At 35.3% G+C, this 72089-nt stretch overlaps 1 protein-coding gene across 2 annotated transcripts; it reads right to left on the bottom strand.

Annotated features, from left to right (window-relative positions):
* Positions 1–36216: 36216 nt before the first annotated feature.
* On the bottom strand, positions 36217–69768 carry LOC100371580 (fibroblast growth factor receptor-like 1). Of its 2 annotated transcripts, none has more exons than XM_085504234.1 (7): positions 69480–69768; positions 65879–66027; positions 51641–51913; positions 46452–46550; positions 44059–44340; positions 38549–38908; positions 36217–38190 (listed from the first exon to the last, which is right to left on the bottom strand). In XM_085504234.1, exons 2-7 carry the CDS (start codon positions 65940–65942, stop codon positions 37799–37801), a joined length of 1470 nt encoding a protein of 489 aa, XP_085360360.1. In that variant the 5' UTR covers positions 65943–66027; positions 69480–69768; the 3' UTR covers positions 36217–37798. The 2 variants fall into 2 exon arrangements, with proteins under 2 accessions (XP_085360360.1, XP_002737203.1); XM_002737157.4 differs by lacking the exon at positions 69480–69768 and adding an exon at positions 66458–67535.
* Positions 69769–72089: the final 2321 nt, after the last annotated feature.

Genomic DNA, 72089 nt, shown 5'->3' with positions numbered 1-72089 from the left:
ATGTATCTTCCAATGTGGGTGTCGAGTTGAAATCGTACAATAAATCGCGAGATATTAATAAATCGTTATTGCGGGATGTAAAGAAGAAAAAAATCGTACAAGCCATATTAAGAAAACAATATATACAAAACAAACAAACTAAGAGAAAAACAATATATAAAAAGATATGACTTGATTTTTATAAATGCGCGTATACATACGTTTATGGTACAGAACATAAAACGTCGATAAATGCGTGTCAGATAATCTATCCATCTGTATAGATTCTTATGCTTGCGAGTGTAAAAAGGAACTGGTTTCGTATTTTCACAAATTCACAATATCGCAATAGTCAGTATTCAAATAATAAATATAATAAATCATAAAAGTGCAACAAATGACGAACATAGTGGTGCGAACTATAGTTTTCTGTTGAATGTTTCAATAATTATAATAATTTTATAACACTTATAATTATGTTTGAGTATGTTCCCATTTAACGACCCTATATGTCATCCAGCTTGAAATGTATTTCAAATTCTGATCCATGTCATTCATAAATAGGTCACTGCTGGGGGTAAATGTGTCAAAGTGTGAACGTAACATAGTTATCTTGTGTTGATGACGTTTTTCATCAATCAAATTTGACGTAATTGAGATGTTAATGTTCACCAGATTTCTTACAAACTCAGTTATGTATTTATTTACCACGCAACACGCAATATCGCCGCCTAGATGTATCGAATGCAATCATTCACGCAATCATACAAATTCCTCGCACAGATGTTGGGTTGAAATCATCCTACGGGGAATAAGATACAACAAAAAATTCAGGATACTGCCCCTAGTGCATAAAAATTATAAACACCCTGTTACCTGGCAACAGCAAGTAGACTCATGATGGTAAGTAGTATACACTTAAAGAAAAACTAAAATATGTTTTAAATAATAAAGATGAGAAAATAATAATACAAATAGCAAAATACATAGAGAACTGTTTCAAAAAAGGGGAAGAAGAACTGAAAACAATGTAGTCAGCTATATCAAGATAAGGTCATGTACAAATATTCACCAACACAAATATGGAAAACAATCAATTTTGTATTTACCATTACACATTTTTTTCTACTTTAATTTTCTTGTCAGTTTTTATTTTCTTGTGTTTTTTTTTATTCTCACTTTATTTGTTTATCTTTCACACCTGTATTGCATTTTTTGCAATATTCTAATAGGGATACAAACGCAATAAAGATAATTATTATTAATATTTTTACACTTAGACATACCACATTGTTATTGGCTGGTCGGTGCCGCGCCTACTGTGATGTATTTCCTTATTGTATTGAGGTTTCCATTGGGACGGTTATTTAGCCAATCGAGTCGAATACAGATTGAAATGTGTGATAATTTCATGTTTCTGTATGTGTGATAAAGATTCCAAACGCGTACGACCGAGGTACACAAGGTTAAAGCGCGAGACATTAATGGAATCATCAATTCACCCTGTGTGGTTGTAAAATTTGCATACCTTACCACTTTGTATCATTCAATATTTTCACGTTTTGAAGTAATTTGCGTAATGTTAATTATTAAGAAAGTTCAATATCAACGTTTTCCTATTGTTTTGACTGCAGAAATAATCTGCGGTATTCGATACCCCAAGCGCAATCATTTGACTCCTGTGCTTTTTTTGACCCCGGTGTTATCTTTCGACCTAGGGTCAAGTTACATTGAAGGCACATTACGCAAATGGAGCGCAACGCACCATCTTTTTTTTCTGTAACTATTCCAATGTTCGCCATTTTGTAGTAATATGTGTCAATGTGATTTTTTTTCTTTCAAATGTTTGACATTCCACTCGTTGTTAAAAGTGAAGTCGGCGAGATGCTAAATAAAATCAACGTATCAACTAATTCCGGAGATTTAATGTGTGTATTCCAGAAATGTACACATGTAATAGATAAATCATAGTCACGTGATGGTTGTCACATACATCACGCGCGCAAACCTCTGTCACACTTGTCGCTAGTCGCAATCACACGTGTTGCAAAGTTTTATTGGTTTGATTTTAGAAATATACATACTCTCATAAATAATGTGGGGGTAACCCGAAATAGACAGAACGGCGCGGCTAAGTTCACATTTATATTGCAAAACATATGTATTTAGGTCACATCAAGGCTTGGTTTCAAAACATTTATCTTCTAACCATATGTTCGTTCATCAACCGCCGAATTTATATTCTCCCAAACATCAATATGTGTAGATTCGTCCACTGTGTTTCCATCTACCAGTACAACAAGGCTATAGCGGTTGTTTACAAATTCTATTTCTGTTTTATACAGTACTTCCTAAAAAACTCATATCGCTTTTGACAAAACGACCAAAATGCGAAAACGAAAACTCTTTCATAAACATTTGCAAAAACTGTAAATCCCTCCACAGAGTATATTTGCCTTTGTCATAACTATGCTTGGTACCCAACAAACAAAAGGCGATTAATTATTTTTTGTCAGCACGTGTTGTTTATTTTCAAAAAAAAAATATAATTGAACAGAAGTGATCCATTTCTACGCTGTCGGACAAAGACATGCGACACCACATGGGCGACACATCCATATATTTTCAATATTGACCCAAGAATATTATCTCACGTATTTTCCAATACCGGGATATAGGTTGCCCTGATCATATGTGAATGAATGGAAGTTGTTTCACTCACTTATGCAACACAGTATACACACATTTAAACAGGATAAATGCCTAAAAGTTATCTTGTTTTCTTCCAAAATATTTTGTAATAAACTGTGATACATTCAATTACTACATGCATTGCTGCATGGTATATTGTGCTTCTGGGGACTTGTCTATTGAACTATATAATCTTCTCTTCATGCGCGTGGTAGTTATCACATGTCCCCGGGACATGTCATACGATGAGATGCATTTCATCTTCCACCTGGTTCTGATTAAACACACATGTCACATATCCTGTCATGCAGAGACAGTTGTGTGTGGCACAAATGATTATAGTCAGGCAAAACTTAGATAGGCATAATTAAGTAATTCAGTATTCCCAAGTTTTAGTAATAAAGGCTTCTGGGCAGCAATTCTGTAAAATTTTGAATTTTGTGAAAACTGTATAGTTAATTTTGGATTATTTGATCTAGTTTCAGTTTATTTGTTGGATTAATTAGAAGTATTTGATTTGTGCGGTTTAGTAAGCAAGTAACCATGTATATTCTGAACAGCAAATTCCCAGCTCTAAATTCAATTACAATATTTGATCATCTGCTTTTGTAATAATTAGCGAGTATCAATATGGGAGTGTTTGTGAGACCTCACTTAACTAGACATTAATTAACATGGACGTATTCAATCTGTGATTTGATTAAATTCCATCATCCAATACATTACGGCCATTATGCCATAGAATCGTTTAAATTCGAGGAAAATGTGCCCTCTTTTTAATTTTACCATGGGGTGAAAATACATATACCTATATTATACTATAATAATAAGGCAAACTAAAACATCATATGCAGACCTCTTTAGTATATAAAACGCATATCTTTGCGTATGACATGTGTGATCAAGAAAAGGATTGTCTTCCTCTCAAAGGGGTACAACGATGTTCAAACAGTAGTTATTGTTCTGCTATGTCCTGTTAGTGGGCGTGGTGGAATCCCATATATAATGTCACAGCTTCTTGTCATGATTTTTTCATTGCGCCAGGACATGCCACAGAATTAGACTGCCAGGGTATTTATTACCCGACATAAATGTTGGATACCAAATATTTGCATAATAACACAAATAATGAATATTTATAATCCAGTTTTTGAATGACCACAAACGACCGATTTCCAGGTATCTTTTCACCAGATCTCCAAAGACCTGAGGTGTATGATTGAAGTATAGAAATGTTTTTGCATTTTGCAGCGGATTCAATTTGACAGGCTATTCTGTTCACTATCCCGTAAAAGACTAATGAATTTACCTTTGATGTTACATGCCACGTTACGTCATGTATTGCGCTATAAAGTGATGTAGGTCATATTTTGTAAATTTATACTAATTCATAAATTTATACTGATATACTAGTTCTAAGTATATACTGCATGGCGTATATTAGAATGCATGACTAATCCGGCATAACATTCCTCGATGGATTTTATGAATATATAAAATGATAAAAACAGTGGAATCGATACGCAAGTTTGAATACAGCCGCGTCACATACACGTTGACGGATCAAGTGAGCTTTTATGGCCTGATAAAACGCCTATAGCTTATATGGCTTTATTCGTTGATATTTTGAAAGAAATAAGCTTACTCGTGATTAGAGTTATAATATGTATATTGAGAAGGATTTGTACAGAATTTTTAATGGACGCTTAACCTTTTTGAGTAGAAGCACTTGCAATTTTCTACAAGACACTTGCTGAATTTAAATGAGTTGATTATTCAGTGTAACATATATTCATACTGCAAACTCTTGTTTAAACGTACGTCACAAAAAGGCAATGGACACAAACGTCCGCGAGGGGCACTAGTCTGGGTTATTTGTCATTCAGTTGGTCAATTAGGTTAACTATTCTAACCGACTCTCCTCCTAACTTTCATTTGCTGATAATGTCACGCTATTCTTTATAGTTCACGATCGGTCTTTAGAGACGTCTAAGTATACTTACTTCACATTTTAATGCAAAATTAGTTATTGTTTTCAGAGAAGTGTATTATTACGTTATGAGCAATACATGTTATTATGTGTGTATCTGCATGAGTGTGTACATTTCAAATCGTTGATATTAACACAAATGGCATGCGCAATGGTACTAAGGTAATTTATTTTTTGTCGTATGATGTATTTCATTTTATATTATGTAACATATCTTTCAATATTGTATAATGGCTCCGTAGTTTGGGCTTCAATCAATTCGTGGATTCTCAAATAATTGTATTATACAATGTGCAAAATGTTGTCTTCATCTTGCCGGTAGATGTTTGATTACATTTTTGGCAGAAATAGTTTGTTCATGGGTACATTAGAATATCAAAGCTATTTGAGTCAGAGTCATACGTGACTTGGCAGTCACACGAGAGTAGAAAACTAACTTTAATTCTGCCACTATCAAGTATATATCTTGAATGAAATGCCAATATATGCACTATGGGTAAATTGAACCTTCATCTTTATTTCCTTTAAATTACATGATATTCCTGGGTTACTCCTTAAGGCGTATGCGAACTGAAAATTAATGATGCATATACCAGCATGACTACTGTAATTCATTAATGTCGCTTCTCTAGAAAATATATTACATTCCATAAATTGCCCTGTCTCTCTAACAATTACACAATGCTTTGACCTACGAGAAATACTAGACGATAGTATGTGACTCTTGCATTGTGTAACGAAGATCCGGTTAACATAACAACGCCCACGTTCATTAATAGAAATGGTTGTTGACCTAATCGCAAGTTTGGGAAAACAGTACATACGGCAATCGATGAAATCAGTGACTTGTATATACATTATCTAATAAAACAGCATGCATATTGTTACTCATTCGTGTGTGCTTTGCTTACAATTGAATACATTTCGCATATTTTATTTACTTTGCAAAACAATTACGAAATGTTCTCAGAAAATACCCTTGCTGCTTTTGTTTGGCATGCTCTGTGATATTATTATGGATACCTTATATATATATTTGTGCTAAATGACAGACATTTAATATCATTGTTGTCTATTCTGTCATTATAAATGTTAGACAGTTCATTTTGCACAGAAAGCATATTGAAGTTTGAAACTATATGACAAATGGTATTTTGTTACGCCATCCTGGCGTCAAACCAGACCTTAACCAAGGTTTTCAAAAGTCGTATTTGTTAGGAAAAGACTCTCAGTCAGTGTATTTGGGTTGCGTCTGTGCCATAATAACCCAGGGTAAGGGATCAATCATTTTTTAAGTGTTTAACCCCAGGTACATGTAGGGTCTATCGATAACGTGGCTGATGCAACAACCACTGTGCTACTAGTTGCCGGTTTTTATTTTTCATTTGGGGAGGCAGTGCACACATGGCGCGATCATTAAAATCATTGGATTACCTATATACCATTCAATACAATACATTTTCCACAGTCGTTCAGTCTAACCACCTTATTCAACTCTGGTTAGCCATATTACGTTACAATTATTATATCAGTTTCAAAGCGGAAATAACATACCCAACCTTGGATCTGTGAAAAAATGTCGTCTAGGAAATGACTGTCAACATTTGTACAAAACAATCAGAAGAAAACAAAAGGACTTACATACAAATACACTACACAAGCCGGTAAGTTGCTTGGCATTCTGCTCAGAGACGCTAAAATACATTTTGTTGACCGTTGCCAAGACAAGGGTAGGCAGGTTTTTTGTCAAACTCTTCCACCGAAATAGAGTGCGGGTGAAAACAGCCTAACAAGTTGAAAGGCGTCCTGCACGGCAACCGAGGAGGGTCACGGACATGTTTTTTGAAAAGTGTTACGTTTTTTTGTATTTTAGTATACAAAATGGGGTGCATTTTTTAAGGTCTCGTAATGTTCAATATTTGTACAAAATTTGGACAAATATATTTATAAAGGACCGAGATCCAGTTCCGGAAGCATAAGTGCTTGAATTCTTTTAATCCATTCGGCCATTTTGAATCAGATCGTGGAACGAAGGAACGTGCCTATGTACCAAGAAAGTATGATTATGATGTATGATGATTATTATATGGGTACTCCTACCTGGGAGCAGATCGCAAATAGTCAAATCAGTGAGAGAAATACACCAGGGCTTCCGAAAAGGGTGAGCACATATTGCTTCACGTATGGCACCCGTCATAGATTATTTTGAAATGATTTCGGTGTTATCGTATTCAATCGCAGGCTCAAAAAATGCCAAAAAATGTTGAATGTTAAGACTAGTCGTTCTTTACAAAAACCCTTGGTTTACTAGTTTAAACGAATAAAAAAGACAATATGTAAAACGTCTGCATATGTATTACACACTCGGTGAAGAAGTTGTACTATAGCATTACAAATAATGTGGTTGTGTTATGGAGGTCAAATAATGAGTCGACACGATTGTCATGTTCTAATCAAAGGACGTTGGTCGTCGCGCAATGTGCGTTCAAACTTCATGTGAATAAAAACATGTATTTTACACGCGTTGTATACGCCGTTATGAGTCCCTATATATCTTCTCTGAAAATTCAACATGTGTGCTGTATAATTTACCAAAAAATGCCTTTACAAATATGATAAATGTGTTGGATATTTCGATTGATATATGTTTTTAAATTTATTTGGGTGGGGATCATAGTGAGGATATGAAATGAAAGATAGCGGCGACCGCAATATTTAAGTTCGTTAGCAGTTGATATATGCAATTATCCTGGAGCGAAAACATCAGAAAACCCAAATATGGGCGTGAAATCAATTATCGAAATTTAGGTGGGTGAATGTTCTTTTGGGGTAGATACTTAACTGAAGTGTGAATGAACCTTTTCGTCAGCGACATTAAATCTGTAAATCACGAATCACACGTTTACTGGAATGACAGTGATTCCTCGGCTAGCCCCGGGCCATTCCTGTATTCCTGTGCAGTAATTAGCGCGATTAGGTGTTTTGACATGCACGGAACGTGACGTTCACTCTGCGGCGGATCAATAGCGCTAATTCTACTCTGTGTTCTTATAGGTGAGTTAATTGATACTGACGATGACAGATCAGATTATTTCTACTGACATCACAAACCATAGAACCGTAAAGATCTCCACTGGTAGAAGCTTAATTTTCACTTTGAATTGGAGCATGACAAAGACGTGGTCAAGGGCGAAGAAAAGATGAATGTAAGGAGGGTGTTTGCTCAGGAAGAAGTAAAACTAAGCGAAGATGCAAGAATACATGTAGCCCCGCCATAATACAATTTATTAACATTCAATTTTGCAAAACTAAAAAAGTCCTTGTTTCTAATCAAGTAGGCAGAAACATTAATTATTATAAATATTTATAAAAATTAGTTGAAAATCGCAGAAATCAATGTTCAATTGCTGATGAATAGCGAAATTTTTTTCAATGATGAGAAACTTAATGTTCATGTCTGTTGTAATACCGATGTTAGTAATTGGAGATTTCCGGAGTTTTCCTTACTGCCTAGGTCTGTATCACAACGTTTGTTCTATTTCAGTGGTTGGGGATTTAAGCTGTGATATCTACCGTGACCACAATGTTCATGTCTGTCTTTTTACCGGGACCGTAATACCGAGTCTCTACCGAGGACTCTTCAAGTACATGCTCTCTGTTGAGTCCGTGATATATTATGGCCAGTGCTATATAATACAATAATCTTACACACTCAACCATGGACAATAATGATTGTAATAATGTTACATTATAGAATCACAAACACATTTTATATGTATATGTTTTTGTCGCATACGACTTATTTACCACTTCCGTGTCACTGAGAATGTTCTAGAACCGTACTGTGTCTGGGTGGAATATTCTATATTTTTTAGAAAATGGTTGAATAGGTAATCGAACACTGTAGGAGGCAATAGAAGGTAATGAAACATTCTAGAAATTTGTAGTAAGTTCCAGACTCATTATGTATGCTGATGTAATGGTCTATTTATAGACAGTGGAGGTATATATAGGGGAGTTGTTCAGCACTGAGTTCAGATCGGAGATCTCATTGAATTGTGTTGGAATTTAAGTATCTAGTTATTGGAGGTTTGGAGTTTTACCGCGTTATTGTACTTGATGTTTGCAGAGTATAATAATACCAGTACCAGTTGAAACCTCATCTGTTGGCTCCGTGTTCGTATGTTATCATCGCCGCCAGGGAAGTCTTTATGTTACTGTTGCCATTTTGGTATTTGAACCATCACACCTGTACTGTACCAATTACGGTAATATTACGTTGCGTGTGACAGTTTTCTAAAAAACATTTTAGATGTTAATGATGGACAGTGTACTAATTTAGATGAAAGAAGACAATGTTTCTTTAAACACTCGCATATTTACTATAGAGCCAAGGCATATGTAAGATTAAACAGATTGTTTACTGCTTAATCTCAAGTATATGTTATTAAGTAATATAATCACTTAATTGTGAATTATTGATGAAAAGTACGTTATCAATATATCTGAAAGTGAAATTATAGACTTTGGTTTCCATGTACGTTATGGTGTTTATGCTTGAAGTAAACTGTCGACATTAAAGTTCTGTATAATGCTCGTTTGGTCGTTCGTGTATAATTGAGATTTGGGTTATTGTTATTGCTGTTATTCCCCCGCCATAAGTGAATGAAATATGGTATTTTTTTGGTCGGAGCAACAGTCTAACATGATCTAAGAAGGTTGCACATTTTGAACATAGTTTAAATCTAGTAGTGCGTTCTGGTGACTGGTACTTACAACCAAACACAGAAAACATCATTTCTCTTGGTGTTTATGTTCCTAATATTAGGTAGTTGGTGACAATTTCTGTCCATTCACTACGTCTAAAGCAATGCTGTACACCACCAGTGGCAGCAACACCTGGGCGAGGACGGCAGCCCCTGAAAAACGTCGGGGGGGGGGGCGTCGCCAACACAAAAATCAAGCTAAAACCCTTTGTGTATTTTTCACTTTAATCAAAATGCAGGAAAATGCCCTTCAAAATGCAGGAAATAGCGTTTCAGAAGGTCCTGGGACCATAGCCGGACTCCCCTAGTAAAGTCACGCCTTCAGCGCGATGGACGGCGAGCAGATCTCGTCCCTCATGCAAAATATCGTGCCGTCGCCTCTGACCACGACACACATATGAGTCAATACTATTTTACAACAAGATGCGTTCAAGGCGCGGCTGGTAATCTGACTGCACGATGTGGCCACGTTTTTCTGACATCCTTCATCTATAATGCCCAGTCCGTGATATTAGTCAGGATTTAGAGTTAGTTCGTGTTATCTTCTGGCAACTGTAATCCCCAAATCCGTGCTGAGAACTGTAAGGCACCAATATCATATTACGCTATAATTAAACACTAAAATTAGACGTGTATAGTATGTGTATTTACCACAATAGATTAGTGCTACTAGTTTAACCCTAAATGTTTGAAGAAAAGCAAATCAAACAATGAATTTGAAAAAAATAATGTGTTGATGCGCAACAGCCCGTATAATTGCTGAAAGTGTAACGCTAGTATCAAGGGGGTGCTTTGCATGCCACCACCGCGTTTCGTTGTTTCAGCAAGGCGTGAGTTTCCCCCAAGCGAATGAAGAGTATTGCGACAAACACTAAGTGGATGTCGCATCAAGACGATTAACATGTGAATAAAACATTGTTCATTAAGGTACAGTGTCGGGTTATTAGACAAGAAATCAATGACACACGTACTACGTTATATGACAGTCACGACTGTCTGTTGTGCTATTAATAAAATTAGGTTGTATTTTGTTAGAATTACGGGAAAGCTGGAATGTGCCTAACACAGTCAACACCGCTCTGGGCGATGTGAAGGAGTGAAATGTCACACCAAGGGTCAACTGAATAAGGTTAAATTCAATTATCAAACAGGAAGTGAGTGGCCGTTCAAGGAGACTTCTAAATTGTGTATTTGGAATTCAGCATTATTGCATCGCGTTGTTCCAGAGTATATTACGGTGTAATAAATCTGGCTAGAAAGTGTGTGTCCAGGAATCTTCTAATTGTGTATTTTTAATCGATTCAAATTTACTGGTATGAAAGTGACTGAACCAAATACCTGTATCAATATGAAACAGTGGTTGCTATATAACCACAGTGTTAACAAATCCATGTGAACTTTACGTGATTAAGACTCGCAATATGACCTCACCCGTCACGCGTCCTCAATCCAATATGTGAATTGACAAATGTATTGGACTTAGCAGCACAATCAACACACAAGCGTGTAAGAGTTTTCCCTTGTTCGATCGAAACTAACGTATTTTAGTTCACAACAATCGTAATTCAGACGCTGAAATTCTTACGTGCCTTGGTATTGAATCGCGATCTCTGTTCAGTGAATACAAATCGTTAAACGATCTTACGCATAGAAAAAGGACGTGCAACTGGGGAAAAGGAAAATGGATCTGTGGTTTGTTCTAACCTGGTTGGAAAATCTATGAATTTATATTTGAGTCGGATTCTGACGATGAAACAAATCCTGTGTACTGCAAGATATAGCAGGATTTTTTTGTACATTGTAAAAAAAACACGTATTGCTGATAACATTAACAGTGTTCTTGTTTTATATCTCGCTCTCCGCATAGTGGACGAACCACCAAATGTAAATATATGTAAAATGTCCTGATTTTGAAAATGAAAGATTAAAAAAAAAGATCAACGAAGTTACAGTCCAAAAATCATCCATAATATTGTGTACTGATCCATGCCATATGTTGTTATTGGTTGGTTGCAAAGAATTGATGTTAAAGCTTTCTTTTTTCTCAAAAAGTCATGCTGACTTTTGTTGAAGTAAGAACTCAGTTAGCTGCGTCAAGTTTCAATAAACCAGCATGCTATTGCCTGAATACGTTGTTCTGATTGAGCGAGAGTGTGTTTTTAATTATGATACAAGCCACGTTTTTTTGTGTCTAGAAGTAGGCCCAAAACGTGAATAGCACAAAGTAAGGGTAGATCCTCCTGTCAACTGCAATCGGCAAACATTGTATTTTGCTATAAGAACATAGAGCGTAATGAAGAACTTTGTAAACCTCAAAACATGCATTAGAAAATTATTTTCTAATTGATTGCCGTTTGCAGTAGTGCCCTCGTGAACTCGGAATGTTTGTGTAGATCCTAATACCGTAATCGGGCGTACTGGTGCTTTAAAACTATTTTCACGTCCCAGAATTACATTAAAAATGAAGTTGATAAATAGAATAAACCACTGTATTCGGGTATATATATAATACCATTCGATATTACGCAATTCAGTCCATATATATGCACTCGCTTGTATATATCAATGGTATACCCGCCTGTAATTGTGGTTTATTCCCTAATTAACACTTCATAAAGTATTGTGGCCTACATTACGTTTAAATAAATGCCTATAGATTATTTTCGGGCGTCTGTATCACGTGGTATTTTTGTGTGAATACGTCATAATCGTCTGCCATACTTATCGTCCTTGTTCGTTAGTTGGTTGCAATAAAACAACTAGAACAATAATAAAACAACTAAAGATAATCCTTCATACATCATTTGATTTAACACCAAATGTTTGCAGGTAAACATTCGACTTCTCGGTTACTTTATACAAAACTTGATAAACATTAGCTGGTCACGGTGCGCGTCATGCACGAGCTTCGAGCGAGCCTGAAGCGGTACTAACGTAATCGAAAAAGAACATATCACGCACGCTTGAAACCCGCAGAATGTCTCTTATATTTAGAGGAAATATGACACTTCTGTAGATTTGGACAGCTGATTTGAGAAATAGATAGAGTATATATAGAGAGTAAAAATGTTCATTTGTAGCCCACATAAACGCTCATAACTGGCGTATTGGACAAACAGCTCTCGATAAATGTGATAATATGTACAGATACAGTGAAACCTTGAGTTAAAACAAATCCAACATAGATTCCATTTAGAATCCTTCACACAGTATATGCATTATACGCCCACTGCTTACATTTACCGATATTGACTACGTACACCAACAAAACAGTCTGGGGTCTACACATGGAATCTGACATTCGCTCATATCCCTTGCATGCTTTCACTTACAGCGAACAGCGCATCTTCTCATTTTAATTCCGCCGCAATGCATCATGGTTCTACAGAGTACAAACGATCAGAATATGATAACGTATATAAGCAATGACTTGCTTTGTTGAGATGCCCGAGTTGTAAAAGACTTGGAAATAAATACAAAATTCAGCGAGTCGTTTTCATAAAAATCACCCCATGTCTGACCTCTATGTATCAGCGGGCCACACAAAGATAATTAATTATCGACTATTATGTTTTGTAGACGTGTATGGAGTCTAATAGCGCTAAGATATTTGATGTCTTTGTCGGGAGGATTACAGCCGAGGATCCCTACAACTACGTACGTTGTGAGTGTTGCCTTACAGCGGTGTACTAATAGGACGTCTGACAGTTCGTCCAAATAATGGCTTGCAACCATGTACTTAATACACGGCATCTACGTATATACACTCCCGGGTTTCTAATTTGAAAATCAAAATAATCACAGCAAGATGCAACACATTACAGTTAGTTTCCGTGTTTTTTTCCAAGAACAAACATTTCTCATACCGCACACGTCATACGTATGCAATCACTTTTACATCTGGTCAGGAATAACTGTGTCAAACGCAGTCGCATTTAGGTATTATCGTAGTAAGTCTTTCTCTAGCTGTTATTGGATAGATGAGAAATAAAGAAAGTTAAACAGCTATTGGGTAATGGGAGTACAGTGAATCCAGCACTTTATGCGAGTAATAATACTAGTCTAGTATATTTGCACGCACGGAAAGCGATAGTCAGGCACAACAGCGCGGAAATAACCGAATTCTACTCACTAGCCACACATGGAATGAATAAAATACACGATCATTTTAATACACCCTGGGAGAACAAGAACAGCAATTATTTACGTTATATTTGAGTCATTGCTACTAATGAGTATCGGTGTAGAAATAGACTGGGTTCAGTGTCACGTGGTATTGTTGTCCTAACACGTCACACAATCTGAAGCCTTGTCTGTAAGCAGTGGTGTAATCATGAAATTGTCCACCAAATATCTATCTAACAAATCACTACATGGCAAGTATATGTTTGACAACGTGAAATCATGAAAAGTAGCACCCGTTTTGACGAATTTGTTAGTATGTGTGATTTGGTGAGCGTGCGCGCCGGAATCTGCTGGTTGGTGACGTAAACGAGCGGGATGAAACACGTGCCAGGAACACGCACAAGATAAGTATGGCGCGATTGCAAAGGGGTTGCAACGAGTTTGACAAATATAAGAATAAGTTCAAACAATAGACATATGCGACAAAGTAGCAATGTGTATGATTGGTATGGTTGGCAATATTCACACATCAAAACACGTAAACTGATTTCTGGAATGATATTTACAATTCACGGGAGATGTTTGAGAAGGACGTGTCTATTAGCGTATTTCAGAATTTGGATGATAATTATATTAACACAGCGTCATTCGGAAAGGGAGGGGGGGTACAAAAAAAAGTCCAAAAATAACCAAATCGAGAGATGATGTCACGATGTAAAGAACACAATATGTACTGACATGTCAATTACGTTTTAGAATTTATTTTGAATATATTGAAACATTGATTTTTCTTTCTGCATCCTAAAAAAAACAAATTCTTTTTTTGCGTTTAGTATAGTGCACATGCCAATGCAAAATGTTTTTTATCTTTAATGTAATTGTCATCTCATTGTTCACATATACGTTTATTGACAAGTGCTCAATTTTTCGTGAGTGGTTGCTTAATAATCGGAATCTGAAAAGAAATTCACAAAGAGACAGATTTTAAAAATCAATTAAGTATTTTAAATGTCGATTTTTAGAAAATAACCTATAAGTTCTTTACTTATTTTTTTATTTTTATTTGTTTTCTACTCCCATTTATAATTTCTTCTGTCCAGTATTCTTTGAATGTATTCTTTAATTTTTCGAAACTGTTCTTAAGTTTTGATGCAGTAACCATTGTGTTATATTGTCTGTCCATTCTGGTCTCACGTCACATACATGTCTCACATTACACATATGTCTCACATCACCTGAATGCCCCACATCACACACATGTCTCACATCTCATATATGTGTCACATATCATATGTGTCCAACATCACATACATGTCTCACATCACATACATGTCTCACATCTCACATCACATACATGTCTCACATCACACATATGTCTCACATCACATACATGTCTCACATCTCATATGTGTTTCACATCACATATATGTCTCACATCACATGCATGTCTCACATCACATACATATTTCACATCACATACATATCTCACATCACATACATGTCTCACATCACATACATGTCTCACATCACATGCATGTCTCACATCACATACATGTCTCACATCACATATGTCTCACATCACATACATGTCTCACATCACATATATGTCTCACATCACATACATGTCTCACATCACATACATGTCTCACATCACATACATGTCCCACATCACATACACGTCTCACATCACATATGTCTCACATCACATACATGTCTCACATCACATACATGTCTCACATCACATACATGTCTCACATCACATACATGTCCCACATCACATACATGTCTCACATCACATATATCTCACATCACGTACATGTCTCACATCACATATGTCTCACATCACATATATGTCTCACATCACATATGTCTCACATCACATACATGTCTCACATCACATACATGTCCCACATCACATACATGTCTCACAACACATATGTCTCACATCACATACATGTCTCACATCACATACATGTCTCACATCACATACATGTCTCACATCACATACATGTCTCACATCACATACATGTCTCACATCACATACATGTCTCACATCACATACATGTCTCACATCACATACATGTCTCACATCACATATATGTCTCACATCAAGTGTAATGAAATACGTGGTCCAATGGAGCTTAGAGTCACTCTTAATTGTGGCACAGATCTATATATCACACATTTCATTACTGCTAGTGGAAATACATTCCCAAATACGAGTAAACACAATCTAAGCAATCCACTTATTGCTTTATTTAGTCTTGGAAAGTCCGAGTACAAAAACTGTTTATGTAATACCGATAATACTGACCATGTGTTATCACAACCCATGTGACCCTTCCATCATAAGTTACGTAAACTAAGCCACTTGTTAAATAATGTATATACAACGTATATATAAGCAATTCATTATAGAGAACCTATTATACTAAATACTACCTTCCTAAGTACACACTCTCTTGAACATTCAGTTACAAGTACGTAAGTGTAGCTGTACGGTGACTCTACCCACGTTTCAACAGACTGTATGTTAATCAGATTAAGATGAAAATATCCACAGCTACCAATTATGTGAAGCCGATGTGGTCATGGTCACTCGTCACTTAATGCACATGTGTTATATCGATATAGGTTTCTCTGGCATGCAATGACGAATTATGTTCTAAGTAAATACACAGACACTTTGTTGTGAGATATGCACCGTGTTTTCTTCTGTGTCGTTATTATATATAGCCGATCGATGACTATTTTGGTCATAACATTTTTGGAGATGTCACATGGCATATATGTATCACAACACATCATAGATTCCGTTGGTATTGTGTTGCAGGTGCTCGTCGATTATTTGGAACGAAGTGCGGACATTTATGGTCACGCTATCTCTATTAAGTTATTTATTTAATATATCCAAGAAAATTATAGAAAATAGTAGTGAATTTATTTTCTCAAATGTACTGTTAATGAGTGAAACATAGTCTTAACATTGATTTGAATGTCAAATTTCGAAAACATTAAAGTCCGCATAATCGTACCACCGTATTCTATGCGACAGAACAAAGACTGTGAAATATTAGTATATTGTTTGTTTACATCTCGAGAGTACTTTCATTGGAAAAGTATCGGAGTGTTTAATCAAATAAGGCCCGTTTTGAAACATCGTAGGGGTTTACTCTTTTCGATCAGTTTCCAGCCTCGAACGGGGTGTAAATTCAGTATCTGCAGCTGAAAATAATGAACGTGTGATTTTTTCAAACTTAACAACATTTTGTTTAAAAAAATCGGTAATGAAAATGGCATTACCACACAAAACAAATTGTCAAACAATAAATCACGTCTGTCACAATATGTTGTGAAATAGAATCATTTGTGCATTTTTTTTTGCCGAAGGAATCGGTGTCTATGGGAACCGTGACTAGCGGCAACTTCTATCTTACTGCCAATGACGCTTGCAAATTTTGAGGATATTTTATTTATAATCACTTGTTTCTTGTATAGTGATTCATAATCGAGATATTCGTATTCAATGTGACGCATTGCGATTCGGTTATTGAGAACCAAACATACAATTTAAATGTGTAATTTAGTGTTGACGGGGACTATATCAACAAATTTGTTTCGTATTTTATTTATAACCATATGTGTTTTAGGTATGCTAATATTTTATGTATGTTACAATATTTAGCTATATATGTATATCCCCCCAGTGAACAACCGATATGACTCCCAAAATATGTACCCCACTGTATCGCTGTCCCATTGCATCATGGGTGATTTGATATCACTGATGTGTTAATACATTCACCGGCTCTTAGTATACAGTGTTGTCTATTAACGTGATTCGAGATTTCCCTCTGGACATGTGCAATCCTTCACTCGGTCCACCTACTGCATTTAGTAGTGAATTATGCAGGCAAGCCAATTTAAAAATGCCTACGCCATGTGAGCATGCGGACACTGATATATCACTGGGTATCTTGTTACTGTATTGACAATGGTTGTCGTAGTTGCTTGGTGAGGCTGGTTTGAAGGACTGTTGCTGTATGAGTGGGTTTATACTACCAACATTAAATATGTTTGATTTAGACAATACACGATGAGCATATAAGTATTATGGTTGATACTTTCTCTTCCGGACCTGCGTAATTTGAGTTAAGAAAGTGTCATTTCAGTCAATTTTCTCATTTAGACCGAAATACTGGATCAAATTGTTTTACTCTTGAGTATCAGGTGTTGTTTTACATGAACCATTTTAAAATCAGTTAATGGCATGCGAATTAGGCAATTATCATGCACGAATTTGTACCAAAAAGTTAATCAGGTCTGCGTTTTATTACAGATCAAATTTCAAGACTTCACTATATCACGAGAATATCATAGAGCCACATGCTGTGCGGTCAAAAAAAGTCAGTTAAATACGTGAGCAAAATGTCTAAATCAATTTGCTTCAAACTTCGACAAGGATTTACGGGCAGAACATTATTTCTATATCTAAAACTATATTACAAGAATGTATTGAAAACTGTTTTGTGTATTCACAGATGAGGAAAGATTTTGTCAATTGGAAGATAAAATGATTTCATTGAAATGTTATCAGAATCGCATGGACATGAAGTATGAAAGCATGCAGCTGGAGAATGGTGTCATTTTGAAATAGAGGTTTTTCACAAAATATAAGCGGTCGAATCTTCCAACAATTGTAGAGGAGAATTATAAATATTTCTGGCTTCTGTGCAGTAAATTCGGCAAAGCTCCGTAAAACATGTGATTGTAAATACCCTGGATTCTCGTCCGATATAAAATCACCCCTATAACCTTACGCCTAACTCCTGCTGTGACCTCAGTGTCAATGTACACAAAATCCCGAGATGTGAACATCAACAACACTGAAAGTGGAGACCATATGAGGTTACTGTGAGAATATCTCAAAGTATGCACGAATACGGCGTGAAAATCGACGGGTTGTAAACATAATTTAATATGGGGAGAATAAACGGCCTGAAAACCGTGTTCGATTCTCGTCCTCAAGTGTGGGATCCAACCACATCATATCATTCACAAATGCTACATTGCGTGATTTCATTGTTACATAAATTCAAAGTTGTCCTAGTGATAAAACTAGCCGGGACAATTTTTTTAGGGCGGAAACCTTCTCCCGTTTTTCAATTTTTTTTAGTTACTTTTAATTCCGATAAGTACACTACCATATCTGTTTTGACACTGTGGGCAAAGAGACGAGTACGACTCGGAATCATTCAGTACAGCAGCGATTGAACTTCATGTCAAATTAATATTGATATACATAACACTGAAACACCGGTGATATGTTATGCGCTAAATATCATCCCATTTGTTATTCCTTCTAAATAGGAAAACGGGGGCTCGTAAGGAATATTAGCCATAATGAACGTCGTCACAAGGAGTAAAGCCCCGAATAAAAAGTAGTATAGTTTAGTTTATAAGCCTCTTGTGTATTGGATCATATTATAGGTGGTTTGGTGCAGACCGGTGCAAACTAGGCATAATCATTCACGGTGATGCCAGGTGCGTTCCAGCTAGTCTAGGAGACACCGTGTATAGGAAACACGAGCTTCAGGCTATTTAAAATCAAATATTATTTACCTTGTGAAAAGCTTTGCACAGTCCATGCCAACGCTGTCACTAGACAGTCGTAATGCGAATGAGCATACTCACAGCAGTAGAGTTAGATGAGTTATATATAGATAGACACGATCGTCTCTATGATACACGGAGGCACTTAAGACATTCCTTCTCATTGGTTCATTGGTATTACATAGTGTGTATAATGTTCCACCAATGTCAGCATACATCCACTGTGACAGTGTGGATACGTCATGAGGTCTCGAATAACCCGCTATCACGTGACAGTGTGGGCATTTTAGTAAATCTAAAATGAACCGAAATCACGTAATGAAGTACATATTTCAGTAAGATAGTTGGGTGTCACGTGACATAATAGTAATTAAGTGTCGCATAGCCGGACACCACACACGGCTTAATTTTGTATTGTCATTAAGTGTGTCAATACAATGACAGCATCTTTAATTTACCCCCAGTCCACACACGATACCTATATATATATATGGGTGACGTCACCGACTTTGTTTACGTCGGGAAACATCAAATTCCAGTAAACTGAATATGCCCTGGATAGAGATGGGGTTAGAGGCAATGTCTTGCACAGACTAGCCGGCGCCTGATTAGTCAAGTCGCTCAGTGTGTCCAATCTATCTGTGAGCTCTGCACTGGGTGAAAGGACATCCCTTTATCTAATTGATTTCTACTGGTCACCAGAATAAAATGTGTCATAAAGTGCACTTGCGTATTTAAAGCGGGAGGATCGTCAACTGAGCACGCGCGGGAATTGAGTCTCAAGCGACGATAACAAAACACACTAAAACGCAAAGGCTCATGGACAAACGCTTGCTTATAAACAATGACACGCTATGGCCATCTGACACATGTGCAGGTGACGACTCCTTCGCTTTAAACACATGTGATTACAGTAGCATTATACACCGAGTAAACATCCCATCAACTAGTGCCCGCGAATTCTCGTATATAATTGATTGAAGGGCGGTGGTCGTCGCGCCGCGCCCTGTTTGATTTGGGACACGTAGCGATATACAGAACGCGTAAAATACATTGCTTGTTCACATGTAATGTTATCAGAATTGCATGGACATGAAATATTTAAATATTATCACATCTCACTGCTGTTACGCATGCTGTGATTGATTGAGACTCAGTCATATGGCATTGAATAAAAATGGATATTACATGGTATATTGCCCACCAAGTTGATATCATTGATATTACATTGGTATAACACATGTATGACGTCACTCAAACTACTGCGCAACGATACTGCGCATAACAAATTGTCGTTCGCTGCACTGGTGGTGCTGGCCCGGCCGTTGTTGCTTTCGGGGTTACTTTCAAGGTTTTGAAGGAACTTTAGCCATCCGAAATAGTCAACGAACGTGCCAGAATGATATTTGATGTTTAGGGTATTCTTTTTATAAAGCAAAAATGTACGGCAAAGCCGCTACTGAAACATGGCAGACAGGATCTCTACGGCGCGTTCTACGTAAGCGAAGGTCTGATTCCCATAGCGTGCCTGCATCTCTTGTACCCACCCTACAACTATGTTCATTATATTATTTTGCTTCTATGTCTTATGAGAAACAATATTTGTTTGGTGTGCTCAAAACAAATCACTGCGGTCACCTTCAAATTCAAGATGGCGTCTAATATGGTTACTGAATGGTAAATATACACGTATTATGCTGGAATGTTAGTTTAAATGGCTATACGTATGTTTTATCGACTAAATAATCTACATATTTGCATTCCAAGTTGATATCAATAGTTGATCCATGCTAACCGAGTCCATACTCGCATTTTAGTGAATTGTTCGTCTCGTGGGCCTGATGACTTTAGTAATTATAGAAATACCAATTAGCCATTCTTCAACAACCAGTAGTCAAAAATAATATACTGACAAAATCGGAACATCATAAACCCCCATAAGAGAGTCAGACCAGGTGCACGTGAAGGGTAACCATCTGCTGCGGGCATGTCGAACTATACCAAACCACAAGAACAAACAGTTGTTTTGTATGCTATTAGATAGTGAATGTTTTTTAATGTTACATGTATAACATTGTTCACTTCAAATTGACAAATATATACCAAATTGTGTACAAACGATTTGCGCAATGAGCAGTTCATAACTATATGCCGGGCTATGTTTTTCATAGTTGTTTTTGGACCCCATACATAGGGTATTATATACTGTACATTTAAAAACTGCTAAATTTATTTGCCAGTCAGATAGAAAAAACAATTTGCAATTGAAAGTTTGAGTGACTTTTACTTTGAAATGTCCAATATAAAGTATAAAATGGGCAATTAAAGTTATCATTACTGGTTACGAATATTTATAATAATTGTGTGTGGCACACACACACTAATATATCAAGGTAACACACACGTTTTAATATTACGATCTGAACAGTAACTACTATATGATAATCGGAAATCTGTAATCAGCGAAACAAGGGTCTAACACGTACACGTACAAACTGTCAGACGAAACTTGGCCTGTATATTTACCTTTCAATAATGTATATAAGGACATAAAACATTTGCCGAAAATAACAATATTTTATTCAGTAAATCATTCGTTTCGCTAATTACAGATAATCGGAAATCTGTAATCAGCGAAACAAATTTTCTATATGTGTGTTATTATGTAAACTGTTGGCTTTAGTAGTCCAGTGTATACAAAGGCATGGAACAATTGTCAACAATAAAGGTGATGACACCGGAAGGAAGGTCCGTAAAGGAGGGCAGCCCCCATATTTTGACCTAGGTTGAACCAGAGAGCCCACCATACTGATGATCATATGCAAATTAATATGCCTTTTGGTACGCTTCGCAATATTACTGTTAATTTAAATATCATCTCCTTTAATGGCGTTGTATACACTACTGAAAGTTGTGATCAGCGAAATGAACCATTTACTGATAAATATTGTTATTTTCGGCAAATGTTTTATGTCGTTATACTAGTATACACTGCTGAAAAGTGAATATACAGGACCGACAGTTGTAAATATTGTACGTGTAAGACCCTTGTTTCGCTGATTACGTAATTTTAATTATCTGTAATAAGCGAAACGAACCATTTATGTATTAAATATTGTTATTTTCGGCAAATATTTTGCAAATATTGTACGTATGAAACCAATTTCCTCTGATTACAGTTTAATTTTCATTAAGCGTGTTATCCCCGTTTTGTTTCGTTTTTTTGATTACAATAAGCCAAAATGTGCCAATGACTCTTTATGTCTCGAAGGGCCTTTTTAAACTGTTTGTCCACTTTTTGGTGTGCATTGCTAATTACGGTGACAACGCTGCTTTCTGCTGATCACAGTTGAGAGACTGTGTGCTGATTGAGTTCGATTTTCTCATTCAGGATTCTTTATTGATATTTCTGGATATGTGCCAGTCACCCAATGTACATATGCTGTACATCTCGTGGGAACCTGTCTCATTATCAACCTCGGCACAGTTCCTGCCAAGTCACCAAATGTGGAATTGCTATTTACTTTCAGCTGCTGAATAAGTCTCATTCCCATTCCCGTTATATACATAAAACGTGGTTTGCAACAAATGTTGGTGAATATCTTACAGTTTGATAAGCAAAACAATACTTTTATCATCATGGAATGTTAGTTCGTGGACTTTTTTGTTCACAAAAGCATATATTTAGCTACTTTCACAAATATTCTATCACAAATGGAACCAGCTATATTAGGTTGTACAGGCTTGGTCGCCATCTTGGACGCCATCTTGGATTTGAAGGTCACCGCAATAACTGTTTTCGATCACACAAACAAATCATGGTATGTCATACCATAGAAGTTCAAATAAACACAGTGAACTTAGTTTGTAGGCCGGGTACAATGGGAGTGCCTAATATGTGGGATCAGACCTTCGCTTAACGCTGTGAGCATTTCTATGCGTTCCACGCCGATACTAACCGAAAACGCTCTAAGCTGTGTGACTTGTGAATAGAAGATGTAGTACGTTCGTGCGTGAGAAAGTAATTCCAATTACTTCCACGGCACTCTAACATTTTTATCTGGCGAGTGGTTAAATAACTTGCGTTTGAGAATTTCTCAAGTCATTTAAAAAATGTTATATTCTTTAAAATTGAATGGTTCAAGGGCGACAGTCGTCGTGTCGCATCCTGTTCGATAAGGGACTCATAGCGACGTATACAACGCGTGTAAAATACATTGTTTATTTACATGAAATTCGAACAATCGCTGCGCGACGACCACCGCGCATTCACTCTGCTGAAACATGGTGACTAAAACAGTATCCGTGGCTGAAAATAGCATTTACTGTGTGTATTTCGCAGTTTTTTTCAGTAAACAATGTATGTATGCTATTGAGTAATGTGAATCTTGTTAGAATACATAAAATAAAATATTGCATACTTCAAAAATAAATGTTGTTATTTTGTGGGAGAGCGGGTGTGAGTGGTGTATGGTTAGATGTATTTGAGAATGGTGGGTGTCTGCTCGATGTAATAAAATGGTCATTCGGGCAATATCCCGATTTGTTGTCTGCCCTCGGGCTCTTGGTCATGACCATGATATTGATGATGCCCTCGCCTTCAGTCGTGGCATCATCAAATTTATGGTCATTACCACCACCCCTTGGGCAACAAATCATTCAGTGTTATTATTTAATTATTCAATGTCATGTGACTGAGTAATATGAAAATATATATTGACACAAACCATACTCATTAGATATATGTGTAATTAGACACAGTATTTTGTACATGTCATATAAGAGAATATATATTGACACAAACCGTACTCTTTGGATATATGTGTAATTAGACACAGTGTTTTGTACATGTCATATAAGAGAATATATATTGACACAAACCGTACTCTTTGGATATATGTGTAATTAGACACAGTGTTTTCTACATGTCATGTAAGAGAATATATATTGACACAAATCATACTCTTTGGATATATGTGTAATTAGACACAGTGTTTTGTACATGTCATATATGAGAATATATATTGACACAAACCATACTCAGTGGATATATGTGTAATTAGACTCAATGTTTTGTACATGTCATATAAGAGAATATATATTGACACAAACCACACTCATTAGATATATGTGTAATTAGACACAGTGTTTTGTACATGTCATATATGAGAATATATATTGACACAAACCATACTCATTGAATATATGTGTAATTAGACTCAGTGTTTTGTACATGTCATATATGAGAATATATATTGACACAAACCGTACTCTTTGGATATATGTGTAATTAGACACAGTGTTTTCTACATGTCATGTAAGAGAATATATATTGACACAAATCATACTCAGTGGATATATGTGTAATTAGACACAGTGTTTTGTACATGTCATATATGAGAATATATATTGACACAAACCATACTCATTGAATATATGTGTAATTAGACTCAGTGTTTTGTACATGTCATATATGAGAATATATATTGACACAAACCGTACTCTTTGGATATATGTGTAATTAGACACAGTGTTTTCTATATGTCATGTAAGAGAATATATATTGACACAAATCATACTCAGTGGATATATGTGTAATTAGACACAGTGTTTTCTATATGTCATGTAAGAGAATATATATTGACACAAATCATACTCAGTGGATATATGTGTAATTAGACTCAGTGTTTTGTACATGTCATATATGAGAATATATATTGACACAAACCATACTCATTGAATATATGTGTAATTAGACTCAGTGTTTTGTACATGTCATATATGAGAATATATATTGACACAAATCATACTCTTTGGATATATGTGTAATTAGACTCAGTGTTTTGTACATGTCATATATGAGAATATATATTGACACAAACCATACTCAGTGGATATATGTGTAATTAGACTCAGTTTTTAGCACTTGTCATATATGAGAATATATATTGACACAAACCACACTCATTGGATATATATCCATATCATTCCCTATTTTTAATATAGATGACAGTTTTGAGACACAAACCTCGAGAGGGCGCTATCCTGACAAGTGTTAAAATATTTTATTTTAAAATCAAATACGGAGGAAAAGGTCACGTGATTGTTTCCGTTTTATCCATAAATAGTAATGCGACACTAAAAAGCAAAATAGTTAGACAATCAGAATGGATTTAAAATGGCAACTTATAAACTCAATTTCAATCAAATATGGCTGCTGAACCAGTTAAAGCGGGAAAGTCGGGGAACTTTGGTGAAACAACACTAATGGGCAACGCGTTTTTTTCGACCAAGTTGGCGTGGTACTGACTGATCACTTTTTGAAAAACAAGTGCTCAAATTTATTGCCGGAAATGCAATATTGCGGCCAAACCACAGAACTAATCAAAATTATTTAATTTTTCTCCCAAGAAGCTTTGGCCAAAGATACTTCAATATGGCGACCAAATTAAGACTACTTTCTTTTTAGAAGAAATCTAAGATGGTCGGTTGCCAAACCGCGTGACCAATCATAAAATGCAGTTCAAATATTGATACACTTTATACTTAAAGCGCGACAGTCGTCGGGCTGCGCATGTGTGACATTTGTGTTGATAAACACTGATTTTCCCACAATCCAATGCGTTCTTTTAATGGAAATCACAAGTATGAGGTTTTGCGTGGGCGTGACTTGCACTAATTACCACCGGTGACTCCTTCGATACCTTACATTCACCTAAAAATACCTAATTAATGTTTCGTAACGTCTCTGTTTGTACTCGTTGATCTGCGCAACAGTCAAAGTCGCCCATATATATCGCGCCACGTGGCGTGACGATTACTGCCCTATAAACGCAACATTTCAAAGTTCAGATCAATGTGTGATTTTCAAACGTTTTTTTGCTGTTTTTCTGGTCGAATCTTGGCGCCCAAGGTCATGTGACCACTGAAGATTTTTTGAATGGTGTGATCCTAAATAAACTTCCAATCATAGTACCGTAATGATTATTTCAAAATTGTTCACCTTTGGTAACATACGTGAACTCCAAGAAACACATGTGCAATGTAAACAACTATGTCAATGTACCTGTCATAATATTTGAAGTGAGAATTTAATAATACTAAACTAGGAATTTTTAATCGTGCTTGGAGGTATTTTAACCTAATTTATTTTAACCTTGTAAGTAGCATAGGAAATGTGTTAACATATTTTATATAATTACGCATTGTTAGACGCGATGGGAAAGTCGATTTAACATCCCAAGCCCATATGTGCGAATGAAATGGACACACTAAGAGTTGCATGTATACATTGTTTTTTTAAAAAATAATTGTACAGACTGGTAAATGAAATTTGGTGATGTTGAGTTGTATTTTGCATGTCTTTCTCTTATTCAACTTTTCGGACTGATTTTTGAAAACCCCGTGAGTTCCTTCATGTTGATTATTTCAGACATTTCAGTGTAGGCGAAGTATTTGCAATACATCGTGACATTTTTTAAGGTTTCATTAAGTTTTTGAAAATGTTGTAAGTACAGAATAAGACGAGAACTTAAGGTATTGATTTACAAGATTACCAGAGTTGTCGATTAATGTGTTGTTTTTAAAATTATAGTTATTGCACATTGCAATTTAAAATATATTGAGAGTTGAGACCCATTTTTAAAGTATTTAAAAGCCATCCATGTATGATTCAAGTATGATTAATTGCAGAACGTCTAGTAACTAATCTGTTTAAAAGCGCATAGTTTTTTTCGGTTGACACAAATTGAGTATTTAGTAATAGAGAGTCGATGTTAAAAGATGATATTAAGTTGTGTAATGAGTACGAAAGGGACATTACAGCGAGTAAACGATAAGATAATTTACGAATAAGAAAAGTTTTAGATGAAAATTAGTTACTTATTTTGGGAGCTGATAATTGCGTAGACATGAACTTGAAAAAAAGGTCGAAACACTACAACGTATGCTGTGCAATGTATATTTATCGCAGCATAACGAGTGGACTAGGCTATATCGGTTCTAAGTATGATAATAAATCCACTTGTTGTAATGATACATTAATGACATTATAACCCTATTTGATATCTTTTCCCGTTTTCGTAACAAGATAAAAACTGTTTTAATTACTATTACAATTGATAGTTTCATCCGTTTATCGCATTTATCAGCGATGGTGGTGGTATATGTGTGTGGATGTGATTGCACGAGTGAAGGAACTGTTTTCCCATGATTCAGTATTTCCCAATGTCCGTAGCACATTTATAACAAATTTACATAACAATGATGACGCAATCAGTACACACTGTGACGTCGTGGCGAAGTTGAATCAACGTCAATAATAGTGGCCAGGGGGCCATGGCCTCTCCCAAACGCATGACGATTCATATCATCTGGATTACGCATAGCTTCTCTGCGATTCACGCTCCGTATATTTTAAGCGAAGCTTGGACCCCCCCCCCCCCCAATACATTTTGCTGGATCCGCCACTGGTCAATAAATTCACCATACTGATTGAAGACTGGATAAAACGGTCACTAACACTTGATAAACACATACATTACAAGCACATTACCTCGTGGGCCTATTTAGTTTGTAAAATTGCTATCATACATTTTATGACTACAAGTTGGCCTCTGCTTTCGCGTTGCATTGCATCTTGGGATGAAACGGTAAGCTGTCTTTTGACAAAGATTAATCAGCTCCTTGAGTGAAATCTATTCGACTGATCTAAAAAATATAAATCTAATGATGTAATTACATTGGATGAAAACATTTAGCTAATATTACAGTCCACCCCTACAGCTACAGCTCCAAATATGGCCGATATACTAATTTCTTGCTAGGAGTACGCATATTTACGTCATGTTTGGCAGTCAAGTCGATTATCCAGTATCATAACAGATTAATCAGCGCGAGTTGTCGGACATTTGTCATGAAAGTTGTTTCTCAATATTTATACAGTGAAAGGCGCAAAGCAAAAAATCGTGAAAGCCGATAACTAGCTTTCATGATTCACATTCAAACATTTCAAGACATCGTCTGCGCTCATAATGCGCGCGCATGTCTTCACGTGACATCGAATGACATAGCATCTGCTACCGCCAACATATTCAAAATGAAGACTTTGCTGATAGGATATGTTCTTTCTCATTGATATTAACTGGAACTAACGTTGATGTCACAATACCATTTCCGGATTGGTCAGTTTGAATTCTAACATCTATTTTGATTTCTAGAAAATGTATAAATCTTTTGTAACGACCATAGCTTCACGACCTTTGCATGTAACATGAGAATGGTGCAACGATTATAACATGGTTTTAAATATTTTATATATTTTTCGGAAATGACATTTTAAAGTCTTATTTCTTTTCTCGATGCGTAATAATTTCGCTGACAATTATTGAGTTCTATCTTTAAATTGTGGTCAAATTGTTTAAATTCAGCTTTGGTACATAACGTGAACGTTATTTTTTATGAACTGCTGCACTGTTAAAATGTTAATGAAAAACGCAATCATAATACTCTATTCCTCGTGAACTGTATCACGAAAATTAGTGAAATCTGCATTTTTAAATATTGTTTTTACATAATTTTTCACCTGAAATTTTATTTATTTAGTTTTATGTCGTTTACTAACACGTTTGGACTTTTTTTAACACGTTGGTGAACTTGGTTGCGACATGTTTCACAATTTCGAGTTTTCAACTACATTATTTGATATAAAAACAACATGTGTACAATTTTCATGCAGCTTCGCCAACTTCCATATCACTCAATTGAAAACAGCATGTAAAATTGTGCAAAGTAATGTGAATATTGCTTGGAAATATGACTGATATTATTGCCATACCAAATCACGTCATTGAAAGCTCGGAAAAGTGAATAAAAGACTCACAAATGCATATTATACTAGCGGACTGTCATACGAAACATATGGATGCAAGGTCGTGGTTAACTCCATAGTCATTCAACTTTAAAATATAGCTTTAAAGCAATGAGGTTGTTCTGAGCTATTGATCGTGGTTGTAAATGGAAATTTGATTGTTTTCTGGTGCCCATTTATATTTCAGTTTTACTGCGCTGAAATTGACCATGAACACGTCTCTACCAGATAGAAATCAACTTTAAAATGACGTCATAGCTTCAGGAAAGGATAGTATTGTATCTCTGGATAACACGTGGACTAATCAGTATTTGGTATGATGGTTTGTGTCAAACTACTGTAACTACAATAGATTCTGAAGAAAGTCTATCGACATCAATGCCCAGTCTGCATTTGCTATATTGTGTTGTTCATCCCCTATATTATGTGCTTTATTCTTTACTATTACATTACGTTTTATATTCGTTATATCACGTTACATATTCGTTTTACCATGTAACATTTTCGTCACATCACGTTACGAATCCGTTATATCACGCTACATACTCGTCACATGACGTTACATATTCGTTATATCACGTTACATATTCGTTATATCATGTTACATACTCGTTATATCACGCTATATACTCGTTATATCACGTTACATTTTCGTTATATCACGTTACATATTCGTTATATCGTGTTACATATTCGGTATATCACGTTACACATTCGTTATATCACGTTACATATTCGTTATATCACGTTAAACACTCGTTATATCACGTTACATATGAGTCATATCACGTTACATATTCGTAATACCACGTTACATACTCGTTGCATTACAATACATATTCGTTATATCACGTTACTTACCCGTTATATCACGAAACATACTCGTTATATCACGTTACATATTCGTTGCACCATGCTATATTTTCGTTGCATCACGTTACATAATTGTTATACCACGTTACGAATTCGTTATATCACGTTACACGTTCGCAACATTACGTTACATACTCGTTATATCTCGTTACATATTCATTATATCACGTTACTTACTCGTTATACTACGTTACATATTCGTTATACCACGTTATATATTCGTTATACCATGTTACATTTTCGCTTTATCACGTTACACATTCGTTACAACACGTTACATACTCGTTATATCACGCTACATTTTCGTTATATCACGTTACATATTCGTTATATTATGTTACATATTCGGTATACCACGTTACACATTCGTTATATCACGTTACATATTCGTTATATCACGTTAAACATTCGTTATATCACGTTACACATTCGTTATTTCATGTTACATATTCGTTATATCACGCTACATTTTCGTTATATCACGTCACATATTCAATATATAACGTTACACATTCGTTATATCACGTTACACATCCGTTATATCACGTTACATATTCGTTATATCACGTTACATATTCGTTGTATAACGTTACATATTCGTTATATCACGTTACATATTCGTTGTATAACGTTACATATTCATTATATCATGTACTACTTTTGCCGTCAGGTTCATTTTTGAGAAATAGTTCCATTTGTACCCCCTCCCATCCCTAACCCTAACCCTAACCCACTCCCCATCTAATTGTACATGCTCCTCCTAAGGACATCTATAGTTATCTAGAGTGGGCGTATACAAATGAATTGGGTAACTGGGAGTGAGTGTTAGAGTTAGGGTTAGGGATGGGGGTACAAAAGGAACTCTTGCCCATTTTTGTATTGTGTGGTACATTTATGTTATCGTATTGTATGTTTGTTATGTCATATGGTACACTCGTTACATCGTTTTGTGCAGTTGTTTCGTATTATGTATGTGATATGTTTTGTTGAAATTCGTTATATCGTCTAGCATAATCACGTGATATTACTGACCAGGTCAAAAGTCATGGAAGGACAAATACATGGTATATAGTATGAGAAGACATACATGTATATATGACAAGTTAGACTTTAAAGCGGGGGAGTCGTCACCTGCGCATGCGTCAGATGGCCATAGCGTACATTGTTTACAAACAAGCGTCTACCCACAATCCTTTGCGTTTTTTAGCGTGTGTTGTTATCGTCGCTTCGGACTCAATTCCTGTGCGTGCGCGGGTGGCGATCCTCCCGCTTTAAGCCATTAATACGAGACCCTCCCGTTATTGCAGACGTATATTTTCTGGTATATTATTGATTACTGAACTTATTTCTGTATTTTGATCGTCTCACTAAAACCCTTATTAGCCTTATTGTCAGTGCATGACCATTCGGAGAAAAAGATAAAAGTAGTCATTTTACCTTATTACCAAAGAGGGCGCACTTCAACGATCCTCTACTTTCTAGTTCCCATTTCGTCGAACGTTGTCTGAACTGAAACTTATTTTTAGTGTTCAATCTGTTCTTCCGTGTATCCGGTGTTATTCCTTGGGCATGCATTTATCAATTATGTTACAGAGAAAATACTGACATATATGAAATAAATAAAGAATAGTACGACTCGTCTTATCCCCAAAACACACGCAAAAATGTCCCAGACTCGGGCGTGTCTAAGTCGATTTCATTGAAACGTGACATTGACAAACATGGTATGTAACTAATGCACATCGTTTTGTTTTGCCACTTGATTCAAAATGGTATTTTGTCTCACGTTTCTTGCCCAGTTCTCAGAGACACCTTCACTGATTTAATTTAAATTTGGCGCTTTGCTTGTTCTCTTGAAAATGTTTTCGGGTTTCAAATTTAAGAGAATTCTTGGACGTTTTTCCCAAAACACCAACAAAAACAACAATTTAACTTATCAACTGTTTCTCTGCTGAGAGCGATTTCATTCTTTAACATAATAATGGATTACTTGTGCACGTCATTTTGTTTTGTGTTTCTGACACACTTGACCAATCTGGTACAAGGGCAAGACATACAATGGATTTCACTTGCATGACAAATTGTTTTTGACATCCGTCAATCGTGTCTTCAAATGTAATCGATGAATGGCATGGCAACGGATGGAGGGTACTCCCATAGTGGAAGTATCCCGGTATGCTGCGCTGTTATGGCTCCCCATTTTCGCAGTCAAGCCGATCTTTTTGACTTCTATTTTTAGGATTGTCGGTCATTTTCGCAGAACATATGCCATTTTTCATGACGAATAACGCCAGTTTTCGAGCCAACAGGCGCCCTTAAGGACGGGTCCAGCTTTGTCCTCGCTGCGGCGTACTCCCATCCACCCAATTCTAATTGCATCACGATCTTAGCTTAGTTTGACCACTCACAATCGTTAACATCTATGGCACATCAGCTTGCTTACAGTTTGATATGATTGATCGTTATCTGCACTCAAATACTGTTACTAAACGATTTAACTTACGACCATTTTAATACACACTATTAGTCACGCATTGCCCATCTTTCACCTATGACCTGGTGTTTAAAAAACACAGTATTACAGACCTTGTGGGATGAGCAGTTCAATATTCAAGCCCTTCTACACCATGTGGGTTGTCTATACCAATAAGCATTCTGTCACCTGTACTACTCCATATGGATTGTCTATACCAATAAGCATTCTGTCAAGCCCTTCTACTCCATATGGATTGTCTATACCAATAAGCATTCTGTCAAGCCCTTCTACTCCATATGGGTTGTCTCTACCAATAAGCATTCTGTCACCCCTACTACCCCATATTGATTGTCTATACCAATTAAGCATTCTGTCACCTGTACTACTCCTTATGGATTGTCTATATCAATAAGCATTCTGTCACCTGTACTACTCCATATGGATTGTCTATACCAATAAGCATTCTGTCACCTGTACTACTCCATATGGGTTGTCTATATCAATAAGCATTCTATCACCCCAACTACCCCATATTGGTTGTCTATACAAATAAGTATTCTGTCAAGCCCTTCTACTCCATATGGGTTGTCTATACCAATAAGCATTCTGTCACCCGTACTACCCCATATGGGTTGTCTATACCAATAAGCATTCTGTCACCCGTACTACCCCATATGGGTTGTCTATACCAATAAGCATTCTGTCACCCGTACTACCCCATATAGGTTGTCTATATCAATAAGCATTCTGTCACCCGTACTACTCCGTATGGGTTGTATATACCAATAAGCATTCTGTCACCTGTACTACTCCATATGGGTTGTCTATACCAATAAACATTCTGTCACCTGTACTACTCCATATTGATTGTCTATACCAAATAAGCATTCTGTCACCTGTACTACTCCATATGGATTGTCTATACCAATAAGCATTCTGTCAAGCCCTTCTACTTCATATGGATTGTCTATACCAATAAGCATTCTGTCAAGCCTTTCTACTCCATATGGGTTGTCTATACCAATAAGCATTCTGTCAAGCCTTTCTACTCCATATGGGTTGTCTATACCAATAAGCATTCTGTCACCTGTACTACTCCATATGGGTTGTCTATATCAATAAGCATTCTGTCAAGCCTTTCTACTCCATATGGGTTGTCTATACCAATAATCATTCTGTCATCCCTACTACTCCATAAGGATTGTCTATATCAATAAGCATTCTGTCAAGCCCTTCTACCCCATATGGGTTGTCTATACCAATAAGCATTCTGTCATCTGTACTACTCCATATTGATTGTCTATACCAAATAAGCATTCTGTCACCTGTACTACTCCATATGGGTTGTCTATACCAATAAGCATTCTGTCACCTGTGCTACTCCATATGGGTTGTCTATACCAATAAGCATTCTGTCAAGCCCTTCTACTCCATATTGATTGTCTATACCAATAAGCATTCTGTCAAGCCCTTCTACTCTATATGGGTTGTCTATACCAATAAGCATTCTGTCACCTGTACTACTCCATATGGGTTGTCTATACCAATAAGCATTCTGTCAAGCCTTTCTACTCCATATGGGTTGTCTATACCAATAAGCATTATGTCACCTGTACTACTCCATATTGATTGTCTATACCAAATAAGCATTCTGTCACCTTTACTACCCCATATGGGTTGTCTATACCAATAAGCATTCTGTCACCCGTACTACCGCATATTGGTTGTCTATACCAATAAGCATTCTGTCACCCCTACTACCCCATAAGGACTGTCTATACCAATAAGCATTCTGTCACTCGTACTACCCCATAAGGATTGTCTATACCAATAAGCATTCTGTCACCCCTATTACCCCATAAGGATTGTCTATACCAATAAGCATTCTGTCACCTGTACTACTCCATATTGATTGTCTATACCAAATAAGCAATCTGTCACCTGTACTACTCCATATGGATTGTCTATATCAATAAGCATTCTGTCACCTGTACTACTCCGTATGGGTTGTCTATACCAATAAGCATTCTGTCAAGCCCTTCTACTCCATATGGGTTGTCTATACCAATAAGCATTCTGTCACCTGTACTACTCCATATTGATTGCCTATACCAAATAAGCATTCTGTCACCTGTACTACTCCATATGGATTGTCTATACCAATAAACATTCTGTCATCCCTACTACTCCATAAGGATTGTCTATATCAATAAGCATTCTGTCACCCCTACTACCCTATATTGGTTGTCTATACAAATAAGTATTCTGTCAAGCTCTTCTACTCCATATGGGTTGTCTATACCAATAAGCATTCTGTCACCTGTACTACTCCATATGGGTTGTCTATACCAATAAGCATTCTGTCAAGCCTTTCTACTCCATATGGGTTGTCTATACCAATAAGCATTCTGTCACCTGTACTACTCCATATGGGTTGTCTATACCAATAAGCATTCTGTCAAGCCTTTCTACTCCATATGGGTTGTCTATACCAACAAGCATTCTGTCACCTGTACTACTCCATATTGATTGTCTATACCAAATAAGCATTCTGTCACCTTTACTACCCCATATGGGTTGTCTATACCAATAAGCATTCTGTCACCCGTACTACCGCATATTGGTTGTCTATACCAATAAGCATTCTGTCACCCCTACTACCCCATAAGGACTGTCTATACCAATAAGCATTCTGTCATCCGTACTACCCCATAAGGATTGTCTATACCAATAAGCATTCTGTCACCCCTACTACCCCATAAGGATTGTCTATACCAATAAGCATTCTGTCACCCCTACTACCCCATAAGGATTGTCTATACCAATAAACATTCTGTCACTTGTACTACTCCATATTGATTGTCTATACCAAATAAGCATTCTGTCACCTGTACTACTCCATATGGATTGTCTATATCAATAAGCATTCTGTCACCCGTAATACTCCGTATGGGTTGTCTATACCAATAAGCATTCTGTCAAGCCCTTCTACTCCATATGGGTTGTCTATACCAATAAGCATTCTGTCACCTGTACTACTCCATATTGATTGCCAATACCAAATAAGCATTCTGTCACCTGTACTACTCCATATGGATTGTTTATACCAATAAACATTCTGTCATCCCTACTACTCCATAAAGATTGTCTATATCAATAAGCATTCTGTCACCCCTACTACCCCATATTGGTTGTCTATACAAATAAGTATTCTGTCAAGCTCTTCTACTCCATATGGGTTGTCTATACCAATAAGCATTCTGTCACCTGTACTACTCCATATTGATTGTCTATACCAAATAAGCATTCTGTCACCTGTACTACTCCATATGGATTGTCTATACCAATAAGCATTCTGTCAAGCCCTTCTACTCCATATGGATTGTCTATACCAATAAGCATTCTGTCAAGCCCTTCTACTCCATATGGGTTGTCTCTACCAATAAGCATTCTGCCACCCCTACTACCCCATATTGATTGTCTATACCAATTAAGCATTCTGTCACCTGTACTACTCCTTATGGATTGTCTATACCAATAAGCATTCTGTCACCTGTACTACTCCATATGGGTTGTCTATATCAATAAGCATTCTGTCACCCCTACTACCCCATATTGGTTGTCTATACAAATAAGTATTCTGTCAAGCCCTTCTACTCCATATGGGTTGTATATACCAATAAGCATTCTGTCAATCCCTTCTACTCCATATGGGTTGTCTGTAGCAATACACATTCTGTCACCCCTACTACCCCATATTAGTTGTCTATACCAATAAGCATTCTGTCAATGTGTCACACTTCGCAACAAACAAATAAAATAAAATAACAGAAAATATTTATAAAATTTTATTGTTACAGGCTTTTAAAACAATAAAGTTTATACATGTCTCAATATTATATAATAGATGGAAAAGAAGTAATTATTGGCCTGTTTTGAGACAGATGACATACAGAAAGACCAATGCGTTAATTTATGCCGAAGCCAGAAATTAACATTCCACCTTCAAGTCAGATGACATAAAGACATTGTTGCAATACATATATTGTGTTGCCTTGACCATAAAAGCAAAGTCCCATTAGCTCTAGTACCACAGTGTGCCCTAAATATATTTTGCACAAGATACCGTTCTACCATACTTGTACCCTGCTAACTAGCTGTTACTCTGCCAGCTATATTTACCAAACTGGTACCCTGCAAAATGTCCACAAACTGTGGCAGACATTATCAACCACCTGTGTACCCTGCTGTGGCTGCTGTAACTATGGCTTTCAAATTCTGAAATTCATTCCAGTAATGGCAGTGTATCTAGGTGTATGTATTACATATTGTTTTCTGTATAATCTTCACCAACAAGAAATCTTGATACCGCAGTGCAGCACATGTAAGGCACTTGTTGGCATGGCAACAGTGTTATTTTGTTTATAGAGCATTGGGAAAGTCATCTTCACAACTTGATTAAGAGAGAACAAATCTCCCTCATACTGGTCAGTTGGTGAATAAAGAACAAAACTTCTTCACTTTGTAGCATGTGTAGCTTGTCCATGGTGCATGGTTAGTCGGCCAGTTAGAAAAAAAACACAATCTTGTTCAAGTTGGATGATTGACACAGGTTGTCTAAGGTGATGGTTGACTTGATGGTCAAATGTTATCTTGGTCAGATGCTAACCATTTTTTACAATAAACATGTGAAGAAGCAAAGTTGTTTTCAATATGTTGCCACAAATGTCAAGATTAGTGACACAGGTCACAATAATGTCAAGCTTTGTGACGAGGGTCACCATAATGTCAATATCAGTGACATAGGTCATCATAATGTCAAGCTCAGTGGCAAGGGTCACGATGATGTCAAGCTTTGTGACGAGGGTCACCATAATGTCAATATCAGTGACATAGGTCATCATAATGTCAAGCTCAGTGGCAAGGGTCATGATGATGTCAAGCTTTGTGACATATGTCACACTAATAAGTAGATGGCCTGTGCATAAAATACCCTGTCTATGCCTAACACAGCAATGTATACATTGTATATACTATAAAATTTCTATTAAATGAATATCACACTCAGAAAAATTCAGTTCATATATTATATTTCACATATATCCTTTTTTGTATCAATATCTTTTGTATCTGATTGTCTGAGTATGTAGTAATAAATATATAGTGGATTCAGACAACAGCAGATGGTTATAGCGCTCTCTACCATCAACTTTAGAAACTAAATAATAATGTCTATTTTCTATATGCTTTACAAAGCCAAATGTCTTTATACAGAAAATATAATACAACATGGTGGACTATACAGATGTTGGCACATTAGCTACATAGACAATTTAGTTTGCATTAGATAAAGGCACTGTAATGACAAATATGCCACATTGTTTTATTTGACCTTTGACCTTGAGGTAGGTAGCTGGTTAGCAATGATGCACATGTAAGTGTTGATGATGTTGTATTTGACTGCAGACACTGCTACCATTGCTATCCATTGTCACTGCTGCCGTAGCACTGTAAACTTTTTCCCTACTCTTCTGCATCGCAGCTTGTTGCTGGTGCAGGGCGAGAAACTGTTCCCTCTCTTGCTGCGTCACCATCCTTTGCGGATGTGGTTGTTTGTAAATGTTTGTTGTGGCTGAGCATGTTTTTCGTCGTTGTTGACAACACCACACCATGACGACACAAACTAGTATGCAAATGCCCGCAGGTACTCCGATTATCACCGGTAAAGGAATTGCGGTTGAAGGCGAAGGTGTGATTTCATTTAAAATACTGCTAATGTTTAAATTCCTGCCTCGTGCTTTCACAGGGTCTAAGAAAAAAAGAAAATAAAAAGATTGAAATATCATAGATATTTGACATCAATAATATTTGATTGAACGAAAAACACCAATGTTAATTAGCCAGACTAACCCTGAACCTATCCCCATTAGCCCAAACATGTTCCACTAACATTGGTTCTGCCCATTTCACCCCATTATAGTTGTTATCCCATTGGTCTATTACAAATGACCCTGTGCATATTCCATTGGTCAAACCTACTCTACTACAACTCTAGATCTTGTTCATTACATCCATTTAATCACTAAATGGTTAAACCCATTCTAAAAACAATGGTTTCACTTCCACCCATTATCCCAGACAAACCCATTAATAATATAAATTCTAACCTGGAAGGACATCTAAAAATGCTGTCCTAAATTTATAACCCATGGTATTAGCTCCCAGACAGATGTACATTCCGGCATCTTCTTCTGTTGCATGCTGTATTACAAGTTTATTTAAGTACGCTCCATCCGGTCTTGACCAAACTTCGCCCGCCGGTAATACTATAAGTTTTGCACCATCAAAGTCTATGGTTGTGTTCAATTCTTTATTTTTCATATGCGCTTCAACACGTTTCAACCACTGAATGTGTGGTTTAACATCGCTGCGTACTCGACATTGGAATAAGGCGGTCTCTCCATATGCCACCGTTGTATTTAATGGGTGTGCTCCTATCAAATCAGGCTGGCTTGGACCAACTTGCTCTGCAATAATAGACAGGAAAATCATTAAAAAAAAACATGTCATAATTATAGATTTGCTAAAATAAAAGAAGCAGTTTTAGGCAACATTTTCAACTTGCACAAAATTTCAACTGGTTGGTAATAAATCCAAGTTTGAAAAAAAAAATTGAGTGACTGCAACCAGAAAAAAACACAAAAACACAGGAACAACAACAACAAACATTTTTTCCACATATATATTCCTATCAATCTAAGAAAAGAGCAAGGTAATAACCAGAACTGCAATTAATCTAACATAATCCTTGTATTCTACACGCTGGATTCCCTTAGGAGATCTGACTTTAGGTATCGCTAACCATAGAGTGCATCCCAGGTAATAAATAAGAACAATTAAGGACATGTATGCATTTTATATATTATAATGAACTTCCGTCTTCTTTAAAAAACAAATACAGCATAATGATTTCAAGAAAAAAATAACTTAAACAGTTTGTATGGTGAATAGTAAATGATTAAATTTGTTAATTTTAAATTATCCAAGTACTGTAAAATACTTGGAATTAATTTTCGCTACTTATGCTGAACAAATGATCCAGTGAAAATAAAATCCAGCGAATATACCTTTTTTCCTATATTTTACCTACAACTCGTCAAAAATCAGTGAAAATAAATTCCATACAAAGCATCCAAAAAGTCATTTCAGCGAAAATTAATTCCAGCTAAAATAAAGTATTTTACAGTAATTAGTAGTAAAAAAATTCTATTTTTTTGTCACCAAAAACACAGACTGAAACATGTTAACATACAGACTGTAATATGCACAGATCCATAGCATTAACTTCAATGAGAGACAATTGAATAATTGCAGTTTTTCGCAACATACTGATTATAAAAGTGGAAAAATATTTTTAAAAACTGTTGCCATTAAATAATAAATAAAAGGCTGAATTAATTGAAACAGATCTAAGTTTTGAAATAATGATAAATGTGAACCAAGTAATCGCTTCAAAATTAGACTAAGACATGTCTGAGAAACGGAAATACGGAAACCAAAACACAAGGGTTTTTCAAGTATGTCTGATGGGAACAAAAAAGTATTAAGAATGACAAACAGGCCAGCCTGGCACACCTGACCCACTGTTATGTTACAGCCAAAGCCACATCCCACCACCCCAACTACAAATACATTGATAGTATGTCACCCCCTTCCCTCCATATCATTCTTTATTAGTACATTATTCACTCCTTATCTCATCCTCCATGAACTTTATAGTCAACTTAACCCCTTCCCAAATAACACCTTGCCTTCTATTAACCTTTTCAACCACCAGACTTTCTTGCCCAAATTTTTCTGCACTTTTTTTCATATAATTCTGGAAATGAACTCTAATTTTAGAGCCAACCAAAAAAAATTTGAGTCAATTTAAAGTTTTTACTCACAAAATTTTATCCCAATCTTCTGAAGAAAAGTGCAAACTATAAATGGGACTATTTTGTGAATTTGTGATGAAAAGAGGGAACTGGTGGTGAAAAGGTAATAACCAAGATCAAAATGTGAATGTCAAGTTGTGAAGTGACCATTATGGTCTTCAAAAGTAGCACTGTGTGGGGTTTATAGATCAGAATAACAGCTGCAATTATATCTATCATTTAACAGGTCAAAGTAGGTATGACTCCTGTGTACAACAAAAACAAGCTTAATGATTAACCAGCAATGGCCACACCTCAAACACATTCATTATTAAACATTCCAAGCTTTCACTACTTAAGGTAGAGATGCAGTTTATTTGTGAATTTCAATCAAAAATATTTTTTTTCGTTTTTTATATAGATTTTTATCTAAAGAACATTCTGTGAAAATTTGACCAATGAATTCTTATTAGAACACCGTTAAAATTGCTGGTTATTTTCTGATTAAAAATAAAAAACACTCACACGTGGCAATGTTTATGTCCAATTGCCTAATTTGCATGAATAATCAAATAACAGGACCTTTGATTGACAATATGCAAATCGAGATTGTCGGGTCATAGTTCATTCAATTCACGCGCATGTGCAATTATTCTCAAATCAGTTATCGCTCGCTAGCAAACCAAACATTATATTTCCTCAGCGTTTTTTCCTAATTTTTATCATTACATTATGCGTGGTGTGAAAAGAAAGAGAGGTAGAAAGAAGATTCAGATGATTTCTATGTCGGAAGAGGCAAAAGCTACACTGAAGGCATCAGCCCGCCGAACGAAAAACAAAATCGATGTGAGCGTCCAAACGTGACTTTCCCTGAAGGCGTGAATCCGAGTTTCTGATTGACTGAGAGATTTTATTTTTAAATAATTGTTCTCAAAAAATAAACTGAGCCTGTGAAGAATAATTTAACATTGTTTACAGTGATAACAGCTCATTGTCGAAACGAAGCTGACCCATTCACGCTAGTCACAAAAAACATCATACTCTTGAATAGGCGTCAATGACTACGGTAAAACTTAGACTCTATTTTAGGCATCAAGAATGATTGAAATGTCCGAAAATGACGCCAAAATACACCTTAAAAGTCCTATTTTATTTTTTTCTAAATCCCATCCCGAATTTACGGCAGAATCTGGTCCCTAAAATAAGGGACACGTGAGCTTTGATTCTAACCGAATATATTGCACTGGGTCGGGAAGATACAAACTTTCCGATCCTTCGCAAGTTTTGCTAGGTGGTGCGAGACAGCTTTGTTTGCAACTGGACGAACTCCGTTTAATTCAATGAAGCAAACAACTGACAATGCTAAATTAAATTGCAGAGGTACGCTAAAATTAATTGAAAACAAGCAAATAATTTCAATGAAAAATAAATCACAGAGAGAGGTATCTTGATACATTAACAACTCTTTTGACGCGCTGACGCTTCTCCGCGTCTGATGTTTTGTTTTCCTTGTCATAATACTTACTGATTGATGATTTTGTTTTGATTTTTGAGTTTTTTAGCCTGCAACTCGGCCACGACCTTTGCTTTTTCCGTGAAAAATGGGGAAGTTTACGTCAATTTGACGGACATTCCATTTTTTTTAAACTAACGAACACACTGTTTAGCACTCCTATTTTTTTCATTTGCTGATTTCTATTCAGAAAAATTCGACCGCTCGAAAATGCACCTTAATTTTGCACTCTTAAAACATGTCAAATTTCCAACACAAATTATTTAAAACTGGTCGAAATTTTAAAACTTTTACGTTAGGAGCTGGAGCTCTCTTCTTGCAGGCGACCGTCGCCGGTAGTACAAAAGCATGTTTTGTACGTACATCCGTGCGCTGATTGTATGCGACTGTCTTAGAAAATCCCTGAATAAGGCGTTACCAAAATGGAAAAAATAAAAAAATTGCCTTCTTAAAAAACGAACAGAATTCAAATATTTCTTTTAACAAATATGTTGCAGTGGGAAAAATGGGATTGGAAACGCTGAACAAAACTTCTGTGCCTCGCGTTTCGATTCTAGGATTACGCGATTATTCATTATTGTGCGTTCGCTTCCTGGAGTTGGTTCTCAATACTACATAAAAATCATCGAGGATAAATAATTTAATATCCCACTTTGTACTCTTCATGGTAAACCACAGGCTCTGAAATACTCGTAGATTTTTTATTGAAAATACATCGAAGAGAAGCCATGATGTTTTGATCGTGATAAAAGGTCACCTTCCTAGGACCGCCCCCTGTTTAATAATTCATGAGATGACGTAATGTTTACTGGGCATTGACATGTGTTTTTACCGACCCCACCAAAACACTGGTATGAATGACGTGTTTCTGATTTATATATTCAAGAGCAGTTGTTCTGGTCCAACGATTTTACATAAAATGTCTATGTCTATACATTAACTTTCAATTTCAATAGTCTAGAAAGTATGACAAAGTATGACAAAGCAGTAATTCCCGGTTTAACGCGCAAATATGCAAATTAGCCTTTTTCTCGTCTTTTATTTTTGGTGAATTCTCGGGTTTTAATTTAAAATAGCTGATAGACGCTTTGGCCAATTGCCTCGAAAATTTCACACATTATTGACAAGGTGTTCCCCCTTCAAAATGCGTCCGGACAGTTTATTACGGCGAGTGGAACAAAAATAACAAGTCCGCAATTAACATGGATATATAAATTATGCAAAGATAGAAAAGAGTGAACTTTGAGGTCATGCTGTGCGACTTTGAAAGCCGTTAGAGAGATGAGTGGACGCATTTGAATTAGTAGTATACCAAGGTATCTAGTGATGTAATTTTACCCACAAACGGACTTGAAGTTTTTAAGCTAATTTTTTTTAAAGCACTTTTGTCCAAAAAAGCATATTTTTGACCCAAAATCAAAAACGCATTCTGGATATTTAAAATAAAGACAAGTTTTACAAAGTTTGTATAATAAACTTTCAGAAAATATATAACATGTTGGATATATAATACCATCTTCATTGTCTAATTACTCAATTAAAAAGCAAGCCAAATAAACTGCATCTCTACCTTAAATGATTAGAGCAACCTAAAACTACCAAGTATTCACTTACACTGACAACATCTGAGTATACTTAGTGTAACAGTATGGTTGAGTCAAAAGTGATCAGTTTCCAATACACCACACACAATGTGATGCCTTTATTTATTCTAGTAACTCCTACATACATCTAAGGTGATTTCATTGTATTATTTGCAATAGAAAATGCTTTACAATGTTTTCAATTGCTTAATAATGAAGTTAATTGTTTCAAACTGTTTCCATACATACTGTGAAAGCTGCAAGTTTGTATCAAAATACTAAGTGGTAGTTTTGTCAAAAGAATATGGCTATTGACCTATAGAGGGTGCTAGTCAACATGCAGAGATGCATTCAGGCTTATACCATTGTACTGAGAAATACAGTTACTATAGCAGTTTTACTTGATGACGAGCGTTCGCAGTAAAGTGCTATTTTTGACGATATAATCTCCTAAATCTACTACACTTAGACATTCCATCTGAACATTACTGTAGCAAGTTTGATTTTAACTGAGCAGAATTTAAGACGTAAGCTAGTGTTATTTGGCATGTGGCAAGTTAATTGTCCAGAGACATGTGAACTTTATCATTGAAAAAACAGAACAAAAAAAAGCATCTATCATTCTGTGCCTAATATATATCAGTTACTATAAGCAGTTGACTTACCGATTACATCAACAGTGTAGGTGGCACTAATATTGCCAACATTATTTTTAACAATACATGTGTATTTTCCGCTGTCTGTTGCATCCAAATCACGTAATTTCAAAGTCCATTTGGCGCGTTTACTTTCACCGACCTCATCTGTAAGCACGACGCCATCTTTCAACCAGTATATAGAGGGGCGGGGATGCCCAGTTGCTGCACATTTTAATCTCACCGAACTTCCCACGGGTCTTGGTATCGTTCTTCTAGACATTTTACTTGGCTGCGAAAATCTTGGGAATGCTGAAAAAAGTACAAATAAATCAGTTACATCTTATGCGGGTCTGTTTGACAGATGGGAGGGGAGTCAACACTCTGCTGAGGGGTCAAATGTGAATTTGGAGGGTCATGGATAGGGTAAAAGGGCCTACCAAACAGTGTATCCATTTTCGTACTTTGTTTTTTTTTGTGTTTAATTTATTCAGACTAATTGCAACTTTAAGTGTTAGCAAGGTTACAACAAGGACAATGCCTTCAGGCAATGATTTAATTGCCTCTGGTTTTTCATAAGCCCACCATCGAAATGGACCTATTATGCTATTTTGTTAATTTTCCTAAAATAATAAGCACAGAGTTTTGGTAGGACAACTCACTAATAAATCAGTAAAAAAAGACAGTGCATGGAATCTATTAGTAACAGTTGAGTGGAATGTATTGAATAGCTGGGACAAGTACAAACAACAATAATGTAGAAGATTAATTGATTTGTTCAGTGTGAAGGGCATTGAGTTATGTGCCAATTCATCACACACAGCCTCAAAAGTCTCCCTTTAATCACTCCCCAATACCAGTATCATAGCAATGACCTTATAATGGCCTAACATCTAACCTCAATGCACTCTGTATATGAAGCACCATACTGGTGTTTCTAACAGTAGTTTTACTGAGTAAATAATACTATCAAACATGTTATTTTAGCTAATTTAGCCATAGTCCATAGATTTCACTAATTCAAGATGTTGCTAATTTAGCCATAGTCCATAGATTTCATTAATTCAAGATGTTGCTAATTTAGCCATAGTATTGATTTCACTAATTCAAGATGTTGCTAATTTAGCCATAGTCCATAGATTTCATTAATTCAAGATGTTGCTAATTTAGCCATAGTCCATAGATTTCATTAATTCAAGATGTTGCTAATTTAGCCATAGTCCATAGATTTCACTAATTCAAGATGTTGCTAGTTTAGCCATAGTCCATAGATTTCATTAATTCGAGATGTTGCTAATTTAGCCATAGTCCATAGATTTCACTAATTCAAGATGTTGCTAATTTAGCCATAGTCCATATATTTCACTAATTCAAGATGTTGCTAATTTGGCCATAGTCCATAGATTTCACTAATTCAAGATGTTGCTAATTTAGCCATAGTTCATACATGTAACTAATTCGAGATAACGCTAATTTAGCCATAGTCCATAGATTTCATTAATTCAAGATGTTGCTAATTTAGCCATACTCCCTAAATTTCATTAATTCAAGATGTTGCTAATTTAGCCATACTCCCTAAATTTCATTAATTCAAGATGTTGCTAATTTAGCCATAGTCCATAGATTTCACTAATTCAAGATGTTGCTAATTTAGCCATACTCCCTAAATTTCATTAATTCAAGATGTTGCTAATTTAGCCATAGTCCACAGATTTCATTAATTCGAGATGTTGCTAATTTAGCCATAGTCCATAGATTTCACTAATTCAAGATGTTGCTAATTTAGCCATAGTCTATTGATTTCACTAATTCGAGATGATGCTAATTTAGCCATACTCCCTAAATTTCATTAATTCAAGATGTTGCTAATTTAGCCATAGTCCATAGATTTCACTAATTCAAGATGTTGCTAATTTAGCCATACTCCCTAAATTTCATTAATTCAAGATGTTGCTAATTTAGCCATAGTCCATAGATTTCATTAATTCGAGATGATGCTAATTTAGCCATACTCCCTAAATTTCATTAATTCAAGATGTTGGCTAATTTAGCCATAGTCCATAGATGTCACTAATTTAAGATGTTGCTAATTTAGCCATAGTCCATAGATTTCATTAATTCAACATGTAGCTAATTTAAAAGAAAGTATACTCTCACAATATGAATTGTTGGCACTACATTAAGATTCAGTTAATTCATGCATATACAGATAAATTCATTAAAAATTCATGTGTGTCATATGGATGGATTATTACATTATTATAGGCTATGTGCATTTCATATTTATTATGTTTTTAATATTGTTATTTCTACCACAGACTGTGCAAAATAGCCACTTGAAATTGCATCCTTTTTATCACAATGGAGACTTAGTCACACAGTATAACTGAGATCTAAGCTATCCCATCATGCATTTCACTTACTTCCTTTTCCTCCTTCGCCTCGATGTTCTTCGACATCCTCTACTGTATGAGAATCTCCATCATCTTCTGTATGGGATGGTTTGTTGGGACTTGGTGGAACTGAAAAAGAACAAAGTAGTTTTATTGAGATGGTCACAGGAAATTAATTAAACTTATTCATGTGTGAAATTATTTGTGAATCAATCATTTTAATAGGGCATATTATTTAACAAATGAAAATGAAGAAAACAAAATCTGGCAGGATACTACTGTCTTCTTCACAAATGCTGTTTCACTGCCATCACATGATGTTACAGACCAATTAGGCCTAACAAAAAAGATGATTTGTTTCTGGTCATTTTGGTGTCAGTCCAAAAGTGACTGCTCACTTTTTTTATGGTTTCTGAAAATATTGTAAAAAAAAAAAAAAAAAAATTTAACCATATCAGAACCAGAAATTGTTTTCATCCTCAAATTCTGACATATTTATTCGATTGAATAAATTATTTAGACCAAAGACACTAAAGATGGTTTGCCAGACATATTGATAAAACTGACAAGTGTAATTTTTAACCTTGACTTCCCCATATCAACATTTAAAGAGACAAACTTAGATAAGTATTTTTGAGTATGCAGTACTGGGGTAAATAATTAAACAGTAGGGTATAATTTATTGTGAAAAACACACATAGTATGAAACGTGTGCTCTCTATATTAGTGTTTTCAGTAATACGTCTACACCGCTCTTTGTTGCCAAAACAACATTTTTTTTATTTTACGATAACTCATGGCCCACTGTTTTATTAACTCTTTAATATCACAATTTTTCCCGCCAAAATTTTACTGCAATATTTTCCTCATGTTTATGTAATTATTTTCTGTAATTTCTTTGTTGATTTTGGACCAGATATACATAATTTTCTACTGGCTATATCTTGTGATCAAAAAATTTGAAAAAATATTATGCAGGTATATTTTGTGAAAGATGACAAGTTGCTTTTGGTGTTCAGCAAAACTAATTACAATTATCTATCCACTTTCCCATGTGAACATACAACAGTATAATATAGGAAAAATACATATGTACTATTATATTTGTATAATTTCTCGATATTATAGAAAGCATGTTAACAACAAATCACAAAGACCTGATTGTGTATTTAAGCTTTGAACAGCGACTAATTCTTAAAATATGATATGACTTTTTGGTTTTTTCTTTATTAAATGTTAGTATAGCATTAGAATCAGTCACAAAATATGTTATACATGAATGCTAAATTTATTATTATTAGTTTTAGTTTGCAATTCATTATTGAACTGAATTATAAAAATTCAAATTGGGTTTACTTATTTTAGCAAAAAAAAAGGTCTTTAAAAAAATAAGTGTTGACCAGTTTCATCATGGATTCTATAGACTACACCTAAACTCATACAACATTGAAAGAATCAATGTTACTTTGAGATGTACTGTTTTTTTTTATAATACTGTTAAAATGATAGATATGTCCCATCCATACATGGATGTACTAGGATAAGTATAGGTAAGAAATTAAGAGTGCACCACAAGCCTAAAAAGACTGGAAATTCAGAAAACATTTCACTTTATACCTAAGTAGTAATTGTTTTATTGAAATAAATCTTTTTTAAACTTTTGTTTTTACAAGTATAAACATCAAAATGTCTTAGGAATTAATCCATGGGAATGGAATGAAGTATGGCATGATACTGGATAACTAGAAAGTCTGGCATTCCGGAATATTAGCAAGGGATTGGAGACTTGTTATTTCCGGTTTATTATTTTAATAATGTTCTGGACAATGCAGCTACTGCCGATGGTTAGATAAGCTTGCACTAACAGTAGAAGTTTTAAGGTTCAATCAGAATTGAAATTCATATAATTTTAATGTCGATAAAATTCAAAACAAAACATGGAGAAAGAAACACTTGAATTCTTGTGAAAAATATGACAAATCATATTTTATTTTTGTTATTATATTTGTTTCTCCAGTGAGAGTAATTTGATCATATCTAAAAATTATGCTTGATCTCAATTACAGAACCTAAGAGAGGTCTACTCCAGGAACATACACCAAGTGTCTAAGCAATTAGGCTTGCAGTTTTCAAAAAGTAAAAAGTTGACACGAGCGACGATGGACAATAACTCATATGATAAGAGCTGTTAGACAAATTCGATAGTGGAGCTAACAAACTTATGCAGTTTTATTCGGTGATTTCCGTTCAAGGGGTCAACATGAATTGGAATTCTGACTAAGTTTGACAGATTACATATACTGCTATAAATATTCAGACGGCAATATGCCTGAGAGGTTACCCGTATAAAATGACAAAATTTATAGACTCGTAGTTTATTTCCCACGTGTGACACATTTTGAAAATATATGCTGGTTGAGGTAAAACATATTTATACTATTGTTATACATGTTATTCAATGAAACCATCCCTACTACGTAATCCGTACGCACACTATACACATGGTGCACAGAGAGTTTGCAGGAATGGATCGAGATTTCAATTTTAGGTGGATTAATTTTTTAAATCCACACCCAAAAATGAATGAGTTATAAAATTTAAAACTGTAATATAGGGGCTCCTACACCCTATGAAGCCCCTTGATTGCAGCCCCTGGTCTAATCAATTCTTTAATAAGCCTTTTCTCATTTATTTAATTAATGATCCTCGTTAGAGTGTTTACTATATTAACATATAAGTATTATTTATTGCATTGTCCTATTGTTTTTAAAAACACTTAAATACTTATACTTAAATAACTAAACTGATTAAATAATAATAATATTTCACAACTATTTATCTTGCACAAAAAAAACAATATTTAAAAACGTGTACTGTATTTGTACTATTAGTAGCGCATGGATGTTTGTGCATGATAGACATATGTCTATGATCAAAATAAGTAATATTTTAATTTAATTTTAGTAGTATACAACAAGCAGCCTGCTGATTAATATGGCTCTGCTGTATAATTAGACAGTTGCAAATAGCATTTTTTACCAAAAATAACAAAACTACTAACTAAAATTAGAGAATTGAATGTATCATCACAAAGTGAATAAATCTGATTAAGGTCGAGATGTCTACATATATAATATCAAAGCAAATAGTGTAGCCACTTTCAAGTGATTGTAACTAGCACTTTTTACTAAAATGACAAACATTTTCATTAAAATTAGACATTCGAAGACCTCTTTACAAAATAAACAAATCTGAGAGAGGACCACCCAAGGTACATATATACCAAGTATCAAAGCAAGTGAACTTGCTGTTTTTAAGAAAACAAAAATGTGAAATTGATGCTGATGGACAATCAGTAATATAAACATCTACGATGCAGCTAATAAATAATTATTGTTTTCTGTGCTTCTACATTTATGAGAAGTGTGCTTCTAATAAAGTGAATATGGTACTTGCTTAATTAAAAATACATCTGTAATATAAGGACAGACTCTCTCAAATTCCATTCATTTAGTCTTGGTTCATTATATATTATTTTGACTAAAGACATTTATGTGAGTATATTAACAGCTAGTAGAACAAATACGGTATAGATATAAAAACTGAATGTATAGACTAATTATACAAATAGAACAAATACGGTATAGATATGAAAACTGAATGTATAGACTAATTATACAAATAGAACAAATACAGTACAGATATCAAAACTGAATGTATAGACTAATTATACATGCTAGACCCGATTCCAGTAAAATACATTATATAAACATTGCAATGAATTCAATCATTTTTCATCATCTTTCAGCACACTAATTTGCATAATACAATAATTCCTCATTCACTCGTAGACAGAAGGTGCTTAGGAATACACAACTATATATCGACGGTTCTTAACGCGCAACCCTTTGATTGATAGTATTTTTATTAAACACAGAATGATTGGGTTTTGTTTTTCATGGTTTTGCTTTTTACTTATTTTTAGATGTTATAAATGACAAGAAAATGTATTTGCTAGAAAGCATATTAAACTACGCTGGCAAAAAATTTGCATATTTGGTTCGAAATAACCACCTAGGACGTTTTACACCTGCTACAAAAATACCGTGCATACCCTTTAAAACCTCACTATAATTATTTGCACAGGAAGTATGCTGCAAAAAAATATGTAAACCTTTGTAATTTTGTGGGAGAAAAATAGTAAAATCATTGAATTCAGACATTCTCTCAAAGTTACTAAGCATGTTGCTATGGCAACCTATACATCATCGGAAAGCTCAGTATATCTAATGTCTTGATGTCTGGGAAAAAATATATTTTTGTTTTGTTTTCAAAATGCAAAGTTTGTCTACATCTCAAAATTAATTGGCACGAACAATTGAAAACAGAATTATAGTAACAACGAGTTATTGAAAAAAAAATTGCGGAACTAGGCATATTTTAATGATCTAGTTCCGCAGTGCATGGTTTTTTGTACACTTCTTGCATTACTGTGTAACGGCAAAAAGAACTAAAAGCATTTTAAGTAAATATTTCATTTGCTGTTGTGAACAAACTAAGTGGTATCTCAATCAAAACAACCACCAACTTTTGTAAAAGAAAGAGCAAATGAATAGTTAAATGTAGCATTGTTAGTCCATTCAATGGCAAAATTCTTTACTCGTATATTGGCATTCTTTCATTACAATGAGTTTGAAAAGTTTTGAAAAATAAAGTATGTGAAGAAAGTGGCCTTTATTTTTTTCGGCGGGGAGGTCAGATGGTTTAAATTATACAGCCGAATTGGCTAGCTCTGCATTTACAAAAAGTATAAGAAGTTAAAAAAAAAGTTAAACAAAGTTCTTGGCTAACATAAAAAGATTCCATTATAATCACCCCTGTTTTTTTTTTTGTCTTTTAAGATTCAACTGATTAAAGTAATACTCAAGGAGGCATTGGAAATGATTTTCTAAACTTTTCATTTTCAATGATTTTCAGCATATAAAATACGATAGGCGATTGACTGTTTTCTGATGGGTGGATTCATAAAGATTTGTCTCTATCCCGATTTTCTCTGGCTCTCAAAGATTTGAAACAACAGTCAATCTAGGAATATCTAGGAATAATTCAACTTGGAGCATATAAAATAATTCTCATCATTTTAATTTCATTTTTTTCCTCTTATCACAAAAAGATACACATTTCAAATAATTTAATAAGTATGGTATATTAATACCTACCTAGCACAGTTAGAGTATAGTTAACGGTGATACTGCCAAAACCATTTGTAGCTTTACAAATATAATGTCCAGCATCCTCTAATTCCACGTCTTTGATTTTTAGTCCTTGATTCAATATGTGGAACCTGTCCCACGCATTATGGATATTTTGTTTATCCTTTGTCCAAACTGATAGGGCAGGTGGGTCTGCTTCCACCTTGCATAATAGTTTCACAGTCCTTCCAACTCGTACTCTCTGGAAACCATTTACTGTGCCAGCAAGTCTTGGAGGACCTGATAAAAAAAAGGAGTTGGTTAATATTGACATTTTGGAATTCAACTTGATCAACAGTTCATGATGCAATATGAAATATGGAATATATTTATTAAAATTGTAATTATTTTATTGGATATAGTTTAAGATAACTGTCACATGATGCATTTATTTTTTTATTTATTGGTGTGTCCCTAACATTATAATTATTGGTGTGTCCCCCACATCATAAATATTGGTTTGTCTCTCACATCATAATTATTGGTATGTCCCCCACATCATAATTATTGGTGTGTCCCTCACACAATAAATATTGGTATGTCCCCCACATCATAATTATTGGTGTGTCCCTCACATTATAATTATTGGTGTGTCCCTCACATCATAATTATTGGTGTGTCCCTCACATCATAATTATTGGTGTGTCCCTCACATCATCATTATTGGTGTGTCCCTCACACAATAGTTATGGTGTGTCCCCCACATCATAATTATTGGTGTGTCCCTCACACAATAGTTATTGGTGTGTCCCTCACATCATAATTAATGGTGTGTCCCCCACATCATAATTATTGGTGTGTCCCCCACATCATAATTATTGGTGTGTCCCCCACATCATAATTATTGGTGTGTCCCTCACATCATAATTATTGGTGTGTCTCTTACATCATAATTATTGGTGTGTTCCTCACACAACAAATATTGGTGTGTCCCCCACATCATAATTATTGGTGTGTCCCCCACATCATAATTATTGGTGTGTCCCCCACATCTTAATTATTGGTGTGTCCCTCACATCATAATTATTGGTGTGTCCCTTACATCATTATTATTGGTGTGTTCCTCACATCATAATTATTGGTGTCCATAACATCATAATTATCGGTGTGTCCCTAACATCATAATTATTGGTGTGTCCCTCACATCATAATTATTGGTGTGTCCCTTACATCATAATTATTGGTGTGTTCCTCACATCATAATTATTGGTGTCCCTAACATCATAATTATTGGTGTGTCCCCACATCATAATTATTGGTGTGTCCCTCACATCATAATTATTGGTGTGTCCCCCACATCATAATTATTGGTGTCCCTAACATCATAATTATTGGTGTGTCCCTAACATCATAATTATTTGTATGTCCCCCACATCATAATTATCAGTGTGTTCCTCACATCATAATTATTGGTGTGTTCCTCACACAATAGTTATTGGTGTGTTCCCTACATCATAATTATTGGTGTGTCCCCCATATCATAATTATTGGTGTGTCCCCCACATCATAATTATTGGTGTGTCCCTCACATCATAATTATTGGAGTGTCCTTTACATCATAATTATTGGCATGTCCCTCACATCATAATTATTGGTGTGTCCCCCATATCATAATTATTGGTGTGTCCCTCACATCATAATTATTGGTGTGTCCCTTACATCGTAATTATTGGTGTGTCCCTCACATCATAATTATTGGTGTGTCCCTCACATCATAATTATTGGTGTCCCTAACATCATAATTATTAGTGTGTCCCTCACATCATAATTATTGGTGTTCCTAACATCATAATTATTGGTGTGTCCCTAACATCATAATTATTGGTGTGTCCCTCACATCATAATTATTGGTGTGTCCCTCACATCATAATTATCGGTGTGTCCCTCACATCATAATTATTGATGTGTCCCTCACATCATAATTATTGGTGTGTTCCTCACACAATAATTATTGGTGTGTCCCTTACATCATAATTATTGGTGTGTCCCTTACATCATAATTATTGGTGTGTCCCTCACATCATAATTATTGGTGTGTCCCTTACATCATAATTATTGGTGTGTCCCCCACATCATAATTATTGGTGTGCCCCTCACATCATAATTATTGGTGTGTCCCTCACATCATAATTATTGGTGTGTCCCTTACATCATAATTATTGGTGTGTCCCCCACATCATAATTATTGGTGTGTCCCTCACATCATAATTATTGGTGTGTCCCTCACATCATAATTATTGGTGTGTCCCTCACATCATAATTATTGCAACATTCAACATAGCATTAATTGTTCTATGGGTTAGCAATGCATTCCATGGGATTAAACAAATATTCTATGACATGAAGAGTAAACCAAACTATGGTATGAAGAGTGACCAGCATATGAGCGAATTTAACAGTACACATTTTACTATATTACACAGTGTTAACAGCATTTGTCATCACCAGCTTGCAAGGCTTAATTGATCATTATTTGTGATTTCAGGAATTTAAAAACTTGATCCACATTATCATCAGCTTAGTAGTTTTAATATTGTTATTTATTGGTTGGAGCATATGGTGGCTAAAGACACCAAAAGGCAATACGTAATAATATTGAATATTAGACTACAGTGAAAATAACTGTTTTTACAGAGTTTCTAAAATATATATTTAAGTAAATTTCCATTAAATACTTAAGGGGTGATATCATATGAAATCATCAATCCACAGTTTCAAGTGATGAGTTTTATGCCTATATATCCCTGAATGCTTATGCTCATATGTCTACTACAACTTAGACCAGACTTTTATTATGCCTTGTTTCGCAAACTCGCCGAATGAAAAAAAAAAAAATTTTTAGTTCAGCGTAATTTCTCGGGCCCGCCAACTTGTAAGCGCAAAACAATGCTAAAAAAATATTATTTTTATCTTCATTTTTTTACCCCCCACTGCATAACAAATCCAAGTTGCATTTTAATTGAAGTATCATGATCAAAGTACCGAAGTCTCGCGCAGATGAGAAACAAGTTTATACATGGAATAAAATTTTATTTCATTTCTTCTCTCCGATCAATGATCTCACTTACCTACAATTCTTTGAGAATCACACAAATCTAATAAAAAAAAGATTTATTTTTTTTTGCCCTCCTTAAAAAAATTGCCTTATAAAAACTCGAGAAACAAGGAATAAAAAAATTCTGGCCTTATTGTTTTTTTTTTCTCTAAATGATTACATCTACTTCATACTTAATTTAAGTAAATGTTTCGATGGCAGTATTTTTAGCAGCGGTCACTACAAATAAATGACTATTCCAACCCATGGATTGGAAAAAACAAGAAATATTGATATAATACAATATGATATGATTTCAACAGAGTTAAATTTCATGAGGAGAAAGTATGAAGCCTGAAAACGAAACACAGAAAAAGTCAAAGATGTAACTAGGTGATATTTTCTTAATATGGTCAATTCATTTCAGGTGGTTGGATTAAAAAACTATAGTTAAAGCAAAAATCTGGTGGTCCAACTCATAAAAGAATTCAGGTAGTTTTGCCATGGGCTGAAATATTTTCATTTAGTGACAGTTTCAGTTGTTTCTGAGTCACTGTATCAGTCATCTCATTACTAGAACTATTTCTTTGGACTGTGTTTTTTTACAGGTGTTCCCACTATATCGAATTTCAATGCATCAAATTGTAAACCGTTTGATTTTCACGGCTAGAAAATTTGTGCGATTATAAGACTGTTAGACATACACAAAGACATGTTGTAGGACTTGGGAAAATTTTCTCTTACTTGCAAAATTCGCGAAAATTTTTCTTTCGTGAAACTAAAGTAGTTTGCTGTATATATCCTTGCTATCGTAGATATATCTGTAATGCCACAGTAACTGTGTGTATTGATAAATCAAGTTGGTGAAGTGTTTTTCATTTTGTCAGCTATATACTATATATTTTTTAACCTGAATGACTCAGAGAGCCACTTAAGTTGGCCATATTTGTCGTATGAATTTGATGCAATAGCATTTATGGAATCTGATAATAAAACGAATACTGATAAGAATTTTAATCACAATTTGAATGTTTGTTTTTTTTCATTTTTAACCAACCATGAGAAAAATATGGCTGAATTAAGTAGAACACTGAGTGGTTTATAAACTATTAGGCCATTATAGCTGTTATATTGTATGAGGGGAGGGGATGTAGTTTGGAAGGAGGGAGGGGCATGAGTGAAACTCACAAACTAATCTAAATCACAGTTATTTGAAAGGGTAGTAGGAAAACAGCAATAAATTGAACCCCTCGGCTAAACATATATTGCACATGGAGAAAAGCTTTGTACATGAATATTGAACCAACCTCTGAAGAAATAAATTAATGCATTTACATGTAAAATAAGAAAGGTTCTATGTTTTATTATTTATAATTAGACTAAAAAGAAAACATTTTTTAGCAAACATTTTCTTTTTTGGGCTAATTTTCTTTCATGTTTATAATATTTAGCTAGAAAACAAACAAAAAAGTTTTTTGTCTTCACACCATGTACAACATTATATTTTGCTCATTTTCACAATGTAAATACGTGCTAGATTTTTGTTTAAGACCTGAAAATCCTAATCAGGGCGAGTCTGGATAATTAAATTAAATTTCACTCGTATTTCATTGAATTTTGAGACACAAGTCTTGATTCATAGAATGATAATCTAGAACCATGGAATTGACAAGTTTTGAATTGTAAAATTGACAAGTGCAAATTATTGGATTATGAATAATTTTATTTTCGCTGCTGGAACTTTTCAGAAAGGGGACAAAGTTTTGCGAAAGTTGACGTAATTATTTGTGCTTAGCCTTTCCACCACCAGATTTTCTTGCCTGAATTTTTCTGCACTTTTGAATATTTCTGGAGATGAACCTTGATTTTGGAGCCAACAGACAAAATTTTAGTCAATTTTCAGTTTTTACTCGAAAAATTTGAAATTTGAGACGATTTTGTGATAAAAAGAGGGAACTGGTGGTGAAAAAGTCAGAACCCCTTGTGTTAATTTCAGTGCTATAAAATTCTGTGATTTTCACCGAATTATAAAATTAAAGCCGCAAAACTACAAAAGTTAAAGGAAATTTAGTAAACTATAAAATTGTTGTTAATAGCAAAGAATGTGACCAGCATTAACACTAAAATCTACAGCTCTACTCGCCAATAAATTAATTATTATTATCTGTAATATGTTATATTTAGTGACAAATATGACAGACATGTGTGAATTATTATATTGACTGAGTTTCATCTTGTAAACGTGTTGATGATACCGTTGCAATCAAGGCAGGGTGAGGGGTGTGAGCACGATCCTTTCTCAGTGTGCAGTTCTTAATTATGTGCAGCTATTGCAAGTGCATATAAAACCAAAAATGGTATTTATTGCATGTTGCATTATTAAAATATGATTTAATTAGACCATTATAGTAACTAATTTATGTATTGCATGCATTTACCATATTTGCTCTATTAAAAGCTTGTTCCCAATAGAGGTGCATATGAACTACCGGTAAATATTGTTTATGTATTGTAAGCGGAATCATTTAAATACAACACATTCTTACCATAGATACACCTCTGTCATATATACCTAAGTGCGTGCACTATTAATAGTATACCATATAACGTTTTAACCCATTACTAGTATATTTCATATTAAAACAAGCGTAGGTTGTTGGAATGTTATTTTAAATTTATTTATATATATATATATTAAACATCATATAAATTTAGAATTACTGAACTAATAATTGGACTGATAAATATATCAATCTCCAGTCTAACAAATGACAATGAATTAACGGTCTGTATTTAATTATTTTTTGAAAGAAGAATGAATGTTCCAAAAGGTATGAAGCAGACATGTAAGAAAATGTGTGTGTCATTACAGCAAAGTGCTCCAGGCAGACTAGCAAGCCCCGCAGGTCAAATTATACAACAAACAAGATTGGTTTTCGGAGTAGGGTAGTTGAACAGGTTCTGAATAGAGTCACGTTGACACAATAGTTTAAACTAAAGCCTATGTTTGGATAGGAATCCATCATGGCCGCCGACTGTCTATAGCAAGCATGCAACTCACAATACATAACATGACTGCAATGTTGCAGTGCAACCATACACACACACCCTATGTATTAAAGCATATTGCTGTGACTGAATCACTTAACAAAATAAAAAAAATAAAAAAATTATCAAGATATCATTTTGATTGCGATATTCATTAGTGTACGTATAATTAGACATAGCCAACTCTACACTTATCAAAATGAGGTCACTCTGTATAAAGTTGTTCATTTGAAGTTTGAATTCAAGATATGATCAGTACAAATTAAATATGCTACACAATTCTCCAGCAGTCCTTCCCTTTCCCATATTAGAAAATAATAATTGTTTAGATAAGTCCATTTTTAGACTTGAATTTTAACTGTTAAACTTAATGTGGTTGGATTTTAAGACTTCCATTTTTCTCAGACTACAACACCCTTCTTTAGAACATCTCAAAATGTCTGTACCAGTAAAGCCATGAATTGATGGGCATTCTGTCCAAAGAGAGTAAAAAAAACAACATGAAATGTTTTGACAGGGGGAAAGGTAAACAATAATAAGCCAGGTTAATTAAGAGCTGTACCAGTGTATGTGTGGGAACAATGCCGGAAACACTGAGCCTATAGGCACATGTGTGGAGTGTATTAGTGACGCACAGACACACATTTGTATACTACATAATTAAGGCAGCTTTTGTTTGTACTTGAAAAGGTGAATATTTTTTAAAATGCTGCTTGCCTTGGCAGGGTTATATATACATGTACTTTGCACCACGACTGATAAGCAATATTATTGTACGAGTCAGATTGGACTCACAACTGGAAACAGACTAGCAAACTAACAATCACTACATTCAGCAAATACGAATAAGTTTGGAATAAATCACCATTTCAACATTATTTTCTACATATTTTTAACGTAAATAATTTTTTGTTGGCCTTATAGAGATACCTCCAATTTAAACAGTTTTTAAATATTTTTATAAATTGATTTTCAAAAATCTAACAACAATTTTATTCACCAATGTACAAACTTGAAATTAAAAAAAAATAATATATTTTTAAAAATAATGAAAAATTATACATATTCAAACTTAAATTAATTCGGAAAAGAGTATGTACATACACAAGAAAAAATGCTTATAAGTTTAGGTATCTGTTGAGTATTTAGGCGTGAAATTGGATTACATTACCATGGAAACCATCCTGTGAAAACATTTATTTTAAGAATGGCAAGTATTCTCTGAATATTGATTATTTAAATCCTTTTTGTCAGAGCAGTCAGTTAACACTCCAAAATAATGGAGTCTTGTCAAACACACCATTTTGGTTCGTCTTAATATTCAGTGAAGTGGTAGATTTGATAATCAATATTCGATCTACAAATCAAAATCACGGTTTATTTATATCAAATAAAAATGGGTTTGTCGTAATCCCTTGCATGCGAATTACAAGACGATCATTGCACATCTACTACACTGATGTAACATTATATATTTACTACCGTAAAAATACTGTAATCCATTTTATTTTCATCGCTATCAATTTTCATCATACAATGATTTGACTGTTTTGAATTTTATCTGCCCCCATGCTCCCAGACAAAATTCGCAAACATTTGTCTTTCATAAAAGTGTATTACAATCTGTTATTTTTGTCACATTTATGCTAAAAATAAAATTAGAAAAAAGAAATCTAGTGCAAATATTTTGTTTCTATTCCATGTGAGGCTCAGAAGAAAAAGACAAGTTTCATGGTCAGTTTGTTTTCCAAAATCGATGAGCGCGTTTTTGTTTTTATTTTTAAATTGTTATTAAATTTAAGTGTTCTTTTTTAATTTTCCTGAAAATTTAATTAATCTTCTTTTTTCATTTAAAAGTTTAAAAGCAAAAACACTAATTTTGTCATTTTCTTTTTATACGCTTACAACCCCCTGTGCAAAATTGAAATTACTGACACTAAATTAATTATTCTGATAGAAGAATGAATCCTATCAAAAAAATTTATCATCACAAATCTGAGAGAAGTCGACCGACTGCACCCATATATACAATATCAAGGCAATCAGGGTAGCAGTTTTCAAGAAGTCAAAAATAGCATTTTATACCAAAATTGACAAAAATATTGACTAAAATTAGAGAAATAAATGTATTGTAACATAATGAACAAATAGGAGACAGAACAACCCATAGTTGTAGTGAGTAACATAATACAGCTGACAGATTTTAAGAAGAAAAAGTTTATGCTGACAGAATACAATGGCAATGACCGACAGACAGACAATCAGTGATATGAATAGTTCCGCTTGTTAAAGATAACACTTTTAACTAACATGTGCAATGACCAGAACATTTTTTTTTTCTGGGACATTTTTATTACAAATCAGTAAAAAGTAAATTACACCCACATTTTCAGCTAAAAAAATATAATTAACATAATTAAACTAAAATTGAAGAGAAACATATATCATGTTATTTTAGCTAATCTGTAATTTTGCTAATACAAGACGACGTTAATTTAAAATAAAGTACCGATATATTCTGAGATTAGTTGCACTTTAGCTAAATTAAGTTTCTGTTAATTTATGCATTGGGCCAATTTGCTAAGATGGCATCTATCCATTTCAGAGCTTCTTACAGTATACACGAACACTACACATGGAATAATAAACTGAAATCTCTGTACAATTACAAACTTATTTGAAAAAAATATCAGATAATATGTAAGTCAATGTACCAAATATTCTAAAGCTAAAGGGCCCTACACCACACTCAGATTGTTACACCTATAGAAAATTAAGAAGTGTTGAGGGTGACCCCCCTAACCTTAGAATTAGAGTTAATGTCGGCTTCAACAACTGTATTTCCCTGGGGGAATACCTGCTCAGATTTAAAGCCGGTTTGACAACCAAGTCTTGATCAATAGATAGCCATTTGTACATGGAAGACTAAAAATAATACAAATTATTTATTTACTAACTGTATACATTCATGTTGTGAATTACTACAGATGGTAGTTAACTAAGTTTCATATCCCTACTGGTTTAGCTCTAATTTAAAAACTCATGTGTTTGCCAGTTTTAAACCACAAGCTAGCTTCAGTCAGAAGATGCCACCTTGGCAAATCTGGATATAGAATTTTTATGTGACTCTAGTTGCGTGAATTGTAGATCAAAAACGATGATGGATTTGAACTTGACTTTCCCTGATTCAAAACTCAGGGTAAAAGTATATACCAATGGATAAAGCCATAGATGAATAGACTCCCATGATGCACCTTGTATTATATTAATAAGCAAATCATTAGCTATCTGCTTGAGAAGACAGTGGAGTATTTACATAACAAAGCCACACACTGATGTCATCATTTCTTAGTATTTTAAGAAGATGGACACAAAATCAGATGCATCATGGGATTGCAAGTTTACATCAATAAAGTAACAATAAAATATCAAAATAATTTTTAAAAATCTCTCTCAACTACTGTAACCTTTTTATTCATAGAGACGAAATTTTGTGAGTCACCGTGACTTGCTCTCCAAAAAAATCACTGTGACTCACTGTTTTAAACAATCCCCAAATTTGGCAATTTTGCCTACTCACAAATTCACAAACATTTAAATGTCTCCCATGAAAATAAAATGACTCACAAAATCTACTGAAACTTAAACCAATGCAATACTTATTATCTATCAAGCTACATTACAGCACCATAACAGCCCTAATGTAAATACTTCAATTTACACGATTATTAAAATGAGACAAATTATCATATCAATCCTGTGATGCCCTAATTATTCGCTACGGTAGTATAGTTTTCAGGAATTTAATTATTAATTTTACGAAAACTGAGCTCGTACATCATCGCCCCAAAATGGGCAGCCATCTTTGTATAAAGTCCAGTTTGTTGTCCGCAGATAAAATTAAGCATACTAAGTCATGGCAGGCGGATTGTTTCAAACTGGCTGGCTGCTGATGTTTTTCATCACAAATATTTTTGACAAGTTGTTTTTCTAAAATGTGCAACAATACAGGCTTCACCTAGTTTGGGTGGTTATTGTTTGATGCTGGTAATGTTTTCACAGCAGCATGCTAATATTTTTACAAAACTACATATTTCCATAGAATTCATCATCAATATTTAGAGAGGTGTCAATATGCTTGGCGGGGTTTCTATTATTTGTGAGTCTCTATGGTAATTAGCAAAGCAACACGGAGATGCATGGTTGTTTTTGCAAGTCGATGTCTTACACTGATGCAGCATCTCATGCACATTCCATAACCCACCTAACACACTGAAGAAACAACCATTAAACCCTAAGAAAACAAGAACAGAGTTTCTTGATGTCACCCAGTTCAGCATGGTGCAGTAAAGAAAGCCAGACAGTACGACCCAGGCCAGCATCAAGTCTGAAATTTACCAGTCTTGACTCTCACTCACAGTACTCAGCCATTCACGCAGTAACTGACAAAGCTGAGGAGATTTTTCATTAATTTTGCGCCGTTTCTAAGCACACATTTGTCTCTTGAATTCATTATCCATGTATAGGAGTTAGAGGCAACATGTCAGAACCTTAGTGAGGCCAACCAACTAAATGACACAATTTGTCAATGTCAATTTTGCCCTCTTTTGACTAGTAATGCAAATAACTTGGTCTGGTTCAACTTTGACAACAATGCCCTGTATTTGTCTTTGCTTGACCTAAAGCTGTCAGGAAATGCAGTCATAAATCCTCACTGGTGACTATCTAAATAGCATTTCCACACACTTTGCATCTCTTCTTTTGTACTCCATCTTATAACACTCAAGGACAATGCTCAGTAACACTAACCTCTGCACTAATAAACAAGGGAATTCAAGTTTTATTAAATTACACAAAACCTGGACTTGTTAAATATGTTGTTTTTTTAATTCCCAAATATGCTGTGGACATAAGTAATTTTAAAACAGTGATGTGAATGTCTACTGGTTTGCTCATTCAAATATTTCTAGTTCCAGATTCAGAAAAAAAAGTTAAAAAGTTCACGTGAAAAATATAAATAGTTTAATTGGGTAATAAATTCAGGAACTAGTTTAGTGAGGAAAATAAATGTATTTTTGTTGATTGCCAATTAAATTAAACTGCTTTATTTCATGATTTTTTTTTATGATTTATGAAGTCCTGAAAAGCACAGTGCTTTGTTGGCGTCAGTTTCACTGGTGTCCTTAAAGTCAAGTCACAGTACCGTTCACAATTCATTATAGAACACTATAATTTTGCAATTTTAGCGAATTTGACTAAATGCATAAATTAACAGATTCCTAAGTGTGTTAATACATTTTCTGTTAAATCAGTTACATCTTGAATTAGTGAAATTACAGATTAGCTAAAATACCATGGTAACTAAAAAGACATGTTTTACATCATCTTCCAAAATGCTGTAAATTACCAACGGCAAAAATTAATAGTATTACACTAGTTTCAGGTTACTAAGAACATTTTGAAACTCAAAATGGTGGTTGAAAACTGTCCGAACAATCACAGCTACAATGTGTATTTGACATCACTAGTCAGGATAATGTAATTTTGAAATGTTCTGAGAATCGTCCAATCAGCAATCAGTTCTGTGAGTAGAGGGCTGTACAAATCCTAAACAATCAATCACAATCTCATATTTGAATTTGATGTTAAATTCATAAGTATTTACAAAAATTTACTGCGACAACATCCATGGATACGATAAACCAAAATAAGTGTAAATTGATTCACAGTATTTAGACCCCTGTCAACGTATTTTCATTGTGTATTAAATATTAGATTAAAGATACGAAACATTTTCGTGAGACACAGAAAATAATTTTCTAACAGCAAAAATTCTCAAAGTCCACAGTCACAATGACTTAAATAGGATTCCGTCATTACAAACATTGTGTGATGTAGATTGTGTGATGAATATGTAAACAAAAATGTAAATTTTGATGAAACGCTAATCTTCTTTATATTCACCTAGAAAAAAGTTCCTTTCAAATTGTTTTTTCAAAAATGACACAGTGGAGTTTTCTTTATTGATTTTTAAATTGACATAAAAAATGCGACTTTATTTTAATATTTCATGAAAATTTACTCCTTATTTTGATTTTAAATTCTGACAAACACCCGCAAAAAAAACAAACACATATGATATGTAATATTGTCTTTTCTATCATCAGGACTTTAGTTGGAAATTGTTAGAAGTTGACTCAAAGCATGGTAGTGTAAGCCACGGTGGTTATGATAATGTTACACTTACAAATAGTCATTGTGACGCTACTTAAAAGTAAAAATAATTAATGTTACTTTATTTTACATACGTGTTATTTCACATTTTATCATGAAAAGAATGTCATTCAAAGTTTTTTTATTTTGATATGATTAAAACAGGAGACACAGTTTTTACAGTATTTTAGTGGAATTATAACAACAAATGTGTTCTCATTGTGGTCTATGATAAATTGCTATTTTATGCGTATCATTTTACAGATTTTCCCAAAAAACAGATTAACAATGAACAGAAAAACACACATACTTTTATCTAATATTCAATAAATGATTAATTATAGATAGATATTGATACGTATAATGTCATGGCTACATGCACTATAAAAATGTACACATTCTAACTTTAAGAACCTCCCCCGAGTAAAGCAGCTTAAAATTTGTCAGTTCACAATATATTAATTGCATAAATCATTTTTAATGTATATCACTCAAATTCAATTGATTTTCAAACTTTATTATTTTCCCTTTTTCTCTGATTATTACGGACTGTGTATTTCAAAATTGTATCTATGTTTTATATTGCTTGCTTACTAATTAATGTAGATTTGACAATATATAAATTATCCATTACTTGGTTTTAAAACATGAATTATGGGTAGAGTCTCGTAAATGTAATACACTAAGTAGCTGCAAAACCGATTTCAATGCAATAATGTTATAAACTAAGGTAACCGAAGAATGGTGTTTTTTATTTACGATTTGAATTGTAAACTTTTTTATAAAATTGACAGACAGTTGTGTTTACCTCAATGTCATCGGTATAAAATCTAACATACAAAACAGTTATTAAGTCCATGGGGTAAAAGATTTCTGATTCTATTATTAAATATTCAAAGTCAACACAGAATATCTAACTGCTTTAGTCGGGCATAAACTTGAACTATCTTTGTTACAAAATGGCTGCCGCCGTTTGTCTGTAGGAAACACGGGGCGACATACGTACCAATGTTTCCATGTGGGGTGGGGTGTAAACTTGTAGTGATATTTGACGTTTTGTTTATCAATCATGTCAAATTCCCTACCTTCAGGCTACAGACACATGTCAAATATCAACAGACTTGGCATCTCAGGTAAATTCCGCAATTCAGTTCTAAAAATTTTCAATATGTGGCTGTTTTAGTGGCCAATTCCCCGTGTTGTTCTGCATTCGAGCATGGAATTATAGTTCCATGATTCGAGTATCTAACTAACTGATAAATGCATTGATAATAGTATTTCGGACGGGCTCTGTAAAATGCGTGCCCAATCGAATAATCGGTAACAAAATACATAAACCACTTAAAGTTTTAAAATTGAATTTCATTTCACGTCGACAAATTTGGTGTGCGTGAACTTGTTAGTAAGTGATAAATAGGTGCTAATGAAAGGCCAACCCCTCTCGTCAAATAAGACGACGTTCAAGTAACATTCAATAGTTATATTGCTCTACGGACGTCGTCAAAGTTATCACCGATACACGTCAAACTCTCGCTAACTGACCGTTTTACGATTTCCTTTTTTTACACTTATATGTACCTGTCATTTTAATGTGTATACATACTAGCCGCACGAGAGCGCGTAAATCAATGTCTAATTAGGCGAAATGGCGCTCAACAAATATTAAAGAGAATTGTGAGTGAGTAGCGAGTAACGTTAATTGTAACAGCGCTGTAAAATCGGCTGTAACGCGTAGATTAGGGAGCAATAACTACAACGCACGGCCATTGCAAACTTGTGAGGTCTTTGATGTTTGACTGGAGGCAAGATCTGATCGCAACAAGCGGACTAAAAGCTGCGATCACACGAAAGGTATCGTATTTACATATAGGCAGAACTTGAAGGGAAAACTACATTTACATAGAGATTACCTCTTTGTGCCATTATCACGCTCAGTGTTGAAACAAACAAGACTAGGTTCACCAGCTTCGCCATCTTGGACTGCTTTAGTACGATCGGTGGATGCCAGGTCGGTCAAAGTACGCCCCGAACACGCTGTTATTTGTATGCGACTGCAAACCTGGTTGGACAGGAAAAAACAACTACGTTAATGAAGGCGGTAGTGTCGTTGTAAAAGAGCCTAACAAAACGTGACCAACGACACTACGATGATCAACTGGTAATCATAATAGCGTAATGGTGTGGGTGAAAGAAAAAAAGTAGAGCTACAAGTAATTTAACACATTGCCCTACGAGAATGATCGATGGCCATTGCTTTGTAATATGACAGATAGCCTGCAGTTTATCCTGTCGCGACATAACTTCCAACACTGGCACAACCGATATATTATGTTGTAGATACATATGCATACAGTAGCCAACTTAATATCTAGCGTACTGGAGCCCGCAAATTATGAACTAAATTAAGCGTAAGTGTATATAATGTGGCCAAACACACGCGTCATCCGTTCACAGCACAATAAAGATCGCCTAGTAAAACGCAACACCACCTTGGTTCTCCAAAAATGTCGAGAAGTGTAACACCTCAATACTTTAAATGCTGGCAATTCAGATGCATCAATGGTGGAGTCATAACAGCACCATGTCTTAATTCATCACTGGTTTAACTCAATAACCAGAACAGCTAGTAAATTTCCTTCCGATTGTCGCGTCCCGGATAGTCCGTGTATACGTCTTCAGCAGGACTTGTCTTATTTCTCCAATGGCAATATAGGATGTCGGTGTGCACACTTTGGTTTTTCTTTTGGTATTGTCCCACACTACAGCATGCATGAAGGTAATCACACAGCTCCTATACAATAACACAGGCTTCCTTTGTTGTATAGAATTGTACGTAATCCAACAAGCGCTGTGGCTATTAAGTACCTAGCAACGGAACCAAAGGCGCACTCGTTGAAAAAGACATCTACTCGGCCAGTTCCACTCACCGTCCAACATACACTGTTTCATTTGAATAAAGACACCAACGTGAAGCACTGGTTTTTCGCTGAGTTGGTTTCATACAATGCGGACACTTTTCAGAAGGCACCTACAACGATCACAGAGTCCCACTATTCAAATGCTAATATAACTAGTGGCCAATTATACCGAGGGTATTACGGAAACAATCCAACTGAACAACGCCAATGTATATAAAAATAATAAAGGCCACCAGAGAGAAACGGCACAAACAAGCCTTCAAACTTTGAGCGGCGGGTAACGAATAACTAGACCCCGGTAGTCCGACGTTGAGGTCACATATATTAAAACTAGCTTTTGCTGTTCTGCTGTGGTATACGTATCTGATTTCAATCGAAAGCTTTGGTGGGGCTTGGCATGCTTTGCGGGGCGCCAAACCTAGTGCTCAACTCGAGCATCTAACAGGCTATCCCGGTTGTTCATCGAACAATGCAAAGAAACTGAGACGATGGCCAAATGAAAGACCGCCTTTTCCACCAAAGTGCGTGCAAGCCAGTCGACCGAAACGGTCATAAAAGCGTATCGTGAAATCGTAGTAAAAATACCGAGCCGCGTTTTGCTACTCGGTTTGCCGTGACATGGACAGCTACACGCTCGTAGCTGGATGCAATCAACGAACAGTATTGACAGCTCTTTGAAGAGTCATGGGAAAATACATATCGACCAATCACTACACAGGAGACATGGGTGACCGAAGTTCCCATTATTGTCGGCACCCCCCTGGAATGCATCCGTCCCGAAACCTTTTGGCCTATGCACTCAGGTTTCAAGTTACAACATCGGTACTATTTAAGTTTTTAAAAGGACTAAGTTTAATTGCACAAATTGGTATACATGTAAATATACACTCCCACTAATAATAACTTATTTCAAAGCAAGCCTGATTTGCACGATTCTTAGATGTTTCCTTAGTAGTCAGTCTGTAAGTGAATACCAGACACTCCCAACTGATCTTGCTGCTCGTTTTTCCCAAACTCCTTCACTTCAAACGATACTCCTTACTCAACGCCATTTACTTTAAAAGCAACACATTACAATGGGCACTTTGTGAATGGAATTTTATAACACGTTTTGCCATGCCACTTGAGAGACTTTATGAAACAGGCTACAATTAAAGTTGATTGCCAATGTGAAAATCCTAAACTCAGCCCACATTTAGGGTGCTCATCGGTTACCCTGACAACAACCATCCCTTTCATATATGGCATGAAATTGAAAGTGTCGGTGTATTTGTTTAATGGCCACAAGTATGCTTCTTTATGAGGGAGACCGGTTTGTTTTAGAACCACGTTCATGTCAATGAAGGAGTGTCGTTTGAACGTGTGTAAATTACTCGCCGCCAGACAGATACACACGTGGGACCTCCCACCAAAGGTACCCACTCGTGATCACAAAATGGTAAGACGAATAATGAATTTCATCACAGGACATTGACGACACTGAGAAAAGAAGGCAAGCATTTACCGCCATTACCACGCTATCATTGCGTTTATCACATTAAACTAACTCATTCATAACACGGCTTTCTCTTCTAAAATAATGCCCAAGATATATGCAGTTTCTTCACAGAAACAGTCTCGCCATGATACCATTGACTACAGTTACCTCTTTCTATCGATTGTCCACTACGACCCCGGAGTGCAGGTGCATGATTCTGTATGCTAATTTCATCTTGTCAGTTTTTTAGTTATAGTTTAAACAAACTTGCTGTCTAAACAGATAAACTTAAATACCATAACCTACTCCAGTTATAAATAAACACTCAAATAACCGCCCAATACGTCTCAACTGTATACCTGTCAAGTGGCAAAAAAAAAAAGCGAGCGCATTGTTTCACACAGAAAAGGGCGCAGTACGTTAATAACGCTACACCAATGCTGGCATAGTTCAGAACAGAAATACTCGCTGATAACCGTCAATCCCTTCAACATATTTGACCTAGTGTATGGCTAGTGTGCTTCACCATGTTTACGACTGCCAGGAAGAGCAGGTTATAGTATATAGTAGTATAGTAAATTAAATCATTACTGTACAGTTAAACGCATATGTACTGGATTCAGTCACCGAAGAGTAAAAATATCAACAATGAGTTGTAACACACGTCTCGTCTTTTTTTATCGCGATTTAGTCCATAAAAAGTAATAGATACATCGACATAAAGCACATTAAACGCTAGATTGACATCCCCTTGACAATATAGATCACCAAAGCGTAACCATTTATCATAAAATCTTCACTATCCAGAGTGCGCATTAATCCACCTTATATGGAGCGCATATAAATCACTCAGAAATTTTCACAAGAAGGCGAATCATTGTCAGTAATAAAGAGATCGGCAAACCCGTGTATTCATCAACTTATTGTAAAGTTACAAGTGTGTTTGTTCCTCAATAGCGCTCAAGTTATGTCGCAAAGCAGTCATATCACATCGCCCATACATATATAACAGTAAATTGTCTTCTGAAGCACGTTAATAGTCGTAAAATTACAATTACGGCAATTTACTGTTTATTCATTAATTATGGCAATAAAATGTTACGACTTTCAACTTACCTCTGATCCAGGCTATTCAGCAACGCACAATAACGACGCATTAAATACTACTACAGGGCGCTGGTCGTGGAGTGAAGCAACACTCAAACACCAGTGTAACTCCTCAAATTGGAGCGTAAAAAACAACGATTGTTCGTTGCCAACAGTCGGAACAAATCGAACCAAAGGACTTCTTAAAAGCCTTCTTTGTCCATCGATTTTTAGAAAACAAATTGAAAGAATCTGGATGGTTAGTCAGATTTTACACCGTGCATTCATTCGCATAACATTGAACACACTCTTCTCGATAGGCTTGCCATTAAAATACTGTCCGACTCGCCACAATACTAAACAACTGTTTACTCAATGGCCAGCGTGTTAGTGGGGCATTGACGAGAACTCTATTCACAAAGATCTGCAGTCCTTGTTGATTTCAACCCCCTGGCAAGTAAGCAATGCATGCCGCCGGACGATATCAAATGTACCTACATTAGAGGGGTGTTAGGCGTCTACATCCTAGGTGCTATAGTAATTCATATGTTCCTTTCAACTTTTCTAACCTATAACTGCAGGCTTCATGCTGTAAAACCTCAATTCTTACCTTCTTCAATGTACAATATTTTACTTAAGTGCGCTATTAGATCGAAATGATTTGTACCCCCTACCAACATGTATAGTGCCCGATATACTGCCATTACGGGAGAAATGTATTCCTTAATATAAACACACTTAAAAAAAAACGAATAGCTTTACTCTATATTGCATATTCATACAATACGATTGGAGAGCAATTTGCCCACAGGGGGAACGGGGCAAATCGAATGTCCTACATGACAAATGGGACAATGAAAAAGGCCCGTAGGGCTACGAGGCAATTTAATAATTCTCCGGATCCGAGTACAGTGTAGTATCGAGCAGTAACATATATGTACGCTAAGACGTCCAATCAGGTGCAAGTGATTCATCTTAATTGTTAATTAATGTAAACATTGGCGTAATACATTACGTGACCACGTGGGACATATATTACATCGTATTTACTTAATACGTACTTCCCAGTTGCTTTGCCAAAATGTATTAATTATCACATGATTTACCCCCCCCCCCTCGCCTCCGGTGTCACATTTTGAGGCGATTTAACAATTCTGGTGCAGTTAAAATGATGAATGGTGTAAATAACATTAACACAGAAGAAATGCGTTAAAGTATCGATTGTAGAAAATAATATAATTCAGCTTCAATAATGTTATTTTAGACAGAAAGTATTGCTCAATGAAAGATTCTTTAAAAATTTCCTGAATGGGGTGATTTGTACGTAGTCATGGCAACAACACATTACATTAAATCAATCAGTCCACGCATTCTACGAAATAATGGGTAGACACTGAAATCAATTTCTAGATGAAAAGTTAAAATGTGCAATTTTCCAAAAAGTCACAGACTGGATCAATAATTAAATATACGGCGATTGATTCTGTGTTAATATTATACAGTAGTCATTTCATATAGACGAAGAAAGGTCAGTATGTTATCCAAGTTTTAATATGTTTTCAACTGCCTGTGTTAATACTGAGTTCTATTACATATTCCCCGGGGTATTGTAGCCATTACATTCTATAGATATTTGCTGATTATAAATTATAACACGGAATTAAGTATAGAAAACATAGCATTACATAGATACCACTATAGATTATAAGAGGCCAGTGTTACTGCACTGCTCTATAAAAATGATATATTATGGTGAAGTCCAATATTTAATAAAACCAAGGGAGATTTACTGTTGACCTGTGTCGAGTCACTGTCATTAACTCATACTAGATATTCATCTTGCTCCGGCGTTCTCTAAATTGATTTTTGATGACTAAATTGGGTTAGACGCGTGGGTGCCTCCGATAACTCACGAACGCACATGTACATGTAATACACTGATGGAAAGTAGATTTGTCTTGCCGGCTCTCTGACAAGCCCGTATCAAACCAATTGATTTATAACAAAGAAGCAAGTTCATTAGCATTATGTTAGTACTACTGTGCAAGAACCGGTGAATCGTTTATATCATAGTGACGGGAAGTGGCAGACCTCGAGACGTAAATACAAGGTATGGTGAGATGCAGTACAACTATGTACCAGGATGCAAGGTAAAGTGGGAAGTAGTACAAATCGGTACCAGGATGCAAGGTAAAGTGGGAAGCAGTACAACTCGGTACCAGGATGCAAGGTAAAGTGGGAAGCAGTACAACTCGGTACCAGGATGCAAGGTAAAGTGGGAAGCAGTACAACTCGGTACCAGGATGCAGGGTAAAGTGGGAAGCTGCACAACTCGGTACCAGGATGCAGGGTAAAGTGGGAAGCAGTACAACTCGGTACCAGGATGCAGAGTAAAGTTGAAAGCTGCACAACTCAGTACCAGGATGCGAGGTAAAATGGGAAGCTGCACAACTCAGTGCCAGGATGCAAGGTAAAGTGGGAAGCAATACAACTCGGTACCAGGATGCAGGGTAAAGTGGGAAGCAGTACAACGCGGTACCAAGATGCAGAGTAAAATTGAAAGCTGCACAACTCAGTACCAGTATGCAAGGTAAAGTGGGAAGCTGTACAACTCGGTACCAGGATGCAAGGTAAAGTGGG

This window comes from Saccoglossus kowalevskii, chromosome 10 (genome assembly GCF_978046115.1).
Source record: "Saccoglossus kowalevskii chromosome 10, keSacKowa6.1, whole genome shotgun sequence".
Taxonomy (NCBI): domain Eukaryota; kingdom Metazoa; phylum Hemichordata; class Enteropneusta; family Harrimaniidae; genus Saccoglossus; species Saccoglossus kowalevskii.
This window is presented reverse-complemented; position numbering and strand designations above follow the sequence as displayed.

Coding starts and splice junctions, on each gene's coding strand:
- LOC100371580 (XM_085504234.1), bottom strand. CDS start 65,942: ATGGCGAAGCTGGTGAACCTAGTCTTGTTTGTTTCAACACTGAGCGTG. Junction 51,914..65,878: donor CGTGATAATGGCACAAAGAG/GTAATCTCTATG, acceptor TTTTTTTATCAG/GTCCTCCAAGACTTGCTGGC. Junction 38,191..38,548: donor ATTTTTAGATGTCCTTCCAG/GTTAGAATTTAT, acceptor TTTTTTTCTTAG/ACCCTGTGAAAGCACGAGGC.